The 72,089-nt window shown below is 40.9% G+C and overlaps 2 protein-coding genes and 1 pseudogene across 2 annotated transcripts; 2 read left to right on the forward strand and 1 right to left on the reverse strand.

Moving 5' to 3' along the window:
• Positions 1 to 2,705: 2,705 nt before the first annotated feature.
• LOC127412915 (Golgi-associated kinase 1B-like) lies at positions 2,706 to 8,926 on the reverse strand. The gene is given in 5 exon segments (XM_051649635.1): positions 2,706 to 4,779; positions 6,106 to 6,332; positions 6,468 to 6,682; positions 7,284 to 8,082; positions 8,084 to 8,926. Coding segments are annotated over 5 exon segments (1,482 nt in total). The 5' UTR covers positions 8,117 to 8,926; the 3' UTR covers positions 2,706 to 4,571.
• Positions 8,927 to 16,965: 8,039 nt separating this feature from the next.
• LOC127412929 (leukocyte cell-derived chemotaxin-2-like) lies at positions 16,966 to 18,719 on the forward strand. The gene is made up of 4 exons (XM_051649659.1): positions 16,966 to 17,036; positions 17,876 to 17,981; positions 18,142 to 18,287; positions 18,553 to 18,719. Exons 1-4 carry the CDS (start codon positions 16,997 to 16,999, stop codon positions 18,717 to 18,719), a joined length of 459 nt encoding a protein of 152 aa, XP_051505619.1. The 5' UTR covers positions 16,966 to 16,996.
• Positions 18,720 to 49,798: 31,079 nt separating this feature from the next.
• On the forward strand, positions 49,799 to 52,368 carry LOC127413192 (alcohol dehydrogenase class-3-like; annotated as a pseudogene).
• The last annotated feature ends 19,721 nt before the right edge of the window (positions 52,369 to 72,089 follow it).

Genomic DNA, 72,089 nt, shown 5'->3' on the forward strand with positions numbered 1-72,089 from the left:
GTAAACTTCAACTGTGGCACAATTGAAGACTTCCTTTATCTCATCGCAGAATGCATTTTCAGGTTACAACATACCCTAATGCGTGGAAACCCTTCAAGATGAGAGATATTTTAACCTCCTTTTATGACCATCTGTTTTATTAATTTCAAGTTTGGCTTCACATAGAGCATATTAATGTTGAGCAAGACTTGTCTGCCAGAGGATAAACTGAGAGGGGGCAAATGTTCTCTTGTTATGTCTAGAGCCTAATGTTATCATTGCTTGTGTTATTATCTGATGATTTCTACCCCTTTGCTATTCTCTCATACCCAAATACATCTGTCTGCCTGCCAAGTGGAATGTTGCTGGGCTGATACTGTCATAGCAACAATAAAAAGAAAAATACTCAGGTGAGCAGTAGTGTAAAATTCCTCTCCATACTTTCACATGCTTGAGCAATGGAGCCAGTCAACTGGTTTGGGCAAACTAAAGGAAATTTTATGCCCTGAAGTTTCAAAGTACACAAAAATGTGAGATGTGTTAGGATGTCAACATCAAGGCAAATATAATTAACATTTTCAAAAAAGTCCCCCCGAACACTTCCCCCATCTTTCATTGGTTGCACAGATAGTCCCGCCCCAAAATCATGGCACTGGTTAAGCCAGTGTTGCTACTGTAGGTGAACTGGTCAGGATGTTCAAACAAACAAAGCAATGTTTGCCCCAGTGCTACACTTCTCGGGAGAATCCACCTTTGAATGTCTTACTTATAATGGCATGAATTTACATCTCCTTCTTTAACTACAGTCACAAGATAGATGATGAGATGGATTTTTTTTTAATTAATGAGATGTTCAGCTGTCTTTTACAAGTCTGTTTAAGGTCACACGCTATGTTAAACAGAGAAAGAGAGAGAGAGAAACAGAGAAGAATGACTACTTTGTCCCCATGTTTGGATGCAAAATGTCCATGAAATAAAACCAGCTACTAAGAAAGGAAGTACAATGGATAACACAAGTGGAAAATAAAGTGTTATAAAACAAGATGTGTGGTCTTGATATATCATACCAGCAAAACATGTTTTACTTTCCTTAGTCAGGCTGAAGAAACAGACAGGAAAGTGATTAGATTGGAATTAAAGTGTCAGCTGATAGGAATGTCATTACACTTCGGGCTTTGAAATAAAAATAAGGTCATATGCAAAACCAAAAGAACTCTTTCATATACATCAGGGAGGGTTACACATGAAATATGGCCAGCAGCATTTACTTGTGTTTACAATAAAGAAAATATCAGTTATTTGGGAAAGTTTGAATATTCACATTTATTTAGCAGACACTTTTATCCAGAGTTCCCAGCTACTGTATTTAGGTAGAACATGCTATAGTGTTGAGAAAACATGTGGAGGATGGAAAATGAGTTTGCTTAGCAAGGATGACAAACGTGAGCACTTAAGCGTTCTTCTTAGAATGTCTGAATATCATCCAGATGAGGAGAGTTGATTTGACATTCCGAATGACCTGATTTTGTCTGGTAAAGGATCATGGCAAGACACAGTATGTCCAGAGAGCAAGGATGCATTCTGGGTAGTGCTGTCAAACATTTAGTTTTTTTACTCTCATAAAAGAGCCCTTGTATGTGCATATTTCTGTGGTTAAGTATGCATGTCAGTAGTTCTATTCGACTTTCAAAACAGGTCACTTTAGTCACTGAGAACGGGATTGGAAACCAAAATGCAAATGAGAGGATCAGCCAAGGAGAAAAATATGACAGCTGAACTCAGCTGCACTCTACTAAAGTATAGCTGCACTCAATAGACAACTGAACATGAGAGCTGTACTGGTTCCAGTACAAAATGAAATACAGTATTGTCCATATTTGTTTAATGTCAATAACTCAAATATGCTTTTCACAGTATTTAACAGCCTGTGTGACTGTGACGAAATTTTTCCAAAATGATATTACATGGCTCCTTACATGTATTGTGGCAATTCTCAAGTGAAATGTTTCACCGAGTGGTGCTAAAAGTGAGTTACATATTCTCCCAAACTGAAAAGGTCTAGAGGGTTTGAATTTTTGAAATAATAATAATAAAAAAACAAACTACCTCCCTAAACCTTAAACCTAACTAATAAAATCTTGAAAAACAAATGTGACATGAAAAACACAATTACTGAAGCAACCACTTTTAATTTTGTGGTGCGTTTATGTCACTTATCGTGTCAATTTGCGTGCCCTTCAGGACTCGTATCCCAGTCCTTTGTGTTGCAAGTGCAGCGCTCTATCAGTTGAGCTGCCTCACAATTCGATTATACTGGAACAAGCTTGTGATTTTAGTTAAATATGTAATGCAATCGTTACTAGGTATCACCTTAAAAGTACTAGCATTGTGTGAGGAACGGCGAAAAGTGTTTAGTACTGATAATCTGTCATTTTACTCGTAATTTGTGTAAAAGGGAGTAAAAGTCATTATTGTAGCACCTCTAGTGTTCATTTGAAAGTGCTGCAATACGTACTACTAGCCACATAAAAATATTTTAGTAAAAATGTAGACCAGGTGGTATTTAAAGGGTAAATGTGCTTTATCAAAGTTAGCCATTAGCAAGCTGTGATATACAAAAAAAACAAATAATAAAAAAAATCATTTTAATTACTGAAGTGAATGCATCACACACACAAACCTTAATCTACAAAGCGTTTACTATTTTTTTCCTTTCATCCATCTCCATGTATTTATAAAAAAGTAAATACCATTACATTTTGTAATGCTTAATATGGAACATTGTTTATTGAAGTCTGTTTTTACAAAAGCAAATAACATTATACAAAAAATAAACACTTCTAAGAGCACACTAAATACTGTCATTCATAATAATAATACTTATTTTCCATCTTGAGGATAATAAACTCTTACACAAGTGCAACATTACCAGGTTGATTTAATACTACACTGGTGCTACTTTGGAACTGTCAGCAACTGAAACATCTCTATTGCAACAGATAATACACTGATTATAGCAGGAACAATATTTAAAAGCAGAATTGCTGAATACTGAGAGGAACATGCGTTGATTATAAAGTGGAATTAAAAGTTTAGTAGGCAAGTTTTAATGGAATACCACTGAAAATGTTCCTTCTCCCTAAAAAATATCTCTGAAATACCTGTAGGTGTCCTCAGAAACAACACCTATCTCTGTGACAACTGCTCTGCAGACAGCAACACAGAATCTGACTGCTATTGTTTAGCCAATTAGAAGGTTTTGAGGAGCTCTCTTCCTGTCAGCCAATTTGAGCATTTAGGTTTGCTTTCATCAGGTTTGCTGACAGGGTGGGATTAAGGGAGTGCTAAATCTGGTGGAGGCTCACTTGGGAAACATCGTTTACAGCACCTTTAACTTGTGGAATGTCAGTGGTGCCCTAAACCCTGTATATAGCATTTAGGAGAACCATGTATGGTCAGCACTGTGCTTAGAGTGATCTATACAAAAAAACATTTTTTTTTTTTTTTTTTTTTCTAGTTAAGCTGAATAGACAGCATTTGTGGCATAATGTTGATTACCACAAAAATTTATTTTGACTTATCCCTTCTTTTCTTTAAAGAGCAAAAATCTGTTACAATGAGACTCAATGGAAGTTAATGGGGCCAATCTGTAAACATTAAAATACTAAAAGATTCAAAAGTATAGCCACAACACATGAACGGTATGTGTTAACATAATTTTAGTGTGATAAAAATCGGTTACTAACCTTTTCTAAATTATTTCAAATTTTACAACTTCTTTGCCATGATGATATAATGACAACAAACCCTAAAATGACTGTAAAATTATGATTTAAACAACTTTACAGCTCAAATAATACATGAGTTTTAACAGAAGCATTAATTGTAAGTGCTTTTATGAAACTATAAGCTTTCTGCCTTTAAAGTCTCCAAAAATTCAAGTAGGTATAGCTGCAGGCCAGAGACCTCCAAATGGGGTGGAATCTCCAAAAGAGGGCGGGGTTACTCCAAAAGGGGTTGGGGTTACTCCAAACGGGGGTTGCGCCAACTCCAAAAGGGTTAAGGTTAGGGAAAGGGTTAGGTTGGGGATCCCTATATCTTTAATGGCTATTTAGTGCTCACGCCCCTTTTTGAGAGCTATTCCTGCAGCTATACCCTTCTCCAAAAATTGGCCCCAATCGCTTCCATTGTAAGTGCATCACTGTAACCTTGATTTTTGCTTTTTTTAAAGTAAAGGAGGGACGAGTCGAAAATACATTTTTGTGGTAATCAGCATTATGCCACAACTGCTGTCGATTGAGCTTAACTTGTATTTGACCCAGGATATTCCTTCAGTGCTCCTTAGAGTGTATCAGTGAAACATCAGTGGGACTCAGTTGCATGTTCTTGTCTTACATGAGAGCTGGACTTACAAAAACACAAAGTACTCTTCATTACTGAATTGCATACAGTTTTGACTGACAGAATTTCAATTCAGAAGGTCTACACTTGCATACCAAACAGATAAAAACATCAGCATTCATTGGAAACCAAGAGGATGGTGGATCACCTTACAGTGTAGACAGAAATGTTGTAACCTGAAGCTTCATCTGTCAAGAGTTCATAGGTACCACTTTAATCCCATGGGCATTGATGTAAGTGAGCAAGACTTTGGCTCTTCTCTCAATAACATCAATTAGTTTTTCAATGCCTTGACGGCCACCCTGACTCTCCCAGTACTGCTGGTCTAGGAACAACGATTGCAAAAGCTTTTCCCTGAGACGCTGAGATCTCAACACAGATACTGACTGGTCTGGTAGCCTGAAGGAGGAAGGGTAAAGAATATTGTTATGTAACAGATTTTTTTTTTTTTTTTTTTTTTTATGTACTCTGCAATTATAATACAATGAAATTAAAGGAATAATTCAATGAAAAATTATATTTATTCTATTATGTACCAGTAATCACTCTTGTGCAGTCTTAAACTCGCATGACTTTCTTTCTTCTGTGTATTACAAACTAAGATATTTTTAAGGCTAAGATATAATGTGTTTATAGCCATGCAGTACAGTGCAAGTCAATGGGGTCCAAAACTTTCAAGCTCCAAAAAGGACATAGAGACAGCATCAAGCTAATACATATGACTTTTGTTGTTTAATCCATGTCTAAAGCTATACAACCAGTTTTGGGTGAGAAACAGGCCAAAATTTAACTCCTCTTTCACTTTAAATATTGACATCTGCGGTCTCCTTGGCACAATCTTGAGAAAAGTTTGATTACATATCCTTGCGTCAAGCGCAAGGTCCCCATTGTATGAATATAAAACAATTGTCCTCTTAAAAATATCTTTATTTGTGTTCCACAGAAGGAAAAAGTCAAACGAGTAAATGAGAGAAGTAAAATTTTTGGGTTAAGTATTCCTTTTATACTGATAATGAATATGAGGAAATAACCACCTTTTCTCATTTACACTATAAAAGCATTATATATGTTTATGCATGTTTAATTTCTAAAACTCAGTGTTTACATACTGTTTTCACAACCCCCTTAAACCACATGGTGTTGAACACTGAGATTTTGATTGGGCAATACCCAGCTGTAATGCAGAATATAAAAGCTGGGTACTCAAAACACAGCAATGGCCCACCAGCTCTTCTGATTTATGTTATGGCACAAGTGAGCTTGCACTCCCACAGACTGAAATGGCAACTAGTTCCCAGAAGTATCACATTAGCAGAACTGCCAGCAGAATCCCTTAGCTCAGACAGCACGTGCCAGAATGTTTGCGTATGTGCTTGCATATGTCTTCAGTGGTGTTGCGGAGGTGTTGGCTAACTGAAAACCTAAACTTGTGGCCTCACAGAAACTAATACTTCGTTGCAGTTTGTTCGATTGTAACCACAGGCTGTCCAGAAAGAAGAGATTAAGAGACTGAGATATCCCGAATTAAATTTTATGAACACATTATTGCCAACAGTATTTGAATGTGGGTGTTAATAAACATTTTGGATTTCATCTTCTCTTGTCCTTACAAGAAACTTGTAAGGTTTGTAATTAAATCAAAAGATCAGGAAAGATCAAGCTGCCATATCTAAACTATAACATTCTCAGTGAAATATGTCTATGTTTTTTTCTAGTTTTACTCACTCTTTAATCCCCTCTAGTAGTTTGAAGTCCAGATTTTCCTCATCTCGGTCAAAGTACCCTTTGTTGTTAAAGAAAACCAGGTGGTGTGGGTCATGTCTGCGGTGGACTATATGGGTGAGCTCTGTGCTGTCCTTGTCTCTACATTCTCCATGGTGACCAAGCTCAACACAGGTGTCCTCTGGGCGGGGCTTGAATCCACAGCATTTTCTATCCAGTCGTTCATAAATCTGTGAAGATACACAATGCCATCTTATTTTTGCTATAAGGATTTGAAAACCTAATTCAAACTATAACAAATACTTAATGTCTTCTGAAAACATGTTGCTCATAAGGATACAGGTGCAGAATGTGAAGTAGAGTACCTGCAGAAGGAAATCAAAGACTACCAACTTGCTCCATTCATGGTGGTGGATGCTGGTGCAGCTCCATTCTGGTTTAGGGATGACACCCTGATGCCAGCACTTGTACTTAAGAGAGGCTTGGTATGAGCTCCAGGTCAATTTCTCAGAGGGTTGATCTGGATCAACAACTGGGCTTATAGAAGAATCCCACAAAACTACTGGACAAGGCTGACCATCTGAAACAAGATGGATATTTCAGTGTATAGCCATCATATTTGCTTTCTCCATAGCAAGCAGCTTGTGATTACACTGAAAAAAAGTAATAATGCAACAATGAAAATGCTAAAAGTATTTGTACAATTAGGAGACACTAAATGAATGAATTGCATTGCAAAATATGACAAAATATCAAAGCAAGTGGCATAAATATGATGCTGGACCTTTTCACAGAACTAACTTCACTTTACTTGCTATTTTTGCAATTACTTCTAACCAACTCTCAGGGGTGTTTTAGCAGAACAACCACAAGTGTAGTATATCACATTAAACATGGTCCCAAATTAATTTGGGTATAGGAACTGAAAATTCCTTAAGTTTGACAACCACAAGCACAAATTGTCTCTATTTTGAACAGTATGCTATATATAGCAAAACATCCTTCTTACAGTAAATGCAACTTGGTTTGATATCTAATGCAATAAAAATGCAGGCTATCAGTGTCAATGTGCGCCTCAAGTATCCAAATACTTTGGGAGCCACTTTTTGTTTGCAAATGGTTATTCCTTATTAATTACACAATTGCAACTTGTGCAAAAAAAATAAAATAATGAACAGTACCTCCAAGAGAGTGGAATCTTCTGCTTACAGTTGGCAAAGTTCTGTTCAGTCCCAAGACCCTGTCCAGATGATAGGCAAACACCTCACTCATGTCCAAGGGTCGTTTGACAACACCGCAACATTTGCGACACCCATCAGCATCGTTCGTGTGATTTGTCACACTTTTAAATAAAATTAAAGAAGAAAACCCCCGAGGTGTCACTTCTTCAATATGCGTGATTTTACTGTCGGCAAGAAAGCGCATGGCCGCGATGTCATCATTGCTGAACCATGGAGGAGCTCTTTCACTGTATATCCTGATGGCTGAATAATCACTGCCACCAAACCGGTCCATTTTATGAAAGAGTTGCTCAGAATATCCAAATTTTTCACTGATGTTTGCATTTTTGTGCCTCTCGACCTTGTTCGCTTCGTCCAGTGTGCCATCCTGTGCGCCCTGATTTCTGACTTTAACTTTCTTTCTCCGGAGTTTGGGTCGCACTGTGCCTCTGATGACGGCAGGTTTGTGCCGCTTAGATTTGAGCGTTATATACACCACATTAGACCTAGTTGGGATAAAAGATTCATTTGCCTCCCTATCCCTGACTCCATCAGTTGGGTGCTGGTCGGTTTTACTCTGAGATCTCCAGAGGTTGGAACTTTTGTCTTGGTGAGAAGACGCGTGACTAACATGAACCGTGAAAAACAAATACACAAAGCACACAATAGCTATAATCAAATATTTTCTAAATGCGGAATATCTTCTACAGCAGTTACAAACTTTCAAAAACGATTTGGAACAATAAATCATTTTCCCCCCCGACATTTTCAGGACGAGTCAAATAGGTATCCATTGGTATGCGTTTTACGCATGATTTAGGGGCCGTTCAAACAGAACGCGTTCTTGAGCTAAAAGAAAGCTAGATGCAGCGACAAACAACGCTGGAGTCTCGAGACGCGCTTATAAAAGATGTCGTTCTTTTTAACCTCGGGTGTTATATTTTATACCAATCTGTCCTTTGATAATCAAATTACCAATGTTTGTAGAACAGCATTCTTTCACCTCATAAATATTGCTAAATTACGACACATGCTCTCTGTTGCTGATGCATGGGTTCATGACCTCAATACTAGATTATATTATTATTATATTATTTGTAATGCATTACTGGGAGGATATCCAGCAAGATCAATAAATAAACTTCAATTGGTTCAAAATGCATCCCATTTTATCGTCGTTACACTGGCTACCTGTTAAATTTCGTATTAATTTTAAAATTCTGTTAACTACAGACAAAAATTTGAATGGTCTAGCTCTGCAGTACTTAAGTGACCTTCTGTCACGCTATATTCCATTACCTTCATTAAGATCACAAAATTCTGGCCTGTTTATAGTTCCTAGAATATCAAAATCCACAAAAGGAGGTAGATATTTTCCTATTTGGCTCCTAAACTATGGAATAGTCTCCCTAACACTGTTCCAGATGCAGACACACTCACTCAGTTTAAGTCTAGACTAAAGACTCATCTATTTAGCCAGGCATACACCTAATTTATCCTTCAACTCACAACTAGGCTGCCTTAGTTAGGTCTGCCAGAACCAGAAACCAGAGACATTAATCATGATCTATAACTCTGCAATAAATTGAATGGCATCTATGCTAATATTATTCTATTTGTTTCCCTGTCTCAACCTCGGGACTCCTATCCTGAGGTCACCAGAACCGGCTGGATTCAGCTCCATTCCTGCTTCGTGCCACAGTCGCCTTCGGCTTGCTCACTGGGGTCTAAATACAATTATTATTTAATGACTTATTTTTAAACACAATTCACAATTGTATTTTATCAAACTACACAATGATGACTCTAAGACTTTACAAATATTACAGTTTCATTTTCTGTTAATGCATGATTTTCTGTAAAGCTGCTTTGAAACGATGTGTGTTGTGAAAGGCGCTATACAAATAAAAATGACTTGACGACTTGACTTGGCATAGCATCTAAAAACATGTCGCTCCTGCAAGAGATGCTGAAAGAACAGCAAGACGCAACCAGACGTCGTTTTGTGCATGTTTACATTAGCCTACTATTTAAAATAAAAAAATAAAATATAATAAATAGAAAAACAGTGTGGACGGATGCAAAAACACACCCCTAAGTAGATTCTTGCTTCCATGTTGGAACAGTGCGTTTCGTTTACATGTTGGTGGTAGGCCTATGTGCATGTAGGCTATCTCAAGAAGCTCTGCTCAGCACAGTATGAATGGAGACAACTGTCCAGGTGGAGATAAACCCAAATAGTTAAGAATTCTGCTTACCTACACTGCAAGCGAGTAACACGACAAAAATAGAACGCTCCCATTAATCAAAACAGTGTACACTACAGGTGCATTTAAGCAATACATTTATTGTTCTAAACTTAAGGAGCCTATTCCAGGTTCAATACAAGTTAAGCTCAATCGACAGCATTTGTGGCATAATACGGATTACCACAAAAATGAATTTTGGCTTTCCCCTTTTCTTAATTTAAAAAAAATAAAACAAAATAAAAAAATCTGGGTTACAGTGAGGCACTTACAATGTAAGTGAATGAGACCAATCCTTTAAAATACTCACTATTTAAAAAGTATAGCCACAAAACAAACAATATGCATGTTAACATGATTTTTTTAGTAATAAAAATCACTTTTCTGTGTAAAGTTAGAGCCAATTTTACAACATTGTTGCCATGATGATGTATTGTCAACATACCATAAAACCCTAAAATGACGATTTAAACAACTTTACAGGTCAAATAATACATGAGTTTTAACAGAATAATTAATGTAAGTGCATTTAAAAAAACAATAAGCTTCTGTAACAGGCGATAGTGAGAACAAACACACCCAAGAGCAGAGGAAAAGTTCAAAGGATTTATATACAACAAATAATAGTTTCTGTACGTTGTGGAAGTCAGGAATAGAATCCCGGAATCCTCCGTTGAAGCTTAGCTGACATGCAGCAAACTGGAAGGAAACCACACACCCGACATGCAGGCAACCAACAGATACATGAGACAGGGCCAACTAGGCAGAGAGAGTGAGGTTAGTACTCAACATCAAACAACTATCTATGAAGTAAACACATTACAAACTACACTCAATATTAAACAATCCAGCACAGGACATAACACACGAGGGGATTAATATAGGCATGAACAAACAAGGGTCAAGTGCCACTCGCAGCTTAAAGCTGGCATGGTCAGCGTTCCCATGGAAACAATCGGGGTTCCAATGGAAACACTGATTCCGCATGCCAGCGGCACCTGAAACACATGAGGGCAAAAACGTCAACATGCTTGGAACAAAACAAACAGGGAACGATGGTGCCACAATCCTTGTCAGACAAAACCCAACCTGACAAGGTGACAGGACCGTGACATCACCGGAAAGCACACGGCGGTAACTCGCGCACGGCGGTCACTAACAACCGGACCCATGCGCTCAGACAAAGAACGCACGGTCTCGTCAGACAGAAACCCAAACTGACAAGGTGACATGACTGTGACAGCTTCACATTTGCCTTTAAACGCCTTTAAATTGGCCCCATTCACTTCCATTGTAAGTGCTTCACTGTAACTTTGATTTTTGCTTTAAAAAAAAAGGAGGGACGAGTCAAAATTATTTTTTATGGTAATCAAAATTATGCAACAAATGCAGTCAATTGACCTTAACTTGTATTGAACCCAGAATATTTCTTTAATAATAATAATAATTTAAAAAAAAAAAAAAAAAATTAATTCATGTTTATCCAAACATAAAATTTGAGCTGGTGGTGACAATGTGGCTGCTCACAATTTGCATTTTACATGGGCTCGGCCCAAACTAGTTTAAAAACAAAATGTTCTACCTCTTGTGGACAGTTTCAAAAAACAGGAAAGTGGCTCATTGACCAGCAGGTCTGTCAGGAAGGCCACACACACACACACACACACACACACACACACACACACACACACACACACACAAAGACATTAGAACTTGTTACACACTACACGTGCATGTAAACAAAAAATGTTTTGACAAGTTCTGCACTTGAATTTAGTTACCTACTGCTATAAATCTATAAAGTAATACATTTTAATCATGGACTCTCCAGTAAGGACTGGAAACAGGTGAGACAGCAACAATATAGATACAGAAAGCAACAAATATTCTCTATATCCATATAGATAACGGTTTAATTCAAATAAATAAATGTGTGTAGGTCATGTGTGTATTCATTTTGACAGCAATTACAATGCCAGATTAATGAAAATGTAAATTACACCAAGAGCAACCAAGCAATTGTAGACTGCAAAGGCTGCAGGAAGATTGTGTTTAAAAATTGATCCACTATTGCCACCTTGTGGAAATACAGACTCAGATCTTTGAATAGGCTGTTAAGAGGGAGCCTGCCAGGACAACACAAGTTGCCATAGCAAACATCAGCAAATTCCCCAGTCCCTGAGAAAACAAAATGTACTGTTGCTGGTAATGAATCAATGGCATGGAATACATTGATAAAGGCTTTAGTTGGCATTTTATTGTCTGTCAGTTAACAAAAAGACACTGAATCTATAGTATGTGCACTTCTGCAGTCAATTCAGGATGGATTTCAAAGACACTTAATGTATAAATATCCTTTAGTTAAAAAATAAAAAAATTGCATCAAAAATCTACTCAGTTGAGTCAATGAATACATGACTTATTAGCTGATTACAGATAGCTAAATTATATTGGCATTATATTCATGCTGTATAGCCAGAGGGGAACTGGCACCCCCAGCTGAGCCTTGTTTTTTTTTTTTTTTTTCTCCATTAACTAACATCTTAGAGTTTAGGGTTCCTTGCCACAGTCACCTTTGGCTTGTTCACTAGGGACCTAATTATTAGGGCATCATTGTCAGTTACATTCTTCAATGAAACTGCTCAACGAGGAGTTTAAAACATTACAGACATTACAGCCTAATTTCTGTAAAGCTGCTTTAAAACTGTGTATTGTGAAAAGCGCTATACATATAAAAAAAAGTTTCAATGCAAATCTCAAATCAAAAGGTATTTTCAGTAGTAATAGCTCTTGAAATCAAAATTTAAATTTAATTTGAATCTCTAGTAAATACTCATGTTTAATAATAATAATAATAATAAAAAAAGAAAATTAGTCCAAAAATGTCACTTGAAATACTGAATTAAAATGAATGTTAACTACTTTGACCTCTTTAAATACCACACTTCCCCACAGAGCAGCTACTAAACCGTAACCCTGAAAGCAAATGCACGGGACATACGATCACTACATACAATATTCAGTGCAATGTGAAAGAGAACATGCAATTATTTTGCCTATTATAATACACAATACTTACAGCATTAATTATAGGGAATGTGATCACTGCACTAAGGTAGAAATGTGAATATGTAGCTAAACCCCACATCAGGCCACTTGAAAACCTGCATGAAAGATCTTAAAAATCCAGGAAATCATAATGTTCTGTAGAAAAGGGGTGGAATTTGTGGGTGAACATTTAACAGAGGTACCATGTTCAGTGGCTGATTTTTTTGCAACTCAAAACAATACAGCTAGAAATACTTTAGTGGAATTGTAAAGCAACCTGGTATAGCAAAATGTCTATTAAACAAAACCAGCTAGCACACCTTCCATCCAAGTTCAAATAAAGAAGATGATGCAGGGGAATATATATTAACATTCTTATATTAAACTTAGGATGTGTGAGCAACATTACCAGGTAAGATGGCTCTAGGATAGATATGAGATATGAGATATAAATGACCATCCTTATTGAATAATTTACTCACAAGATTAATTCCATTTCTAAACCATTTCCCAAAACAACAGGGACTTATGCTTGCAACAAACACCAATGAGCCAAAACATTATGACCACTCACAGGTGAAGCAAATAACATTGATCATCTCCTAACAAAGCCACATGTCAAGGTCTGGGTAGATTAGATGGTGAGCGAAAAATCAGTTCTTGCAGGGGCGTAGCACCAAATTTTGGATCCTGGGCAAAGAAAAATTTTAGGGCCCCCTGACCAATTTGCCTTTGTGGTGGGGATAATATCCAGTATAAACATTTTAGATGGATATTTAACAGTGTTAATTCACATTTTTTTATTTTCAAACGCAAATATTATTTGAATCAAGCAAAATATTATTAAAAAAAGCCTACTAACAAAATCAATTATACATGTATAAATTTAGAGTTTTCTTGTTGGCAAAGTCACCCTGCTGCGTATGGGGCTGCTTAGACGCAGACCGGTCAGAGTGCCCAAGATGACCCCTGTCCACCTTCTAAAGCGCCTACAATGGGCACGTGAGCATCGGAAATTGACCTTGGAGCAGCAGAAAAAGATTGCCTGGTCGATGAGTCCTGTTTTCTTTTACATCACGTGGACGGTTGTGTACGTGTGTGCCGTTTACCTGGGGAAGTGATGGCACCTGGATGCACTGTTGGAAGATGACAAGATGGTGGAGGGAGTGTGATGGTCTGGGCAATGTTCTGCTGGGAAACCCTGGGGCCGACCATTCATGTGGACATCAATTTTACACGTGCCACCTACCTAAACATCATTTTAGACCAGTTACACTTCTTCAGTGATCTCTTTCAGCAGGATAATATGCCCTGCCACACTGCACACATTGTTGGGGAATGGTTTGAGGAACATTATGAAGAGTTCAAGGTGTTGCCCTGGCCTCCAAATTCCTGAGCATCTGTGGGATATGCTGGACGTACAAGTCTTGGAGGATTTGAAGGATCTGCTGCTTATGTCTTGGTGCCAGATACCACAGGACACATTCAGGGGTCTTGAAGAGTCCATTCCTCTACGGGTCGGCACTGTTTGGGCGGCACGTGGAGGACCAACAGCATATTAGGCAGGTGGTCATAAAGATTTGGCTCATTAGTGTATATTATTTGCTTAAGCTTATGTTTGTTAAACGATATTACCAGTTGAGAATAAAAATTAAATAAATGCCACATCCTAGGTTAAGTAAACAAAATTTTATTACAATTATGACATGTCAGTATGTCAATACAAAAAATCCAATTAGAGGTACAAGAAGCCTATTTGGCTTTGCTTGGCAATACAAATGACCAGCTTCTGAGTATTATTGCAAGGCAATGCATTTGGACCTGTGTAATTTGATGACAGCATTATCTTTAAAACGGGCTTGATAAAAGTCTTCTAGTGGTAAAGTGATTGCTCCATATTCAGCAATTAAGAGCTAAGGTACATTCTGTTTCAGAAAGAGAAAAATACCTAGGATATGCAAACAAGCCTATATGCACCTGCCTCTTATCGGAAAAATATTTTGCACTTGAGATGTTCTTGGTTGGAAATGCCTATTTTGTTAGATCTGACTTCTTATCACATAGTATGACTTTGTGTGTGTGTTATAATTTATTGGCCAACAATCACCAAGTACATTCAAATATAGCCAAAAATAGCCCCTTGTCATAAAAATGAGTTTTTAGAAAGTTGTTAAATTTGGTGACAGTGTTGTGTTTTATGGATGTATGTTACCTGTGATGTTTGAGTGTATGTGTGTGTGTGTGTGTGTGTGTGTGTGTGTGTAACACAAGGGTCCAAGAAGAATTTCCCAGTGATGGGACAAATAAAGTAAAATCTAATCTAACAATCTAAAACAAATTCTTCAAATTGGCAACACTCATCATCACACAGAAAATGTGCACTTTTTCTCCTCCCTGTGGATCCTTCCAGGAGTACTGATCTTTATCATGAACACCATATGCTTTCTAATGTGTTGACACATTTATATTTGTGTTGTATTTAGTGCCAGGCAAGGGGTGTCATGTTATGTTTTATAATCAGGATGCAATGCAATAAGGTTTATCACTGTTTGTTTATAAAGAAATTATCTTTCTTATTCCTTATTGCCTGAGATGTTATTCATAATCCTTTATTGTCATGCTATTCAGATCACTGGTCTACTAAGATTTGTCAACAGAAATCACATGTCACAAGCAAAGAGGAAGAAGAGTTTAAATGAGAAAAGTACACCCCACCTTTGCACAGAGCCACTTTTTACTGCCATCTGGCTGGATGTTGTTGTCCCCTGAATATACATGATGTGATGTGGATTCTACAAGCAGGGTTGGGAGGGTTACTTCTGAAATGTATTCCACTACAGATTACAGAATACATGCTTTAAAATGTCATTTGTAACGTATTCCGTTAGATTACTCAAGGTCAGCAATGTATTCTAAATACTTTGGATTACTTCTTCAGCACTGGTAGATTTTTTCACTTGTTCTGACTATAAAAACTCTGCCAGTACGGTAAGACAAAATACACATGTTAAAAATACTTTCTCTGAAAAACCTAAATATCTTATGCAGTGTTGTTTCTAAAACAAGATAAATCAAACTGATCTTGTTTTAAGGATTTTTAGATATTTTTACAGGAAAACAATACAAAAATTATTATCAAGAATACGATTTTTGCCCTAATATCAAAGGTCTTACTAGAAAAAAAGAAATTATGATCCAACGTGAATTTTCTTGATAAAAAAATATGATCATGCCTGGTAACATGTGCATGTAAAATGGCTAGAAATTGCATTTTAGCTTAGCGTAAAGCTGACAATTTACACAAGGTTTATTTCTATTTCTTCTGCTCCAAACTTACTTCAAACTTACTTCTCTGTCTGCTCGTATGAATGTAACACATCATAAGAAAGTGTTTCACCGCTGATCAAATGCGCTTTGGATCGCATCATTTATATGTATAAATGTTTTCCATCTGAAAGGACTAAATATTAAATGAAACAAATGACAATAAAATGCAAAGTAATCTCTTCAGTAATCAAAATACTTTTTGAATGTAACTGTATTCTAAATACCAATGATTTAAATTGTTATTGTAGTGGAATACAGTTACTTATATTTTGTATTTTAAATACGTAATCCCGTTACATGTATTCCATTACTCCCCAACCCTGTCTACAAGTGAGCCAAGTGTATTGAAATAACTGTGGAAGAAGGATGCAATTGGAACTGTAATCCAAATCACAGAGACTCCATGCTCTTACAATACAAGTTGCTCTTTCACACCTCATTCATGACAGACAAGGGGTGTCATGTTATGTTTTATAATCAGGATGCAATGGAATAAAGTTTATCACTGTTTGTTTATAAAGAAATTATCTTTCTTATTCCTCATTGCCCAAGTTGTTATTCATAATCCTTTATTGTCATGCTACTCAGATCACAGGGCAATTGGGCAATTCGACTTCTTGAGGGTGGGGTTCCTCCTACTTATAAATATCATCCACCATCTTATTGGCAGCATCATATTACATATACTGTAGATTTCAGTGTATGCTCATTTAGTTTGCGCAAATGTTTTGTAATCCTAGTTAGAATAAAAATTTGAAAAACAGAGAGAAAGAGAGAGAGAGAGAGAGAGAGAGAGAGAGAGAGAGAGAGAGAGAGAGAGAGAGAGAGAGTAGGAAATTTAATTTAAAATTAGAAAAGTTTCTCCATTTGGCTTTTATTAGTTTCAACTGTTTGTGTTTATACATATTTGTTAATTTGTTACTTTAAATATGTGTCTGTGTCTGTGTTTGTTTCCACAGGGGCCAGTGACTGAACTAAAAGTTCAGTGAAAAAGACTGAGGCAAAAGCAGCAAAGAAAAAAGATTCCTAAAACAGATAGAGACTTACAGGATCATGAGACTCTACATCTTTTTTCTTGTGTTTCTTTTGGCTGGTGAGCAATTTTTAATCTCATATTTGCTAAAAAAAAAAAAAAAAAAAAAAAAAAATCAATCAACAACGGGTGGCAAAATTGTTTATATAATTGTAAAAACATTATAAAATTGTTTTTACATATTCTGAAACTGGGTAAAAATTTTATAAATACCTTAAAAGTCGCATCCACTATATTCCACTTTTTAAGCCATACGACAGATTTGTGGGAGGGACAAACCCAAACTGAAGTTGTTATTCGTTGATAGCCCTCCGCTGTGCAGCTCTTAAATTGAATTTGTACTCGTTCAAACACTGAAAACTTGCAGCCTCAAGTAGAGTTAAGACAAGGTTCACATCATGAATGTCAAATCCTAATGAAACACAAGTTTGAATGTATCTTTTTGAATGAGATTTCAGAGCTACAGCAGAGGGGAATTTTTGGATTAAATTATCGTGATTGTACAATTATCTGCCTGTTATGCTTTTTATATTGCTGTGCAATGGTAAAGGTTTGAGGATCAAAAATATCTTTATAATAGTATAATTATAATATATTAGTATGAGTTTAATAGAAATAACTTCTTAAAGTTAAAGAAAAGAATAACTTCTTAAAATTTCTACTAAAAATAAAACATTGTGGTTGAACCTACTTCAGCGTGTAATAGTGACAGTACCGTGGCACCGGTATACCATGCAGCACTACAATAAACGTGCAATTTTTTTATGTAAATTGTGTATATTATTAGAAATTATTGAATCAATGAAATATCCCAAAAATAATTCATTTATTTTAACTATGTTTTAAAAAATACAAAAGTGTTAAACTAATTAAAGACTTATTGTTTGTCTCTTTTTCAGTGCTTTCCGGCTCACAAGTTGATTCCCAAGATAGCTGCATGGGCAACCCAAAAAACAAAATTAGAGGATGCGATCGGCATGGTTGTGGACACTATGGAGCCAGACGGTAAAGTTTGTGTGTGTGTTTGGAGGGGTAGGGTAATGCTGAATAATCATTCTTTGCTTTTAGACTTTTGAGTCTAAAAGTCCGAGACACTTCCCAACAACCTCTTTACATATCACTAGGGACAACATACTAATATGCTAAATATTTCTGTGTGCTGCAGGAAAGGTGGGAAACACCTGGGTCTTGATATAGAGTGTAAAGATGGAGCCACAGTTAAAGCACCATTTGATGTGACACTGAATGGAAAAGCTATTCCATACAACAATAAATCTCCTATCGATAATGGTATTAACTTGAGAGGAAAAGGTTTGTACTTACATATTTATATCTGTGAAATTTCTATAACCCGCAGCACCAATATTATGAAAGACACACAGTTAATTTCATAATGGTGAAAAATTACAAAGTGATTGCTTGACATAATACTACTTCAAATAATAATAATAATAATAACACAAGACGATATCACTCTGTGTAGTCAATATGTGCTTAAGGGATGATAGTGGACATGTGGTGCTTGAATGAGGCTTGATTTCCTATTTCTTATATCCTCACATGATCTGTTTGCCAGGTCTTTGCTTCAAGCTGTTCTATGTGAAGCCAGACAGTTACTATGGAATTGTAAGGAAAGGGCAGAGGATTGGAACTATGCTCCCAATGCAGAGGGTCTATCCTGGCATCACTTCCCATGTTCACGTTCAAATGTGTGACAAATCAGATCCCACCAAATACTTCTGATGCTGATGGAGCTGTTATCCACCTGCAGTCATCAAATCACTTCAATGTAATGTCTCTCGCACTGATGAATGCAGAGGTGTAAAAAGTACTAAGAAATTGCTTTTAAGCTAAAGTTAACTGTTTAACCAATTTAAAAGTCAAAGATAAATACTTGAGTAAAGGTATTTACATTTAATTGTACTTAAGTATTTTTTTTATTTTCTTAGCTTTAGAAATTGACAGTTGAAATCAACAAACTGAAGAGTTTCACTTTGATGCAAACTTTGAAAAAGCAAGCTTAATCAGTGTCATCAGTGTTAAGAACAAGACTGTATAGCACACCATATGATAAAAAATACTAATCTTCTGAAACCTGTTATTTTTAACTAATATCTGCAGCAGCTGATTGACACTTGAATATAGTTGTTTAAAGACTGATTATCAACCATATACAACCGTACATACATTAATAATAACCATTATTCAGTAATAGTAATAAAATAAATGCATTGCTTTCACACAAAGATTATGTTCAAAAGGAATAGTTCATCCAAAAATGAAAATTTTGTTATTATTTATTCACCCATTGATTTATTCATCAAAACATGATTGAATTTCTTTGGAACACACAGTTTTATGATAGTTTCTTTGTTTTATGAAGTTTTTTATTTTTTGTAATTTTTGGGGCTTGATACACCCTGTTCCCCATTCAATTTCACTTTATGGAAGAGAAAAGCATGAACATTCTACAGAAATTCTCCTTTAGTTTTCCATGAAAGAACAGTGTATTTTTATTGTATACAGTCTTCTTATTTTGCGTATACTGTATATTGTATATTATTATTTTGTATACAGTCTTCTTATTTTGTGTATACTGTATATTGTATATTATTAGGTGTATATTGTATATTGTGTTGTGTAACAAGATGTGTAAACTGTGTTATGTGTAAATCAGATGTTTATTGTAATTGTCATACTGCTATGTTGCTTGGAACCGCACCCAAGACTTTCACCCACTGTTGCACATGTGTATATGGTTGAGTGACAATAAAGGGATTTGATTTCTGAAGTTTTTGTGGTGGGTTCTGTTTGACCTCAGTGCAACATGAGGATGAGCTGATCACCATTTTAATATCATTGATCTTATTCATGAAAAATGATGCAAATTCATTGCATTTGCTGTTAGACAGTATTTCACAGGGAACCTGAGTTGGGGGTGTTGGGCCTCATGTACTCAGATAGGAGACAAAGGCAGGCCTACACACAGTCATAAAGCCTGACTGTGGCCTGTAGGAACCCTCAAAGCCTGATAACACAAAATGGCTCCAAAATCAAACAATGAGAGTCCAAAACAGACTACACATCCCATCAAGCCTTGCTCACTTTACACCTATGTGTGATACTCTAGAGGATTGAACCCTCAACTCCTATTGGATGAAATGCATGACAGAACGCGTCCCTCAACTATGACATCATCGAGAGTATAAAACCCGGAAATTCCTTCTAAGCTTTGCTTCCAGCGACAGTATTCGCCGTGTCTAGTTGCAGTCCTGCTGCTCCCAGGTGTAGTTTCGCTGCCCAAGGAAGTAACGTACGTACCTGAACTTTGGCCATACAATCTCCACCTCGCTGGATGAACCGAGATTTCTCCATGTTCCATCAAGCATGCTAATGGATCTGAAGGATACCGCTGAATAATATGCATCTACACCCTTTTGCCTGCAGAAGAGAAGAAGATTTCTCTTCCTTCTTCAACCGAGTCGACTTCACTGATATCTCTGCCAACCCGCCGAGAATCAGCCGCTGTAACGCCCGCCAACAGAGCAAGGAAACGGCCTCCTGTCATCACCCAAGCTTTGAGGAACCGAGTCGGAGTCAAATGACGGACGAACACACATTCTACCCACGTCCCCACACGATTCAAGTAAGAGGTTTATGTCTGGGCAGAGATAGATTATTATAGTGTGTAATTCTTGCGTATCAAGGTTGTGCTTGTATAGTTTACGGACCGCCGAGTCCGCTCAGTCGAGTCCGCTCATTGCTGTTAATAATACTCAAGGTATTAATTGTGGTAATTTTCTGTTACCACAAATGAGATTTGCTGTGTTGTCGTCCAACCATGTTGGGCTGTTTGTGCATTTCGACCATCGCAGGTGAGACTGGCACACTGAGTTTATCCATTAAAGAACCAACAACCGCAGAGGACGGATTATGAGCCGTTCACTGCGTCTCTGAGTGATAAAATTAACGGCTGCCTTCTCTCCCACGATCGCTAAAACTGGCTTCGGTGCTGTCACTCTGTTCTCTCTCTCTCATTCTAACCACACATGCACATGACCCCTCACATACATATCTGCACATACATTTGGCGAACAGATAACTTGGTGATAGAGCCCAGCTTTGTCGTACCAGCAGAGACGTGTTAAACAGGCAGACGCCATTAACCAGTCTCTCCACCCACATTCATGGCCACATTTTCTGGCCGGAAACTTAGTGTGATGTACTCTCCATGAGAACTACGACCGCAGTTTTGTCCCTTCCTTCTCTCCTTACACACACACACACACACACACACACCCATTCACACACACCCTCCTCTCATGTTTTATAGGCTTATTTGTTACCATATCTAATCATGTTACTGTTTAGTTTGTAGTTGGATGTCGGAAGTTTATCGACTACATTGTATTGATTATTAATTGATATTACTGCCACTGTTACCACTGTTTAACTTTTGAATGTTGATGTTCTCTGGATGTCGACTTTCCTTAGAGAACAATCCTATACTGAGACTGCTATACTGTCTGGTTATTAGTCCCTGATTCTAGGGTGGTGCCCTGGCAATATTAATCCTTATTAATATTCTATTGATATTGATAATTGATAATTATCTTTGATGACTGTTGATTTGAGGGATTAATAAGCTAATGTTAATTCTAATCAATTTTCTATTGATTTTAATAATTAATAATTGTCTTTGATGACTGTTGATTTGAAGGATTAACATGCTAATGTTGATTCTAATCAATGTTGTATTGATTTTAATAACACTATGTAACACATTTTTTGTTTCTGGGTAGTAAGTGTTATTTCCTAATTGCTTATGCCTCAAAAGTATAGAAAATGGCTATTATTGCTTTTGTGACCAGGACAGTGATATTTTGAAATTTACCTATTTCCAATATGAAAACGCAAAATTTGTATCTTTTCGTTCACATTAAGTCAGAAAAAACAACATCTGAATCCAAATTAACATGTATTTACTAAAGTAATACAAAAATGACTACAGAAGATTTAGAAGTGAGTAGTTTTTCGAGATTTACGATTATACTGTAAATCACTTTCACGAATCAGCCCCAAATATCGTCTCCCATCATGTTCTCGTTATACTGTCCTTGGTAGCGGCATTCAAAGTCCAGTATATCCTGATGGAAGTGCTTGCCTTGCTCCTCCGAGTACGCTCCCATGTTCTCCTTGAATTTATCAAGATGAGCATCAAGGATATGGACTTTGAGGGACATCCTACAGCGACAACCATTGTGCCGTAGTTCTTCACCAGAGTCTCAACCAGCTCCACATAGTTTTCTGCCTTGTGATTGCCCAGGAAGCCCTGAACCACTGCGACAAAGCTGTTCCAAGCTCTTTTTCTTTACTAGTGAGCTTCTTGGGGAAGTCATTGCACTCCAGGATCTTCTTTATCTGTGGTCCGATGAAGACACCGGCTTTGACCTTTGCCTCAGACAGCTTAGGGAAGAAGTCTTGAAGGTACTTGAAGGCTGCCAACTCCTTATCTAGAGCTCTGACAAATTGTTTCTTAAGGCCCAATTTGATGTGCAGTGGTGGCATTAGCACCTTCCGAGGTTCCAACAGTGGCTCCCACTTGACTTTGTTCTTCCCCACAGAGAACTCGGTCTGCTGTGGCCAGTCCCACCTGTGGTAGTGCGCCTTGGTGTCCCTGCTGTCCCAAAGGAGTCCCCAGAAAACATTTTAAAATCAAAAACTTTATTTTATAACATAAAATTCCGAGCAACAATTGTCTATCTTACCTTCCAGAGTTTTTTTGCAGTGCTCACAGTTGAAATTTGGTGTCCAGGGTATGTCTTGATCCCCGACAGGCATGCCGAAATATGCCTTGTAGCCCTCACACATCTTAGCAGATGCTTCCACAGAGTACTTTTTCGCTCTTGATAAATTGGCCAAAGACATAGCAAAATGCATCTGCTGGATGCTTGTAGCCTCTTGATGCCATCTCAGAAAAATGCAGATATGTATCCACTTAGGCAGCTGGAACTAAACTGAACTGGTGGGCTTAAGGCCCCTGTATTTATACCAGTAGCGGTTCTAGCTTGTTGGGGGGGTTATGTGTGGGTGCCCTGTGCCGCCCCACCGCAAGATGCCGCCCTGGGCAACGGCACATGTCGCCCATACCTAAATCCGCTACTGATTTATACTACTATTTATATTACTGGAAAGTTCTAAAAAGTTCTAGAAGTCACTCCAAGTTTACTCAGCACTGAATCTATCTGGAATGTTCTGGAAAATAGGTACATTTCAAAATATCACTGTCCTGGTCACAAAAGCAAAGTTTGTGGGGAATGATAGCCATTTTCTATACTTTTGAGGCATAAGCAATTAGGAAATAACACTTACTACCCAGGAGTAAATAAATAAATACAAAATAAAAAATTGTTACATGATGTAATTAATAGTTGTCTTTGATAATTATTAATATTCTATTGATTTTGATAATTGATAGTTATCTTTGATGGTTGTTGATTTGAAGGATTAATAAGCTAATTTTGACTCTAATAAATGTTCTATTGATTTTAATAGTTAATAATTATCTTTGATAATTATTAGTTATTGCTAATAACCAAACCCGCTCCTGAACGAAGCGCCCCAACAGGGTTTAGTTAGTCTCTCTACAGTAGCAAAAAGAGTGCAAGTGTTGTTTATATTGCTGTTTAGAATGTTTGAGAAGAAATTGTGCCTAGTTGTACCTAGTTCCAAATTGAAATCATGAAGGCTGTCTTTATAGATGTTATAATAGACTTCAAGTTTTGTTTTCTGCCACATTTGTACTGCTTTCCTGCATTTTCTTTTCATGTTTTGTTCTGCTGTTGTGTTTCTCCATGGTGCTTTGCACCTGTCAGTAATCTTCCTGAACTTTACAGGAGCAATGCCATCAATAGCATTTTTAACGTTTGAGTTAAAGTTATCGAGGAGAACATCAGCACAGTCTACGGATATGCTTGGTGTCATAGATATAGCCTTTATAAATTGAACAATATTATTCTCATTTATGTACCTCTTTTTGACAGAGACAGATGTAACTTCAGTGGCCGGAGATATCAATATTTCAAAGAAAAAACAGAAATGGTCAGATAGTGCTACGTCCTTAAAAAGAGTGGATGAAATGTTCAGACCCTTACTGTTGAGCAGATCCAGAGTGTGTCCACGACTGTGTGTGGGTCCATCTACATGCCGAGTCAGATCAAAAGTTTTTAAAACTGTTGTGAGTTATTTTGCAGTGTTGTGCTCAGGATCATATATATGAATGTTGAAATCTCCAGCAATAACAAAATTTCAAATTCAGAGCAAGTTGCTGATAATAGTTCTGTAAAATCATCAACAAAGGCTGGAAAGTATTTTGAAGGCCTATAAATAATTATAAATAGAATGTGTGGAGCAACTTTTAGTACAATATTTAGATATTTAAAGGTCAAGTAATCACCAAGTGACACTTGCTTGCATAGAAATACATCTTTAAATATTGCAGCTAATCCTCCACCTCAACAACTCTACAGACACTCATAAAAGTAAAGTTTGGAGGGGCTGATTCATTGAGGACTGTTGCACTGCAGCTGTTATCTAACCAAGTTTCATTTAGAAACGTACAATCCAGGTTGTTTGTGGTGATATTAAACGTGCTAACTAACAATAAAGAAATGAGGATGGAAGCATATTTTAAAAATACCTTAAAATATTATTCGCTAAATTTCTTCATATTTTTATTGGAAAACAAATTAAACAAGGCTAATTAAAAATACATCAAGTACTAATTAAGAACTTTTTGCCATGTTCAGTATAAGCTCACAATAGCATAGCATTACAAAACAAACTCCACTAATCTGACTAAAAGCAATAAATCATACCATTATGTCACATAAATTACTGTTTAAATTTAAAAATAAAAGCTGTTTAAAAAAATAAATAAATAAAAAAAATAATTCAATACAGCTTCAAAATGTATGTAATTTATGTTATAGAACAAAATGTCCATGTATCGTCAAGTAATTTTTACCACAGACCTTATTTTACTCTTACGTTCAAAAACCCCATTATAAAAACCCATAGGGAAATCCCGAGGGAACCCATGGTGAATTCACTTGGGTTCCCTATCTGTCACTCACTCGACGTTGGTGTCGATGTAGTGACACTAGGGGTCACTCTTGGGAGCCCGAGACACCTCTGGTCTTTGATAAAAGGCCAATGAAAATTGGCGAGTGGTATTTGCATGCCACTCCCCCGAACATACGGGTATAAAAGGAGCTGGTGTGCAACCACTCATTCAGATTTTCTCTTTGGAGCCGAACAGTCATGCTCATTGAGTTGAATACTACTGTTCATTCACCTGCTGGATCTGACGGCGCATTTCAGCGGCTTCTCCCTCCTCTGCACTGCGCTTCGGCAGAAAAACTAGAGAGTATATTTTCTGAAAGAGCATTTTTTCCTTCTAAAAGAGTATATATTTCTCTAAAAGAGCTCACACACGGAACGTCTTTTTAAAGACACGTCTTTTTAAAGATGCTTTTCCGATTGTGTGTTATTCCTGGTTGTGCTCGTTATCTCTCGCCTTCTAACGGTCACGATCACTGTCTTTCATGTCTGGGCACTGCTCACGCGGAGACAGCGTTCGTGGATGGTCACGTTCTCATTGCGAGAATGTGTCCATGGCAACGTTGCGGTCGCGGCTCGCCTTCGTAAGGAAGCGAGCCACCCCAGAGGCTCCCGCGCACGGTCCTTTTACCCACGGGTTTGAGGCCAGCGCGGCTAGCACTGGGGGCGATTTGGGGACCCCAATGGGACCGCCTCCGCCGGGTATCCCCCCGCGGACCTCCCATTCCCCAGCATGCTCGTCTGCCCCGATCGGGCTTCCGGGTGAGTCCGCCGGCTCGTCTCACGGCGAGTTCGACCTCTTATTCGGAGCCTGCGAAAGTGATGAGCTCTCGAGCGCAGCATCAGAGAGTGGGCTCATCCAGTCAGAAGCCTCAGCTGGGCTCCTCCCTTCGGGGTAGATCGCCCAGTCACAGGCTGACGCGGAGATGACGACATGCTTTCCCGGACAGCCGCGAGCGTCGGTTAGAGTGGATTTCACCGCTCTTCCCTGAACCCTCGCGGCTCGGTGATTGGTTCCTGGGCTCGCGGCGCCGCTCAAAGCCACGCCCCGCCCCGTTCCTTTCTTCCCGGAAGTGCATGAAGAGCTGACAAGGTCGTGGGAGGCACCTTTTACTGCCCGGTCCCGATCTTTTCAGCTTCCCTGCTCTCACTACCCTCGATGGTGGGGCGGCCAAGGGTTATTCGGCAATCCCCCGGTGGATAAAGGCGCTCGCGGTGCACCTATGCCCGCAGAGCGCCGCCACCTGTCGCGGGTGCCCAAAGCCCCCGTCCAAGGCCTGTAGATTTATGTCGTCTCTGATGGTCAAAGCCTACGGCGCTGCTGGACAAGCCGCCTCCGCCCTGCACGCCATGGCTCTCCTGCAAGTCCGCCAAGGCGCTAAAGGAACTGCACGAGGGTAGTTCCGCCCCAGGATTGATGCAGGAACTGCGCTCGGTGACCGACCTCACTCTCCGAGCGACGGAGGTCACGGCGCGGTCTCTCGGGCGGACAATGGCCACACTAGTGGTCCAGGAGCGCCACCTTTGGCTCAACCTGGTCGAGATGGGTGAGGCCGACAGGACACGATTCCTTGCTGCCCCCATTTCCCAGGCGGGCCTATTCGGCGACACCGTCGAGGACTTTGCCCAGCAGCTCTCGATAGTAGAGCAGTAGATGGATGCTAGCCGGCTTGTCCTGCCCCGGCGTGGCTCAAGATCCTGCACCCCATCTACTCATCGCCGAGGGCGTCCCCCTGCGGTGACTGCACCGGCTCCGCCGCAGCCCGCCCCTCCGGCCCGGCCCCGGCGTGGAGCCCACCACAGGAAGCCAACGCCACCCGTCTCACAGCCGGCACCGAAGAACCCACGGAGGTCTTCAAAGCGCCCCTGAGACGGGCGACCCAGGGACAACGAAACCCGCTGCTCTGGAGCTGGTAAGCAGATCTTCTTTTTGTTACCTTTTGCATTTAATCGCGCTGCATGCCCAAGTGGCTGCAGTACTCAAGAGCTCTGCAAGAGTGGTTTCCTTGTTCCCTGGGTCACATATTCGGTGTGTACGGCTGGCATCACGACCACCGTCCACCACTCCATTTGGCAGGTTGGCGCTCCAGCGGCAGTCTCCCGCCCTGAGCTCCCAGCTGTGGCACAAATCCGCCCCCGATGTGACAGTCTCCACGGGTCATGAAGACAGGCCTCTTCCTCCCCCGTCCCAGGCTGTTCCGGGGGTGGTCACAAGGAGCCAGGTAAGTGCTTCGATGTCCTCGGACTCAGCACAGCCACGATGTGGTGTGGCACCTCAAGCTCCGCCCCGCCGCGAGGCCCCACCCGCCGGTACAGTACCGAAAAAAGGCTGTGGGTTGCGGCCAATCTTGGACCTGCGAGTACTGAACCGGGCCTTACACAGACTCCCGTTCAAGATGCTGATGCATAGACGCATTCTAGCGAGCGTCCGGCATCAAGATTGGTTCGCGGCGGTAGACCCGAAGGATGCGTACTTTCACGTCTCGATCCTTCCTCGACACAGACCCTTCCTGCGGTTTGCGTTCGAGGGTCAGGCGTATCGGTACAAAGTCCTCCCTTTCGGCCTGTCCCTGTCTCCTCGCATCTTTACGAAGATCGCAGAGGCTGCCCTTGCCCCGTTAAGGGAGGTGGGCATTCGCATTCTCAACTATCTCGACGACTGGCTAATACTAGCTCACTCTCGAGACGGGTTATGCGCACACAGGAACCTGGTGCTCTCACACCTCAGCCGACTAGGGCTTCGGGTCAGCTGCGAAAAGAGCAAGCTCCTCCCGGTTCAGAGCATCTCTTTTCTCGGTTTGGAGTTGGACTCAGTCTCCTTGACGGCACACCTTACGAACGAGCGCGCCCAGTCGGTGCTGGCCTGTTTGAAGGTGTTCAAACAGAAAACAGCGGTTCCACTGAAACATTTTCAGAGGCTCCTGGGGCATATGGTGTCCTCGGCGGTGGCCACCCCGCTCGGGTTGATGCATATGAGGCCGCTTCAGCACTGGCTCCAGACTCGAGTCCCGAGACGGGCATGGCACCACGGGACACACCGCGTGGCCATTACGTCGGTCTGTCACCGTCTTTTCAGCCCTTGGACCGACCTCTCGTTTCCACGAGCAGGTGTTCCGCTAGAACTGGTCTCCAGGCGCGTCGTGGTCACGACAGATGCCTCCAAAATGGGCTGGGGCGCTGTTGGCAACGGGCACGCAGCCGCCGGCCTCTGGACGGGTCCGCGGCTGCGTTGGCACATCAACTGCCTCGAGTTACTGGCAATTCTGCTCGCCCTGCAGAGGTTCCAGCCATTGATCCAGGGCAAGCACGTGCTAGTTCGGACAGACAGCACGGCAGTGGTAGCATATGTCAACCGCCAAGGCGGTCTGCGCTCCCGCTGTATGTCATAACTCGCCCGCCGTCTCCTCCAACGGAGTTAGCAGCACCAAGTCACTGCAAGCCACTCACATCCCGGGCAACCTCAACACTTCGGCGGACGCACCGTAATAACAGGTTACCCTCAAGGGAGAGTGGAGACTCCACCTCCAGGTGGTCCAGCTGATTTGGAGTCGATTCAGTCAGGCACAGGTGCACCTGTTCGCCTCCCAATAATCCTCCCACTGCCCGCTCTGGTACGCCCTCACTGAGGCCTTCCTCGGCATAGACGCGCTGGCACACAGCTGGTCCCCTGGCATTCGCAAATATGCGTTTTCCCCAGTGAGCCTGCTCGCACAGACCCTGTGCATGGTCAGGGAGGACGAGGAGAAGGTCGTCCTGGTAAGCACCCTACTGGCCCGCCCAGACGTGGTGCTCGGACCTCACGCTCCTTGTGACAGCTCCCCCCGGGCAAATTCCCCTGAGGAAGGCCCTTCTTTCTCAGGGAAGGGGCACCATCCGGCACCCGCGCCCAGACCTCTGGAATCTCCATGTCTGGCCCCTGGACGGGACACGGAAGACCTAAGCTGTCTCCCACCTGTGGTGGTAGACACGATCACTCAGGCTAGGGCTCCCTCTACGAGGCGCCTGTATGCCTTTAAGTGGTGTCTGTTCGCTAAGTGGTGTTCTTCCCATCAGGAAGACCCCCAGAGGTGCGCAGTCAGATCAGTGCTTTCCTTCCTGCAAGAGAGGTTGGAAGGGAGGCTGTCCCCTTCCACCTTGAAGGTGTACGTTGCTGCCATAGCAGCACACCATGACGCAGTCGACGGTAAGTCCTTAGGGAAGCATGATCTGATCATCAGGTTCCTAAGAGGTGCCAGGAGGCTGAATCCCTCCAGGCCACGCCTTGTTCCCTCATCAGACCTCTGTAGTTTTTCAGGGTCTACAGAGAGCCCCCTTTGAGTTTTGCAGTCAGCCGGGCTTAAGGCACTCTCCTTGAAGACTGCCCTCGTTACTGCGCTCACTTCCATCAAGAGGGTAGGTGACCTGCAAGCGTTCTCTGTCAGTGAAACATGCCTGGAGTTTGGTCCGGGCTATTCTCACGTGATCCTGAGACCCCCGACCGGGCTATGTGCCCAAGGTTCCCACCACTCCTTTTAGGGACCAGGTGGTGAACCTGCAAGCGCTGCCCCAGGAGGAGGCAGACCCAGCCCTGTCGTTGCTGTGTTCGGTGCACGCTTTACGCATCTATTTGGATCGCACGCAGAGCTTTAGAATCTCTGAGCAGCTCTTTGTCTGCTTTGGTGCACAGCGGAAAGGAAGCGCTGTCTTCAAGCAGAGGATCGCCCACTGGCTCATTGAAGCCATAACTATGGCATGTCTCGCCCAAAACATGCCGCCCCCGGTAGGGCTACAAGCCCATTCTACCCGTGGTGTAGCGGCTTCTTGGGCCCTGGCCAGAGGTGCCTCTCTAACAGACATTGCAGAGCAGCGGGCTGGGCAACACCCAACACCTTTGCAAGGTTCTACAACCTCCGGGTGGAACCGGTTTCGTCCCAGGTAGTGGCACGCAACACAAGCAGATAAGCCCGGGATAGCCGGCCAGGTGTATCGCTTGCACATAGCGCCTTCCACCTCCTTTTGAGCTGAAGACGTGCGCTGTTAATTCCCAGTAGTGTTCACAAAAGTTGTTCCCTGGTTGACTTCCTCCGAGCCCTGTGGCAGTCGAGTTTTTGGAGAGACTCGCTGCCAGCCCAGTACACGCGCTAACTAAGAGCCCGGTTCTGGGGTAGGTGCTCTGCATGTGGCGGTTCCCTGTAAGGCTAACCCCATGCGATCTATATCTTCCGCTAGTTCGTTTCCCTACTGGCAAACTACGTCTTCCTTGGGCAGAGCCCCTCAGTCTCCATGTTGTAGTAACTCCTCCCCCATTGGGCAGGATCTACCTTGAAGGCTCTCCACATGGTTGGAAAGACCATGTGATGTATTCTTCCACTTAAATATCCCCCCCTCTCTTGGGGCGAGGTGTGGTCTCCGCGTTGTCCTCCCCTTGGGAGGGACACCCCCCGACTAGACCTGGCGGCCCAGTCAGATAATCCCCCTTCTTTTTTAGGGAGTGGAAAAAGAGAAGGGGAAAGAGGCCACGACTGCGTTAAGCCTGTCTCTATCTCTGGGTAATCGACTTGTCCCCAAAAAGGGCCGTTTGACACTCATAACTGTGTTGGGGGAGGTTACGTGTCGACCTGGTGCGCTGGCTATGAGGCACACAGCAAGTCTGCCCACCACACACCGCCAGTTCACGTAACACAGTTCAGCCTTGTGGCGTTTTGTATAGGGACCCCTAGTGTCACTACATCGACACCAACGTCGAGTGAGTGACAGATAGGGAACATCATGGTTACTGGTGTAACCTCCGTTCCCTGATGGAGGGAACGAGATGTTGGTCCCTCCTGCCACAACGCTGAACTACCCGCTGAAATGGCCGGACCTTATATCGGCTCCTCAACGTAAAACCTGAATGAGTGGTTGCATACCAGCTCCTTTTATACCCGTATGTTCGGGGGAGTGGCATGCAAATACCACTCGCCAATTTTCATTGGCCTTTTATCAAAGACCAGAGGTGTCTCGGGCTCCCAAGAGTGACCCCTAGTGTCACTACATCGACACCAACGTCTCGTTCCCTCTATCAGGGAACGGAGGTTACACCAGTAACCATGACGTTTTTGGCCTAGCTGAACAGCTCTATGACATATGCTACACTTACGTTTTACTATCTGATTATGATGGTTAACTTGCATGTAACTCATAGCATAGCAACCATTATAACTAATGATAACCTACTTTTTGAGAAATAATAATTACATTTTAGCATATTTATTTTGCTTATTGTAGTGCAAGGGGAAAAAGTGCAGCCGTTCGCCTGAAACTAAGTCTTTAAGGCCCAGCAAAAGTCTCTGCCACCTGGTTGCTTCAGCAGTGGGCGGGACTAACTCAAAAGTATTAATCCCATTGGCTAGCCCTCTAATGTCACAGTCCCCGTTTTGATTCAGCAAATCGGTTTGGGTGAACACAGACAATGTGATTAATATTAATGAGCCCAAAACCAAAGGGGCAAGCGCCACATCAGTACATTTCGCGAACGTGCGGGGATCCAGAGACAGATTGAAATTAAGGACTTTAAATTGATACGCAGTTCCCTCGAACACAAATCTAAAAAGCCACCTGTAACGCAGTGCAATTGGTACCTGAAGTACGTGTCCTTCAGATCTATTGACACAAATCAGTCCTGAGGACGGAGATAACATTTTGAATGGACGCATCGTGAGTGCACGATTCAAGCGTCTCAGGACTAGAATTGTCCAAGCCCGTCATCCTTCTCCAGAATGAGGAAATAACAGCTGTAAATCCCGCTGTGTGTGTCGCAGTCTGTGCATGCAACACCGACATATCATGTGGTCGGACCACAGATTGTGCTCGATCATTGTAAACACCAGCTCTGACATGCCCGTGAGGACTTTCTACGCATTCGTGCAGCGGGACAGCAGGCTTATTAATTCATATGAAACAACCTCTATCGTGTTATTTGCGAGAAGATTGTGTATTTCAGCTTGTAACACTGGCGTCTTTGGACAGAACCGTGGAAGACAGAACACCATTGAAATGGGGCGGCCGACGTGGAAATTGGATCGTATAACCATGTTAGATCGTTTTTTAGCACCCAGTCGGAATGCCAGTGAGAGCTCGCCACGCGTCCACTTAACGGGATAGAGGGCAATTTGGTATATGTTCATAACATGATATAATGCGGCACTCACCATTGGGAAGTGGTTGCGCATGAGGCTTTGAAGAGGGAAAGCTCTTTATTTAAAAAGTGTGAGTGTCTCGTGCATGCACAATGAGCGCTGTACTCTTTTGCAATCTTTGTATGTTCATTACAAGATATAATGCGCCACTCACTATTGGGAAGCAGCTGTGCATAATGTGCAAACTTTATTGCATGTGATTAATGTGAGACACAGAAAACAACATACTGAACAACATTTTGAACAACAATATTCCTTTCCCGACAAACAGCAGTAGGGATGAGGGGAACAGTATTGTGTGTCAGGAGCGCTTTGCTGTGTGGGAGGTTCCCGTCTGCTCAGGGCTTGCGCTGAGGCGACTGCCTTCTTTTGTGATGAAGTACTGCTCCGTTTTGGCATAAAATGTCTCATAGCCTGTGATTGTTGATGAGTCATGATATAGCGCTCAGCAATTCTATTCACAGAGCCACCGAAAAGGCTGGCTGTGGCCAGCTGTGAGTTCTACACCCTGCTACTCGCCAGGCAGAGATGTGCTGCTACTACCTCATTCAGGGGGGATAGTTGGGCATAACCGATTTCTTCCCCGTGATCCACATTAGAGAGGATATAAAGCAAGCAGAATAGGGCACGTGCCAGGATTTTTACAATTCGTTATGAACTTCAGGGAAGAACAGGGCAGATCTATGGGACATGGTCGCTTGAAGGTGTCCAGACTGCAGGAAACATTCATCAAGGCGAGATTGTGTAGGTTCCTCTGGAGGAGACCACTTGATATCGAGCTCTTCGTCTGCACTTGAAAGGACGCAAAGCATCTCCTTGTCAGTTGTAGCCATGTTTGTCTATATGTAATCTAAATGTAGTCATATAAAGTATATAAGAAGACTTGCATAAAGCTATGGAAAAAAATGGGATTGCTTGGATGTGTACTTTAATTAATACATCAGTCAGTAATGGGTTGGGGGGCAAAAATGGCTTTTAATTGCTATAAGAAGGGGTGGTTAAAATAAAAAAGGCAATTAAAAGGGGTGTTCACATACTTCTGGATATGAACTATATTTGCAGTATTTGTAACTGTACTATAATTTTTTATTGAACTGTGTCAGCAGCATCTAGAGCATGTAAGATAAAGGTATAGGTTTTCTTATTAATATCTCACACAATGGCATTTACAAGCTTTATATGATTTTGTGCATTTTTGAAAAAGCCTATGGACATTTGATATACTGTAGATATCTGGAAGATCCAGCTAATATAGTGTAAATTTGGAGCTTTGCCTGTGAAAGTGTTTAGAACACTGACTTGACTACTATACTGTGTATTTGCAGGAGATAAAGTTATTCGTTATGGTTATGGACTGAATTGAAAAAAACAAAAACAAAAATTTAAATGTTATTTGAATGGTTTTGTGCACCAGTTCACTTTGTAACATCATCTCTTTAAAATTCATGGACACTGTTCTCCTCCTTGGGCAAATACTCAACAAGGTACACTAGCAGGATCACCTGTAAGAATCAGCAGGTTCATCAGTTTATTGGTATCAGTGCCTTCTCTGAATACACTGTTGTGCCAGAGGACAATGTAATGAAGATTCACCCTGATGCTCCACTGGATAAAGTCTCTCTTCCAGGTAGAAGCTGGCTCTACATGTGCAGTGTTTGATATGGGAGCTGTCGGGTTGGCAGCTGTCATGGGATGTAAGGCTGCTGGTGCCACCAGGATCATTGCCAATGACATCAACCCAAATAAGTTTGAGATAGCCAAGACATTTGGAACGACTGAGTTTGTGAACCCTAAAGACCATAGTAAACCTGTTCAGGAGGTGCTGAGGGAGCTGACTAATTGGGGTGTTGACAACGCTCTTGAGTGTGTGGGGAATGTGGGCGTTAAGGTTAGTTCCAATAACTAATTTGCTGAGCAAGTGTGGAAAAGCAGGTGTATGGAAGTGTATTAGCAGAGCGGTGTATTGTCTAAATATATTTAAACTTTTGAGGCTTTAGTTTCATATTTTGTAAAAAGTTGTCATGTTGTAAAATTGTTAATGTGACCTGTGGACTTATACTTTAATTGCACGATAGTGTCCTGTTTTTTTGTCAGAGGGCTGCTTTGGAGGCTTGCATTCCTGCAGGGTGAATCTGTGTGATTGTGGGGTGGATTGAAGTTTGGACATTCTTCTAGGAAGAACTCTGAAAGGCACTTATTTTGAAAGTAAAAGCAAATATGTTTACAAAAGGGAAAAGTTGATAGTCCTCTGTTATAAAGTCACTTTTTACAGGACATAATTCCAGTTCATTTCCCTGTAGAAGCATAATTCATGAATGTACTTGTGACAAGGAGGCTGTGAGGTTGCACGGCCGGCGCTGAATCAGATGATCAGTGGGAAAGCTAGATAAAAGGGGGCTGAAGACGCCAATTTGAGAGAGAGATGCACACGGCCACGCTGCATGTGTGTCCTTATAATTTATGTTGTTTTAAGTTAATTTATATCATTAAACATTACATTGACTGTTCAGCCTTTTCCCGCCTCCTCTTTGCCCATCCTTTAATTGTTACATTGGTGCCGAAACCCGGGAAGGAGGAAGGATGCGCTGTCGCAGAGTCCTCACCGCTGCTGTCCGCAAGAGGAGCAGCCGCGGCCGTCTGCCTGGGGACGGAGGGGTCACTGCTGGCTGCCGAGAGCCGGAGGAACCACTGCCGTCCACCGCAAAGGGGAGGAACACTTCCATCCACCAGGGGTCGGAGGGCTCGCTGCCATCTGCTGGGGGAGGAGTGAGCTGTCGTCCACCAGAAGGGGATGAGCGGTTGAGGGCCGGGCGACAGCGTGTCTGGGGACTTGCGAGCAAGTTTTCTCTCTGTCTCCTCTCTCTCTCTCTCTCTATCTCTCTCTGTGTGTCTCCTGTTCACCCTTTCACTATCTCCATGCCTCCCCTCGTCTCACCCCCAGTGGCACCGCAGCCTGAATCGTGCGGGGAAGGAGTGTGACGAGGAGGAAGGCGTGGCCGGGCCGTGAGGGTGTACAGCTGGCGCTGAATCAGATGATCAGTGAGAGAGTGAGATAAAGGGGGGCCGGAGATGCCAGTTCGAGAGAGAGAGAGAGAGATGCACGCGGCCGCGCTGCATGTGTGTCCTTATGTTTTAAGTTGTTTTAAGTTCATTTATATCATTAAACTTTACGTTGACTGTTCAGCTGGTTCCCGCCTCTTCCTTGCCTGTCCTTTAACTGTTACAGTACTATATTAGAAAGTTTTTACGGTTCTTACAACAATGACCCCTTTTCACAGTCTAGCAAATATTTTTATGTTTTCCTTTCTCTTTTTTTTTTGGTAGTTGGATATTTAAAACATTAGTTTTTGTTTTTTTTACCCTGCCATTAATTTTATCTCCTGAGACCCTGCTTCCACATGCGTGGACATTAAGTTTTGGCTTCACTATAGGCTATGCATAATTTAATTTAAACTGACTGATCTCAGTTCAGGAGACTTTAGGAGGCTGTCATTAAAGGTTCAACTTTCAATGCATCAAGTCTTGTGAGAAAACAACATTCTGCAGATCTCCGCTGAGTTTGTTTATGGGAGAAACGGCATAAAAACTACATCTGGTAAGACACCTCAATACATTTTTAAATTAAAACCTGTTTGAGTCAAAATAATAATGGTCTCTTGTTTCATATGAAATGCCATTTTAAAAATTTCATAGATTTACCTCGAAACGGCACGCTGTTAAACATAATGACCATGTAAGTGGACTATAAGCTCATGTTCCTTAAAATATCCCATATTCACTGTACATTATCCCACTGAGAATCAATGGATGCATCTAAAATCTGGAAAATGTTGCTTTCAGAGGCCCTATCTGTTCACTTAACCTCATAATCGAGATCTCTGACTTGCTGTGTGACCTCAAAGAGCCCTTGCCACTTGACGATTAATTTAGAGTTTGAGGTGGGCAGTAATTCAAGCACTTTATCTGCCGGTGCGAATTCCCATAGTCGAGTGCCCCTGTCATTCATTCGGCTTTGACGTTCCTGAGCTTGGAGCAAATTCTCCTGTGTTAATTGACCCAAAATGTGGAGTTTTGCTCTAAGATCTAGAACAAACTGAATTTTATTTTTACTGTTTGAAGGTCCCTCCTCCCAAGCTTCCCACATCACATTGAGCATGCTGCGCGGCCGACGCCCATACAGAAGCTCAAATGTGGAAAACCCTGTGGAGGCTTGTGGGACCTCAAATAACAGGGGTTCAATCCACTTATCCTAATTTCTAGTGTCCTTGTGTATGAATTACAGGTTTTATTAAATCGTTCCACCAACCCATCTGTTTGTGGGTGGTAAACACTGGTGCAAATTGATTTAATACCTAACAATTCGTACAGTTCGCGTAGTGTTCATGACATAAATGTAGTGCCTTGATCAGTGAGGATTTCTTTTTGCATTCCCACTCGGGAGATTATTCTGAAGAGTGCCTCCGCAACACTACTTGCTGAGATGTTGCAGAGGGGCACTGCTTCCAGATATCGCGTTGCATAGTCCACCAGAATTAATACAAAGTGATGCCCACGTGCGGACTCTTCTAATGGCCAACGAGGTCCATGCCAATAATTTTGATGGGTCCATTATTCGGTTAAGCATTTTCTCATGACCTAGATGGCCAGCCATTGCATTATGGTGAGCCAACTGGAAGAGGGTTTCCCGATAGCTCTTCTGTACTAATAATTGGGTTGTATTTTCTTTTGTTTGAGTGTCCTGTGTCACTCGATACAACCGATCTTTAATAATTGAAAAATATGTGAGTGCGATGTCGGGCTGGAGCTGTTGACCATCGATGACTCTCACACAAATGCGTGTTTGAGGGACTTGTCACATGACTGCTCAAGAGGGAAATCCCCCTCAGGGAACCCACTGAGGACAGGAATTCCCCCTCTTGCATCATCTTGACGTGGAGCAGATGTAGACGGTCCTGGCACCACCTCCCTAGCCATAGCATCGCACGTCACACACCAGGACAACTTTTTACAGGACCCATCCACACATATTACCCTTAATAAATTCCTAAAATCGGGCCAATTCATTCCCAAAATCAGTGGATGTGTGAGGTGGGAAGTAACTGTGGCCTCTACTCTATTCTTATTCCCCCTAAATAGTATCTCAGTGGTAACCACCGGATACCTATGAATATCCCCGTGCACACACTGCACACAAACCCATTTATTCGTACCTAATGCCATGCCTTGCACCAAGTGTTGGTTGATAGAGGTTTGGGTACAACCCGAATCCACCAAATCTTGATATGTATCCCCTTTAAACTCACCGGTATCTGATACGTTCCTGCCCGCCCCCTGCGGAGCATCAGGGATCCAGATCAGTGTCCCCACATGTGCCCGGCTTCCCCACAGCTCACACAGACTGGCCCAGGCTTTACTACCTTACCCATGGGGGCGGTCTTGACAACCTGGGGGGAGAGCAGAGGGAGACAGGGAAGGGTAAGACACAGACAAGGGTAAGGGAGGGGGGTTGAGAGGTAAGAGAGAAAGACAGAGAAGAAAGATCCTCTGGTTTTCTGCCTCCTGGAAATGCTGTCATGTAGTCTTCTGCCAGCTGGACGGCCTCTTCCAGCAACACCAGCGGTAGCACTGGACACACTCTGTCATCCCCTGAGGGATTTGAGAGATGAACTGCTCCAATGGCGCCATGGGTTCCCTCAGCCAGCAGCCATCTTCAGGTACATGTGAGTCTTGAAATGATGTTGACCACTGGTTGTTAACAATGACAATCTATAAATTAGTTACTACCATGGTCTATTTGGCCAGAATATCCTGCAGTTATAAAAACTTTACAACGTTTGGCCTTATCAGACTAGCAATCGTTATGTCTAATGTTAACTAACATTATCTAACTTTTGTAACGTGATTTATTTCAAAACATTAGTTTCCAATAAGTCAAAACAACAGCAAAAGAAATGGCACTTACCTGCTCAGATGACATGTTTTCGGATATCCGTCTTTTCCTTTCTTTCATTATTTATTTGTCCATTTGCTCTGATAAGATGTCCTGTATCCATTTGTACACCGGTGTCTTGAACCACATTCTTTTGCGCAGAGGAGCAGAGCCGAAGCACAACTTGCATCATTACCAAAACAATGTTCTTCCCCAAGACACATGCAATTTTATTTTTTTAACCGCTAGAGGGCCAAAAATTATATAGTGTAGCTTTAAATATGTAATGAATTGGACACACATTTCTGCTTAATTAAAGGTGCACACAGTAATTCTAATCCAATACACTTTTTGTCAAATTCTGCAAATATCTCCTCACAGTCTGCTAACTGTCCATTCTGCGGGTGGGCTGAAAAAAAATAGTATTTGTACACAGCCCTGGCTCTGTAAATGGGACAAAAACAAAGTGGATCAGACCGATCCACACAACACTACTCCAGCCAATCAGCAACAGGGGGTGGTTCTTGCATGTGCACAGGATGGGGGGTGGGGGCAGAGTGAGAGGGAAATTCATTAGAAGAGCAACGGCAAATCTGGCTAATGCAAACTTTCTAAACTCCAAAGAGGACAACTGGCTCAGAAACAGACCAACAGAAAAAGGTCAGACGAATATAAACTAAAAAAGAAGGATCATGATAAGTTGAGGGTAGAGCTTCTAAAGGAGCACTAAAGGGAGGGGTGTGTTTGTTTTGGCATTTGAGTTCGAATATCAACAGTGTTTCTCAGGAATTGCTGAGTGCACCTTTAATGTGTTTATTAATGTTTTAAGAACACTTACTATTAAATCAATTAATGCTTAATAAAGGTCGTAATAAAACACTTACTAATGGCTAGCTAAGCATTTTGCATGACCTAATCTAAAATGAGAACTATATATGCCTAATTAAACATATATTATCATGGTTCAACAGTAAGTATGGCCAGCAGGCCCGGGGCCAATGTGAGAGATTCGCCCTTTCAGGCCGGTACTGCATTGTCACAAAATCTTCCATTGATCTTGTTAATGTGTTGTATATGTGCCCTAGTCTGATTATTAAACCACAGCAGCCTGCGATTTCATTTAAGAAATATCCAGTTCTCTTGTGCTGCATGCTTCAAACTGATGTGTGAAGGCATTGACCCGCTAAAAACATCACAACATGACAGAAAGAAAAACGCTCATTTAATTTATAAATGCTATTTATTAAACTGCAGCCTCTTACGGTGTAACAATCAAACGACCACGTAGCGAACTGCTTATCCAGAAGAGTGAAACTTCCATCAAACAGACACAGTGATCCATCAAAATAAAAGCTTGGTTTAAATGGACGCCTGAAATTGAAGAATTTATGACCAAAAATATATTACTACTATAGTAGTAAAATGTACTAGTAAAATGTAATATTCATTTTAATAATAATAATAATAATAATAATAATTATAATAATACTATTATATCAGGAATAATTATATTTCAGCAAATTTCACAAGCAAGTGTGCTGTTGTACTGAATGTATTGTGTTTTTTTATTTATATAGTGATTCTCTGTTGTGCTCACGTTATTTGACAAAAAATAACTTTTTTAGATTCAGCTGTGAAGATGTTATTGAAGCACTTTATTTGATAAAATAATTTCATAATATTTCATCAATAATTTCTTTGGGTTCTATTATGCCTTGCAAACTTAAACATTTGCATTTTCTTTGAAGTAATAAAAGTTGTTGATGTACTGAATATCAAATTTTGCTCATTGAAACTTGATATTAAAGTGGTGATATGGCTAAAAAAAAAAATTCTACGGGAGACAAATGTGTCTTCCTGAAGGTGGCGCCTCCCAGCCTGAAGCCTGAAAGCTGAATTCTCGGTTGATCAGCATTCAAATCTTAGGATGTTTTTGTAATACTGCAGACATTTATACATTAAATACTGTGCTTGTATCATTTTACTGCAAGGATTGATACCTGAGATACAAATCCGCCCCTGCAATCTCTGGAAAATTGTTACATAAAATGTCCTATTAAGTAACCACAAACTACTGTTATTGTTCCACCTGGCTCAGCACCGAGAAAAGTAACATGTACGGCGTGACAGCGTCACTTGTACCCTTCAGCAGCATAGTAAGGGAATTTTCACTAATGAAGTTTAATAGGCACTGAATTGGCAAAATATAATTTAAAGTCAATAATATAACATTTCATGCTCTTTCCTATTTCTTTGTCTTTTTTTGCCATTTCATCACTGTCATGTGACCGTGGTGACATGCTGGCTGTTTCCACAGCAGGCGCACAGAGATTGTAGTGGGATTTTTGAAATTGGATTAAATTTAAAGCAATATTTATAATTGGTCCACTGGTGAAACTGAATTAAACAGTCATTTTAATGGTCAATAATGAGAACAAGTCTGCTCATAAAGCTTAATAGGATGGAAAATGCTAAAGTGGCATTTGAGCAATTAGAGGATCTCTTTTAATAAACTGTGCATTTTCCTCTCTCGCTATTATTCCTGCACTTTTGTGTTGTCTTTTTTTTTTTTTTTTTTTAAAACCTTTAGTGTCTGTTTTGAGCCTTTGTGATTGAGATGCTGTGGAGATGTTTTTTCACATCCAAGTTTTCAGAGTAATGGATCATTAATAAATGTTTAATTTGGCATATACAGTTCTCACTTTAGATTAGGTCATGCAAAATTCTTAGTTAGCAATTAGTCAATGCTTTATTACGACCTATATATTAAGTATTAATTGCTTTAATAGTGTTACTAAAACAGTAACAAATACATTAATTATGTTTAAATGTAAGTCCAATTAATTACATATATAATTTCTTTATTTAATATGAATTTATGCATTGTTCATGTTAAAAAAATCATTATCAAACTGCCTATAAATGAACTTATTAAACTATAATAAATCATTTTCTACAGTGAATATAAACAAATAAACTATTTGTATGTAGCTTATTAATGTAGGAACAATAATTTATAAATGATCAACTGACTATGAACTAAAGCTTTACAAAATACTTTATACCATAGTTATTATAAAGTGTTACCAAAAAAAGAAAAATTCTTAGGGGCTACTAGTTACAAATCAAACAGGGGAATGGAAAAAGCACACAACAGTCACACTCAGGTCTCAGGAGGTTAAAAAAAACTAGGCACCACTGCTGCAATGGGGCTTCAAACACAGCTGCTGAGGGAGTAACAGTAAATTTGACATCTTTCTCTCTTCTGGCTGCCATATTCCATCTGTATTTATTTTTTGTATTTTTTTTTTTTTTTTGTCTTGGAAAGATGTGAAAACGTAATAGTGGATTTTTGTCTTTTGCTGTTGCAGCAAATGGGAACGCAAAAATAATATATGCTGTGGTCTCCCATTCACCACTATAGAGGTTTACTCCACTTAAGTTTACTTGCCAAACCTGAAAATGTGAAAAGGGTCCATCTGCAGTGGTGATAGCCTAATACCTTTACAAATAACTCAATCACACTGACCGATGATAAAGCAATTTTGATTCTTGCACTAACAACACGTAAATTTTTTTTGTCAGAAAACAGATTAAATGACATCAAGACCAAAAATTTAATATATTCTTTGCAGTAAAAATGAAATGGTCGCCAATTAATTTAAAATACATTTATTGCTTGTAAAATTACAACATGGGTGGGAAGTAACTACAATTTTTTTAAATGTTAAATTTAAAACCTTTGACATGTTATTTACTCTCTATTTCTCCCTCAGTATTCGTGCAGTGATCGTCATGTGAAATGGAGGTGATGTTCCCTCTCCTAAACATCCCTATTCACATTATTGACAACACTTTCAATTGATCCCTCCATAACTTCTCTAAAGCCAATCTTTGTAAGAAAATGAAGAGCAGAATCAATCTTATCTTAATGTATAAGTGTTTGAAAAGTTCAAAATTTAGTATTGCTTTTATGCTAACAGTCAGTTGTCCATTGTAAACATAGCAGATTAGTGCAAAAGATTTTTAGATGATCTGCTGTTGCATAGGTTAGTTCCAAACTTCCAATATGTAGGAACTATAGATTACAGGCATAATGAATTGCATTTAATTATTTATATGGTTCCACAAATTAAATCTTAATCTGATGCATTTGATTTGGTTGTGCCTCCTATCTTTTAGCAGTAAGTAGCGTGCTTGCATTGCAAAACACACCACACATTCACTACCTTTCACTCTCTTTTCTCAGTGTGCAACATGAGTAAGTTTTCAACCCCTGCTGTCTGCATTGAGACAAAGTGTAAAGTTTCTCCAGTCTTGCCTATGTAATATTATATATAAACTGTACTTATTATTATTTCATTTCATTGAGTCAGAATAACCATTAAGATGTCAAGTGATTATTTTCGCACAGTCACAGGACAAACCACTTGGACTTCAGTCTATTAGTCTAAATAGTTAAATATTTACCATTATTGCCCTATAAAACAACTTTCCTCTAGTTTCCATCTTATTATCGTCATTATCCTCCAATTAGGATATGCTATAAGAGAGAATGTGAACCCCATATTGCATTAACTAATGTTAACATATCTAACTTTTAACTGAAACAGTGTATTAGTATATGAATAAATTAATATAAAACAATATTAGTAAGTGATGTAAAAGTGCTATTCATTGTTAGTTTGTGATAATTAATGTAGTTAACTAATATTAACAAATATATCTTAATGAAAAATATTTACGGATCATTTGAGTGGACTGTCAGTGTTTCAAAAAAGACTTCCAAAAAAGTATAATTTTCACTGAAAATATGCAAACATAACACATTTAGTCAAAGGGTTGCACATTGGTGGTGATCACGACCAAAATTGTTTTGGTTCTGACACAATTGGAGGGCAGTGGAGGGTTAACCTATCACAAAGTCTGCACTTTGTTCAGCAACACAACTTCTGAATAAATATATATGCTAAATGCTAGCATATGTTCAGAGTACAAAATACACAAGTAGTACAAACAGGTCCTCTCCTGAGCCCCGATTAAAACAGCTCTGAGTGTAAGTTATTAATACCATTCTGTATGTACATATGTAACCTGTAAATATTTGCATGTGGTCATCTGCTTTAATTAATGTGCTTTAAATTGGGTGAACAATGCAAAAGTGGGAAAATATGTAGATTCGCAAAGGAGCACTGATGAAGTGTTTTGTGTGATGTTACAACCGTCTAAATATATGGCACTGCCTTCCATTTGAATTGTTTTTAGATAAAGTGGAACATTATCAAATAGGGGACTGCTGTGTTTTAGATATGACCGTGCTTGCAAACATTATTTGGAGCATTAAGTCGAAAACATTGAAAAGTGACGAAAGATAGAATTGTGTGTTTGTAATGTAAAACTCGAATACTTAACATATCAGCATACAGTAATATAGTGCACTTACTGTATACTTCCGTATTGCTTCACCACACAGTGGTGGGTAACATACGGTATATGCTATGTTTTTTTTTATGGAATGGCATGCAGAAAATGTACCTATTTCCTGACAGATATCACAGACTGTCATGTGTATTTTGTTGATTCAAGTTTTTCATGTCTTTTATTTTGAAAAGTTTATTTCCTGTTTCATATCATGTGTCCCTAGTCAGGTGATGTCCTGTTTTCCCTCCATGTTCATGTGTCTTGTTTTCATTGGTTTATTGTCTTGATATCAAGTTCCATGGTGTCACCCTTCAAGTCTCTCATGGCTCCGCTTTCCATGGCTCCACCCCTCAAGTCTCTCACAACCCCACCTTCCACAGCTCCACCCCTCGAACCTCTCAAGGCCCCACCTTCCACTGACTTTGCCCTGGTCCCATGCCCCACGCCATGCCATTCCAAGCCACACCTCAAGACCCTCCCCCCCACCCCTCCTCCCCCAGCTCTCTACAGAACTTTGGGATATTATGTCATGTTTTATATGTTTTGTTCATGTGTTGGGGCGTCGGGAGCCGCCCCTTAGTGGGGGGGGGGGGGTCTTGAGGGGTTTTTGAAAATGTTTATTTCCTGTTTCATGTCATGTGTCCCTAGTCAGGTGATGTCCTGTTTTCCCTCCATGTTCATGTGTCTGGTTTTCATTAGTTTATTGTCTTGTTATCCTGTTATCAGTTCTGTTTGTTCATTGGTTACCTTGGTCATGTGCTCTCCCATGTCCATGTATTTAAGCCCTTATGTTTTTGTCAGGTATTGTGAATGTAATGTTGGTTCATAGTCTAGTCATGCCATATGTTAAGTCAAGTTTATGTCAAAGTCAAGTCAAGTTCATTTTTATGTTTTATTTATGTTTGATTTACTGTTTTGGATTTCACGTTCGGTTTAAATTGCACTTGAGTTCTTCATTTCATCGTCATCTTCTTTGTCATTGCCAGCGCCAGCAGCAACGTTACACAGACTTACTCTTAAGTCTGTGATATGAACGGTTCTGTAAACAGCAAACCAAAATTTGACTGCAGCCATCAGAGGAGCTGTGATTGAAAATCAGGGTTATTCAACCAAATATTGATTTCTGAACTCTTCCTAAGTTAAAACATTAGTATGTTTTGTTTAAAAATGAATATGAACCTGTTCTCTTTTCATTATTCAAGGTCTGAAAACACTGCAACTTTTTTGTTATTTTGACCAGTTGTCATTTTCTGCAAATAAATGCTCTAAATGACAATATTTTTATTTGGAATTTGGGAGAAATGTTGTCAGTGGTTTATCGAATAAAACCAAAATTGTCATTATATTAATTTAAAATAATGGAAAAATTACAGTAAAGGCATTTATAATGTCACAATTGACTATTTCTTTTAAAATAACTTTCTGTTTATCCATAAATCATCTACTTGCAGCAAGTGTTCAGCATATACTTGTAATTAAAGCTGCAAGTTTAAGACCTGTGAGGAGTCTTTTTCTCAAATTAGAGACTCTTGTACTGTACTTGTCTTCTTGATGTTGTGCATCTGGGTTGTCCACTTCTCTCTGTCCCGGTTAGATCAAGTTTGTTTCATTCTTTCAAAACAGAAGTGCATGGATGGAATAGCCATCTCTCAAAAGAACAATAGAACAATGAATTTTAGGAGAAACATGTTTCTTTTTTTTGGTTATTTTTAAAACTAAAATTTGATTTGCAAGTGTAAAGTAACTTTACTGTAAAGTAACTAAACTAAATGCAATACCTCAGCTGGAAAAATACACTATATTGTGATTTCCACACTTTATTAAGTAGCACAATAATTGTAATTGTTATAACAAAAAGAAATGTTACTTTAATACTAAGTTAACATATTAAAAGATTTCTTAAGGATTATGTGACACATAATTTTCTTAGTAGACTGGAGTAATGTCAGCTGAAAATGGGGCTTTGCCATCATGGATAAAAATTGAATTTTATTATAAATAAAAACATAAAACACTTTTATATCTCTGTAATCTATTACCACATTACACTTGAGAAATGACAATTCTTGGTCGAAACTTAACATTCTGAACATTTTTTCCCCCCTTTTTTCTTAAGGGAGCATTCAGTAGTTTGGAGCCATTTTAAAAGTTTTACACATTAACGATTGAATTGTGTTTTTGTGAAGAGTGATCTGAATGGTGTACACTCAGATGAGATGAAGACTGTACTCATAATAGTTTTCTATAAAAAGTGTTTTATTCTACATGGCGCGGGTCACCCCCTTCAATGTGTTTCGCCATGTTGAACGGTTTCGCGGTGTTTCACTAAACACTGAAGAAGAGAATGAGCTTTATTACCAAGTATGCTTACACACACAAGGAATTTGTCATGGTGACAACATGTATGTTTCAACACAATGAAACATACTTATTTATCGTGCTTTAGCAGCGAAGACAATAGGAGATCCAGTAGCTGTACTGCCGAAGAAGCAAAAAAGGTCGGAAGCAACATGCTTCAAGCAAGAAGACAGAAAGAAGGCAAAAAACTAGTAAACATCGGTAACGGTAAGGCATCTATGTCTTCTTTCGTTTAGTGCAAAGTAGCTTGGCACAGCGATTGTTGTGGATGTTGTGTATGTTGGTTGCTTGAAAAAAAAAAAAACGAGTTCTTCAAATACAGTATTCATGGACATGCTAAATTTGATCATCAAAAACAATTATAATCTTTCCTTTACCATAACATTCTGTATGGCTAGATAATTTGGGTTTATTTTAAGCTAAGCAGTTCTCTAATAAAGGTAATAATTGTTTTTAGAAATAATGTGAAACGCTGACAGTCTCCAAAGAATACTGATATGAGGGACCATAATAATTTGTCCTTAACAGTAGAAGCATGTTCACTTGATTTCTGACATTTGTTTTTTGGCAAAGCATTTATATTATAGGAGTAATAAATAACTTTAGAAATTACCTCAAACTCCAACATTTTCCAGATGCAAATTATATTCCAAAGCTGGCAGGGGCAACAGAGACGATCTTGCTGATCCACGTTGACAGATGGCAGAACAGTGTCTAACACCACTGTCATATCTGTATTTAAGGTACACGAAGAAGAGCAATGCTAACACTAGCTAGAGAAGTACTGAATGCCCCTTTAAGAAAATAGCCAAATTTACTGGATATTCCCTTCATTTTAATGAATAGGCATTTGCTGTCAGCCTCACTAAACCAAGCCCCCAGCATTGCGCTTGTGTGTTGTGTCCAGGCTGCAGAACAGACATTCTCGAAGAATACCAATACAAATGGCTCACCGTTTATTTTTGTATTAAATTACACATACATCTATGTACTTGTGGATGGTATTGTGAGCAAAGAAACCAGTATATTTGTGCATTCTTCTGGTGTGTGGATTTGTAAATTGAGCGCATGTGGATCTGCTGCGTGCATCTGTGGCTAGGTTGCCATTGGACACCTGTGTGCATCTGTCGATCTGTTGCGTGAATGTGTTCTGGCCACTCACGATGGTCAACATTGCGCAACCAAAGAAGCAGAAGATCCCACGCATTTATGTGCGGAACCCCCAAAGCTTCCATAGGCTATTTTGTGGTGAAAAGATAGAAATACTCTTTATTCCCCTAACAAATGTAGCCAATTTGAAGGGGAATGCCGATTCCCCCCTAAATTTAACCATTTATAAAATGTTTAAGAAATTAACTTCCATTAAGGGGCAATATTTGCCCTCTGGATTTGATTTTATGGGGCATTTTTCAACTTCATGAAGGCAAATGTTTTTAAACCGATTTCAAATACTTGAATTTAACCAAATTATTGTAATTACATCTTATGTTTTATGCAATTATATGTAAATCTAGGCCTTGAATAAAATATGAAGAAATATATCAGGTTACCAATTAAACAGAGAAAAAATCTTTATTGAGACTATATTTGCAGCAACATTTTGGATTTCGAGGGCAATTGAGCCTTCATATCCTTAAAAAAATCGTCCATATAAATAAAAAAAATAAAAAGAAGCTACAGTATTATTATGCCTCCCAACAAAAGAAATCTAAGATGGAAAAATTGTGGCCAAAATTGTACAGCGTGCATCCAGCATTAGTAATCTTTTTGAATGAGGGAGATAATTCTACTTTTCCTGATGTCCCTCATTTACTAAACTATGTAAAAATGTTCTTGGATCAAACTTCTTTGTAATTTTCAGGATCAGATTAATAAGTAATTATGTTTGTACATAAGGATGCTTTTATTTGAATTTATCTTTTATGGAAGCCCAGGAGTGCCATTTACAAAAGAAAGAAGGAATAAAATTATCAATCTATTAATTTGAAAATAAAAATGTGAATAAATAAACCAATTTATAAATGGACACATAAATAGACACATTTAAATTTGAATAAATAAACCAATTTGAAAATGGACAAATAAATGGACACATTTAAATGTGTTTATTTAATTCATGTATTAAATTGTGCTTATATTTAGCAATAAAATAGCACATTAATAAGTCATTTTTAAATGCACCTTTTAAATGGCTTTTTAAAAAGCATTTGGCAAATGCTTTTCTTCATCCATTTGCCAGTTGCTTTTCTTTATTGTTTGACTTTTCCTTTTCTTTTACCATTTGTCAATACATACCAGCTGAAGCTCAGGAGTGCCTATTAAATATATTGAATAATTAACAATTGATTAATTTGAAAATAAAAACTTGAATAAATAAATCCATTTATAAATGGACAAATAAAAAGACACATTTAAATGTGTTTAATTAATGTTTAAAAATGCCATTATATTTAACAATAAAATTGTGCATTAATAAATCATATTTATTTCATCTTTAAAATGTCATTAAATGTAGTAATAAATGAGTACAATAATGAGTCTTTTAAATGCACTTTTTAATGCACTTAAAAGCACCTTTTAAATTGCATTTTAAAAAGGTATTTGGCAATTGCCTTTCTTAAGTCATTTGTCAATTGATTTTCCTCACCCATTTGCCAATGGCTTTTCTTTTTCGTTTTTGCTTTTCCTTTTCTTTAACCAGCTGAGAATCGAGTTTAAAAAAATGCCATTGGACTGTTGACTCGTGAGAGCAACCAATGAACTTTCGATTCATTTATAAGACACACCTCCTCTCCCATGTGCCACCCGAAGAGGATGTAAGACGGCCTGTCATTGGACGACGGTACGAGCAGTTTACATTATATTATTGGGTCTGCGCATAAGAAACGGATGCAAAACATATCAGAAGTTAATGGTGGCTCATTCACTGGCGGCCTCATCATGGCTCCGGCATTTGCCGGTTCATTCTGTTGTTTGTATTTCTCTCTCCCTCGTGTTTTACAGGTGGAGTCGGTGAGCTTAACTGACATTTCCATGGGAACGCTGATCGTTCCTGGGGAGGCGTCGATTACAGTAATTGGTTTCTCACACACTCTTCCTGTCTTCCTCTGATTGCATGCCCTACTTTATCCCTTGTGTGTTCCCTGTATGTTTGCTGGTTATTGTTTGCTGTACCTTAACGTTGTTCTCCTGTTTAGTGTCTCCAGTGGTGTTTGCCCATCAGATCGCCATCACCTAGTGATCGCGCTCGAGGAGGATTCCTTGGTTTCTGCCAGCATGTCAGGAGACTTGTTCTGGGCTCTGCTTCACACCACACCACAATTTAGCGGATTGTTCCAGACCTCCACAGCACACACAGTGATGAACACACTATCCTCGCCCCAGTGGCTTCCTTTTGTTTATTTATTCAAATTTAAATGTGTCTATTTATTTGTCCATTTATAAATTGGTTTATTTATTCACATTTTTATTTTCATATTAATAGATTGATAATTTATTCATTCATTCTTTTGTAAATGGAACTCCTGGGCTTCCATAATCTTTATATGCAACATTATGTAGGCTGCTCCAAATGTAGCATTTGGCTGTAGAGTTCACAGAGAGAGTGAGACATTCCTGTAAGGAATACAGTTAATTTTGTAATTTTGTACTTTTTTTTATTAAATATTTCCATGCAAATTATTAATTAAATGCTACTGCAGAGAAGAATGCATCTTATTTCCCCTCCAGCAACATACATTCCAGCATTGTAATTGTCATTAAATATTTTGTCTTTACAACACAAGGAGGCTGATTATAGAGGTGGAAAGATTCACTATTAAAAGTGTGTGGGTGCCATGGATACTGAAGGCAAGGTAAGGATATAAGGGGAATAAAAGCCTTGGATGTTGTTTTTTTTAAGACTGTGACACACATTAAGAGGTCAGTGTTTCTCCTCTAAGGTGATCAAGTGCAAGGCAGCAGTGGCCTGGGAACCAGGAAAACCAGTCTCCATTGAAGAAGTAGAGGTGGCTCCACCTAAAGCCCATGAAGTACGCATAAAGTTGGGTCAATTACACTGCACTGACCTTGTTAGGCAATATATACTGTATACATAGACATTTCAAGTCTATATGTAGATGTGCATAAAGTTAATAGACATATTTTTTGGCCTGGCTCACAGTAGATGTTCCATTGAATACCAGAGATGTTTGATGGGGTCTGTGCTCTGAGCAGGCCGATCAAATACTTTCACAGCTATCTACACAACCACTTCTGTTCAGACCTCATTATGTGGTCATTGCTATGTTAAAAATGGAAAAGGGAAAGGTCCTTCCCTAAATAGTTTCCACAAATTTGCAAGCACATGGTCATGTACAATGCCATTCAATTTCCACAAAATGTACTATTGATATTATGCAGGAAGCATTACATTACCAGGAAAATAGTATTATTTTCTGCTATAAACCAAATCCATTTATCCATCAAGTGATAGATGAAATTGCATTTGAGGCCCTGGTCCAGTGTTGGTGGGCTTTAAACCACTCCAGTTGACTCACTGCATTGGACATAGTAGCCTTAAGCAGGTGTGATATTGCATTTGACATTTGATTGAGCAGTAAGGTTCTGTAACCACTTCAGCCATGACTTCATTCACAATATAGCATAATATAGCACAATATAGTCTCGATTTCCTTATTGGTTTAAGAAAACCGTTACTTACTATAAAATAGAAATATTGTAGACACAAATTTTCATTCTTTTTTTTCATTATTTTTTATTTGGCAGTTTCATTAAGTGCCACTCTTTTGATTGCAGATATAATCCCTGATATGCATCATTAATAACAATCAGCTATGGGTGCAGCACAGTGATATTACGAACAGGAGTTTCACGTCAGATTCTATATTGACTAATCAGCATACAGGACCAGAACTATACCTTTTTTAATGACTTATAATGACTATTGAAAAAAATAGGATAGCGTATATACTGTATGTACTAGTAACTGTCAATAATGTGTGTGGCTGAAAAACTCCCAACACACTGATTAGAATACTTTTAATATTTTACTGTGTTTTTGTATTAATGACCATGCCATATTTATGTCACTGAACAATGATTATTAATTGGTTCATGTCAGATAGTAGCATCTGGAGTGTGCTTTATGAGGTTGGTAAAGGTATGAATCCTCAGCCATTTCCTTTGGTCCTGGGGCATGAGGGGGCTGGAGTGGTGGTGTTGGTCCAGGTGCCACAAAGCTGTCGAAAGGTAAACCAAAAGATTTTTTTTTACTAACCTTACTAACGAGTTATGAAGTTTTTACATTATCACAGGATTTCAGATTTCCAAATCTCTTCATTTTACATACATGAATGTAGATGTAAGACAAATGTTTATAATAAGCATTATCTTATACAATTATGCAAGATTTAAATTAACAATAGCATTTAGACATTTTACATAAATATTTGAAAATATTGAAATGCATTACCATTGCAGTAACATATGTCTGCAGGAGATAAAGTTATTCCTTTGGTGGTGCCACAGAGTGGAAAATGTCCAAGTTGCCTGAGCCCAAAGACAAACCTCTGCACAAAAAAAAATAAATAAAAAAATAAATAAAAAACTTGTGAATTAATATGATTGTGGTTGATGTTTCTGTGAGTCATTTTCATAGACAAATGATTTATGAGTTGATCATGAATAATACATTGTTTATATTTTTAATGGTGTTCTGTTTTGCATCAGTTCCTGATGCCTACTTATAATTTCTCTCTTTCCTCTACTCTGGCTCCCAGGGAACAAACTCAGCAGTGTCTTCTTGCAGATGGCACTAGCAGGTAAGAATCAGCAGGTTCATCAGTTTATTGGTATCAGCACCTTCTCTGAATACACTGTTGTGCCAGAGGACAATGTCACAAAGATTCACCCTAAGACTCCACTGGACAAAGTCTGTCTGCTAGGTTGTGGAGTATCTACAGGATACGGGGCAGCAGTGAACACAGGAAAAGTGTGTGTTTGTGTGAGATTTCTATTGGCATATTCCATAAAGGCAAAAAAATCCAAAGATGGAAACATCTTACCACCATCTTACAGTGTGTCAGATTGTTTTATGTTTTATTTCCGCTCCCAGTTAGAAGCTGGCTCTACATATGCAGTGTTTGGTATGGGAGCTGTCAGGTTGGCAGCTGTCATGGGATGCAAGGCTGCTGGTGCCACCATGATCATTGCTGTTGACATCAACCCAAATAAGTTTGAAATAGCCAAGACATTTAGAGCGACTGAGTTTGTGAACCCAAAAGACCAGAGTAAACCTGTTCAGGAGGTGCTGAGGGAACTGACTAATGGCGGTGTTGACTACGCTCTCGAGTCTGTGGGGAACATGGGTGTTATGGTAAGTTCCAATAACCAGTACGCTCAATAAGTGTGCAGAAGCAAGTGTCTTGAAGCATATTAGCAGAGAATATTTTCTATTATCATTAGAGGGCTCTGTTTCATACACTACATGGCCAGAAGAATGTGGATACCTGAACACCACACTCATACTGTATGTATGTACTGTATGTACAACATTTAATTTCAAAATCATAGTTTGCATGGCTTGATTTCTTTATTTTATGCTCCTGTTAGAATGTTTGTAGCTGAAATAGGCAAAGGGGGTGTACAAATACTTTTGGGTATGTAGTGTATTTTATAAGCATGTCAAGTTAACATGAAGTCACAGAAGATAAATATTGATGCGTATGCTTATGATTAATTGAACTAATACAGTGTCCTGTCTTCTGATCAGAGGGCTGCTGATGTGTGATGGTGGGCTGGACTTGAGTAGGAGAACTTACTCTGGTCTCTGAGGATATCCTGCTTGGAAAAACTCTGAAAGGCTCCTTTTTTGACCAGTAAAGGTTCTGTAATTTCTGTCAGTTTACTATATAATTTTACGATATTTACAATATGATTTTACAGTCCTATTCTGTCAGTAGCTGCATTTCCACTGTCAGTCCGAATGAGGGTGTGCTAGTGTGTGCCAGGGCCAGTTGCATTCCCACTGTCACTTCTGGGGCTTCATCGTGCCTCCTCGAGGCCAACGGCCAAGATCCTTTGGCCCGCCAACTGGGGATTGAGGCAGGAACAATGTCAAAGGCAAAGTTCTGGTCAGAGAGTCAGCACCAAGATACTAATTTCCCAATCTTTTATATCTAACTACCAGCTTACCTCAAAAGATCAACGGAGAATCGTCAGCACTGGTCAGAAGATGAAATCAGGGCTCTTCTGAATACTTGGGCTGATAAAAATGTGCAACGTCAGATTGACAGTGTCTGCCAACACAAATACATGATTAAGCATATTGTCGGAGAACTTGCCAAGTTGTATATCAAGAGCACAATGATACAGGTTTGAGAAAGAAAAAAAAAATGGCAGGCACTGTACAAGTCAGTGTTTATTTGGAGGGCTAGCTTGTCTCCAGAATCTGATACCTCAGCTTGAGTTTAACTCTTGCTTGTGAAATGGGCGGGGTGTGTGACGTTGGCACCAGCGCAGCATATTAAGGGTGGGTTTTAGGGCAACACTGTGGGGCTATTGGCGTGATGGTGGGTATGCAGATCAATTTTGATCTCGGGGTTCATGGTCCGAGGCTATTGGCCCTGGCTGACCAGTTAATAGCCCTGGCTTGCACTGGCCTGTTGGTGGAAAAGCGGCTTCTCTTTGATTGCACATTTTCACAAGCCCAGGTTGCTTTAAGACAAATTTCACCATAATTAGTGTAGTGTGATTTGTTTGGATGGATAACTTCTGATTAAAAGTTTGGAAGAGCGCAGAGGGAGTGTCCAAGTTGGTGTAGGACTATGTGAGTGGACAGCTTCTGCTGGATGAGTTTGTGACACACAGACTGGCTCTAGATCAAGTTAACAAAGCCTTTGATCTCATGATCACTGGGAAAAGGTCAGTTCTGTGAATTTACTAATGAATTCAACCATGATTTTGTATTGTGCGGATTAAACAACAAAGCATTGCTTTCATTGAATGCTTAACACTATTCTGCTGGTATGTGCATTTACTGTACCACATACATCAATCGAGAGAATAAATAGTTTATGGTGCCTAATAGTGGTTGATCGATATGGGTTTTTTAATGACCGATATCCAGAGTGCAGGGTGGCCCATAGGCTGATACAATGCCGATATATCACACAATTTAATATAGTAAATAACACAGTGGTGAATTCTCAGGGCCAAATAAATAAATATTTTTCATTCTTTCATTCTCAATCACCTTTTTGCCTATGTATTTTTAATCGTTTTCCACTCTTAATTAATCTACAAACAAATAGAGAAAAATGTAAAGTTTATCCAGTCAGAATTTTTCCTTGATGCTTACAAGCGAAGCGTGATAACTGTTTCACAAATCACATTATTAAAGCAGTGCGTGAGTTTGAGCTCCACCCCCTCAGGCCTTCAGAATTTCTTCAGAATCCCTCATCAGTGCAAGTGAATGCACATCTAATGTCAGATTTTTAGATTCATCAGCCAATCAGATAGATTTATTTGTTCTTGGTGGGTGTGATCTTTAGGATATGTCATGGTTGAGGCCTTCTAGCTGACCTTGAGTGACGCAATCACGCTTTATGTGACGTAATTTGAAAGCGAAGAGCACGAGATCTTGCTGACAAGTTGACTGTCATTACTGCCGCTATCGCCATTGAGAAAGAGATCCTTATGGATTTAAAAACCTGAGATGTTCTGCATGACTGTGTGATAGCTTAATTTATTAATCAGGAAAGGAGGACTGATTTTCACTTCAAGTAAATTGGTAAGTGCTTTTTGCATTGTTATAGCAACATCAGGATTTTTCTAATTTAAATCGCGAATATTATTAGATAGATTTTTCCAGGTATTATAGACCTCCTTGGTAGGTTCATATGAAAAGTTCAGGAGACGTTAATTTCACAAAACAATCATGCTGCAGTTAAAATTAGGCTTGCATGAGCATTAAGTGTCATTTCAAGTTCTGGCTTTTGTGCATAGACATGTTTTTAAAATGTAATTTGGTATTATTAGTTAGCTGTGACATACTGTATGATGCCTAAAGGCATATGGTGTCATATTCATTATGAAACTGCGTTTCCTTAATGGCATGTATCATACTGAAAGCCTAGACTTTTAATGCACATCCCGCCACTGAAATAACTTAAACATAAAATTGCTAAAAAATGAAAAAAACTCTTATTTAGCACTATATTTACTCAATTTCACACAAAACTTTAACTTTGAAAAAATAATCTACAAAATAATATTGTATTTTAAATGGTAGACAGCAGTTCCTTATCTGTCACTCACTCGACGTTGGTGTTGATGTAGTGACACTAGGGGTCACTCTTGGGAGCCCGAGACACCTCTGGTCTTTGATAAAAGGCCAATGAAAATTGGCGAGTGGTATTTGCATGCCACTCCCCCGAACATACGGGTATAAAAGGAGCTAGTATGCAACCACTCATTCAGATTTTCTCTTCGGAGCCGAATGGTCATGCTCATTGAGCTGAATAGCACTGTTCATTCACCTCTGCTGGATCTGACGGCGCATTTCAGCGGCTTCTCCCTCCTCTGCACTGGTGCACTGCAGAGAACGCCCCTGGGCGCTTCGGCAGAAAAACTAGAGAGTATATTTTCTGAAAGAGCATTTTTCCCCTCTAAAAGAGTATATTTCTCTAAAAGAGCGCACACACGGAAATTATTTTTAAAGACGCGTATTTCTAAAGATGCCTTTCTGTTCGTGTGTTATTCCTGGTTGTGGTCGTTTTCTCTCAACTTTGGATGGTCATGATTGCTGTCTTTCGTGTCTGGGCAGCGTTTATGAATGGTTCATGTTCTCACTGCGAGAACATGACCATGGCAACAATGCGGTCGCGGCTTGCTTTCATAAGGAAGCAAGCCACCCCAGCGGCTCCCCGCCTTGGTCCTCCTACCTACGGGTATGAGGTCAGCGCGGCTAGCACTGGGGGCGATTTGGGGACCTCAATGGGATCACCTCTGCCGGGTATCCCCCCGCGGACCTCCCATTCCCCAGCACGCTTGTCTGCCCCAATCGGGCTTCCGGATGAGTTCGCCGGCTCGTCGCACGGCGAGTCTGGCTTCTTGTTCGAGGCCCGCGAAGATGATGAGCTCTCGAGCGCAGCATCGGAGAGCGGGCTCGTTCAGTCAGACGCAGAAGCCTCAGCTGGGCTTCCCCCTTCGGGGACGGTCGCCCAGTTACAGGCCGATGCCGAAATGATGGACATGCTTTCCCGGGCGGCCACGAGTGTCGGGCTAGAGTGGAACCCTCCACTCTCCCCTGAACCCTTGTGGCTTGATGATTGGTTTCTGGGCTCGCGGCGCCGCTCAAACCAGCCGCGCCCCGCTCCAGTGCCATTCTTCCCGGAGGTGCATGAGGAGCTGACGAAGTCGTGGGAGGCACCTTTTACTGCCCAACCCCGACTCCACAGTTCCCCCGCTCTCACTACCCTCGATGGCATGGCGGCCAGGGGCTATACGGCGATTCCCCCGGTGGATAAGGCGCTCGTGGTGCACTTATGCCCGCAGAGCGCCGCCACCTGGCGTGGACGCCCAAAGCTCCCGTCCAAGCCCTGTAGGCTCACATCATCCCTGACGGCCAAGGCCTACAGCACTGCTGGACAAGCCGCCTCTGCCCTGCACGCCATGGCTCTCCTGCAGGTCCACCAAGCCAAGGCACTGAAAGAACTGCACGAGGGTAGTTCCACCCCAGATTTGATGCAGGAACTGCGCTCGGCGACCGACCTCGCCCTCTGGGCGACGAAGGTCACGGCGTGGTCTCTCGGGCGGACGATGGCCACACTAGTGGTCCAGGAGCGCCATCTGTGGCTCAACCTGGTCGAGATGGGCGAGGCCGACAAGACACGGTTCCTTGCTGCCCCCATTTCCCAGGTGGGCCTATTCGGCGACACTGTTGAGGACTTTGCCCAGCAGTTCTCGACGGTAAAGCAGCAGACGGAAGCAATCCGGCACATCCTGCCCCGGCGCGGCTCAAGACCCCACACCCTGTCTGCTCGTCGCCAAGGGCGTCCCCCTGCGGTGACTGCACCAGCTCCGCCGCAGCCCGCCCCTCCGGCCCGGCCCCGGCGTGGAGCCCACCGCAGGAAGCCGATGCCACCCGTCTCACAGCCGGCACCGAAGAACCCACGGAGGTCTTCGAAGCGCCCCTGAGACGGGCAACCCAGGGACGAGGGAACCCACTCATGTGGAGCTGGTAGAAAGACCACTCCATCCCCCAGTGGAGGGCCAGGTGGAAAATCTTTTGTTGCATTTTTGTTTGATTTCACCGCACGCCCAAGTGGCTGCGGTACCCAACAGTTCAGCAAAAGAGCGGCTTCCTTCCTCCCTGGGTCACATACCCGGTGAGTACGGTCGTCACCACGACTACCGTCCACGGGCTTTATCTTGCAGGATTGGCGCTCCAGCGGTGCCCTTTCCTCCCCTGAGTGCCCAGCTGTGGCACAAATCCACCCCCGATGTGACAGCCTCCACGGGTCACGAGGACAGGCCTCTTCCTCCCTCGTCCCAGGCTGTTCTGGGGGTGGTCACAAGGAGCCAGGTAAGTGCTTCGATGTCCCTAGACTCAGCACGGCCACGACATGCTGTGGCACCTCGCGCTCTGCCCCGCCGCGAGGCCCAACCTGCCGGTACGTCCAATGACGTTGTCCCCTTGGTCCACCTCGCACGGAATTTGGACGCATGGCTTGCGCTTCCCAATCCATCGCGGTGGTTGATCCGGACCGTCCGACTCGGCTACGTGATTCAGTTCGCCAGGCACCCGCCCAGGTTCAGCGGTATTCACTTCACCTTCGTCAAGGGCGAAAACACCGTTACCCTGCGTGCGGAGATCGCTATCCTCCTACGGAAGGGAGCGATAGAACCTGTCCCTCCAGCCGAGATGAAGAAAGGGTTTTACAGCCCCTACTTCATCGTACCGAAGAAAGGCGGTGGGTTGCGGCCAATCTTGGACCTGCGAGTACTGAACCGGGCTTTACACAGACTCCCGTTCAAGATGCTGATGCAAAGACGCATTTTAGCAAGCGTCCGGCATCAAGATTGGTTCGCGGCGGTAGACCTGAAGGACGCGTACTTTCACGTCTCGATCCTTCCTCGACACAGACCCTTCCTGCGGTTCGCGTTCAAGGGTCAGGTGTATCAGTACAAAGTCCTCCCTTTCGGCCTGTCCCTGTCTCCTCGCATCTTTACGAAGATTGCAGAGGCTGCCCTTGCCCCGTTAAGGGAGGTGGGCATTTGCATTCTCAACTATCTCGACGACTGGCTAATCTTAGCTCACTCTCGAGACGTGTTATGTGCACACAGGGACCTGGTGCTCTCGCACCTCAGCCGACTAGGGCTTCGGGTCAACTGGGAAAAGAGCAAGCTCCTCCCGGTTCAGAGCATCTCTTTTCTCGGTTTGGAGTTGGACTCAGTCTCCCTGACGGCGCGCCTTACGAACGAGCGCACCCAGTTGGTGCTGGCCTGTTTGAAGGCGTTCAAACAGAAAACAACGGTTCCACTGAAACTTTTTCAGAGGCTCCTGGGGCATATGGCATCCTCGGCGGTGGCCACCCCACTCGGGTTGATGCATATGAGGCCACTTCAGCACTGGCTCCAGTCTCGAGTCCCGAGATGGCATGGTGCCATGGGACACACCGCGTGGCCATTACATCGGTCTATCACCGTCTTTTCAGCCCTTTGACTGACCTCTCATTTCTACGAGCAGGTGTTCCCCTAGAACTGGTCTCCAGGTGCATCGTGGTCACGACAGATGCCTCCAAAACGGGCTGGGGCGCTGTTTGCAGCGGGCACGCAACCACCGGCCTCTGCACAGGTCCGCGGCTGCGTTGGCACATCAACTGCCTCGAGTTACTGGCAATTCTGCTCACCCTGCATCCAGGGCAAGCACATGCTAGTTCGGACAGACAGCACGGCAGTGGTAGCATATGTCAACCGCCAAGGCGGTCTGCGCTCCCACGGTATGTCACAACTCGCCCGCTGTCTCCTCCTCCGGAGTCAGCAGCACCTCAAGTCGCTGCGAGCCACTAATATCCCGGGCAACCTCAACACTACAGCGGACGCGCTGTCATGGCAGGTTTCCCTCAGGGGAGAATGGAGACTCCACCCTCAGGTGGTCCAGCTGATTTGGAGTCGATTCGGTCGGGCACAGGTGGACCTGTTCGCCTCCCAAGAATCCTCCCATTGCCCGCTCTGGTACACCCTCACCAAGGCTCCCCTTGGCATAGACGCGCTGGCACACAGCTGGCCCCCTGGCATTCGCAAATACGCGTTTCCCCCAGTGAGCCTACTTGCACAGACTCTGTGCAAGGTCAGGGAGGACGAGGAGCAGGTCGTCCTGGTAGCACCCTACTGGCCCACCCAGACGTGGTTCTCGGACCTCACACTCCTCACGACAGCTCCCCCCTGGCAAATTTCCCTGAGGAAGGACCTTCTTTCTCAGGGACGGGGCACCCTCTGGCACCCGCGCCCAGACCTCTGGAATCTCCATGTCTGGTCCCTGGACGGGACGTGATCACTCAGGCTAGGGCTCCCTCTACGAGGTGCCTGTATGCCTTTAAGTGGTGTCTATTCGCTAAGTGGTGTTCTTCTCGACATGAAGACCCCCAGAGATGAGCAGTCGGATCAGTGCTTTCCTTCCTGCAGGAGAGGTTGGAAGGGAGGCTGTCCCCTTCCACCTTGAAGGTGTACGTTGCTGCCATAGCAGCACACCACGACGCAGTTGACGGTAAGTCCTTAGGGAAGCACGACCTGATCATCAGGTTCCTAAGAGGTGCCAGGAGGCTGAATCCCTCCAGACCGCCCCTCGTTCCCTCATGGGATCTCTCCGTAGTTCTTCAGGGCCTACAGAGAGCCCCCTTTGAGCCTTTGCAGTCAGTCGAGCTTAAGGCACTCTCCCTGAAGACTGCCCTCCTGACTGCGCTCACTTCCATCAAGAGGGTAGGTGACCTGCAAGTGTTCTCTGTCAGCGAAACGTTCCTGGAGTTCGGTCCGGGCTATTCTCACGTGATCCTGAGACCCCGACCGGGCTATGTGCCCAAGGTTACCACCACTCCTTTTAGGGACCAGGTGGTGAACCTGCAAGCGCTGCCCCAGGAGGAGGAAGACCCAGCCCTGGCGTTGCTGTGTCCGGTGCGCGCTTTGCGCATCTATTTGGATCGCACGCAGAGCTTTAGACTCTCTGAGCAGCTCTTTGTCTGCTTTGGTGCACAGCGGAAAGGAAGCACTGTCTCCAAGCAGAGGATCGCCCACTGGCTTGTTGATGCCATATCTATGGCATATCTCGCCCAAAACATGCTGCCCCGGTAGGACTACGAGCCCATTCTACCCGTGGTGTAGCGGCTTCTTGGGCTCTGGCCAGAGGTGCCTCTCTAACAGACATTTGTAGAGCAGCGGGCTGGGCAACACCCAACACCTTTGCAAGGTTCTACAACCTCTGGGTGGAACCAGTTTCGTCCCAGGTAGTGGCACGCAACTTAAGCGGATAAGCCCGGGATAGCCGGCCGGGTGTATCGCTTGCACATAGCGCCTTCCACCTCCTTTTGAGCTTAAGATGTGCGCTGTTAATTCCCAGTAGTGTTCACAAAACTTGTTCCTGGTTGACTTCCTCCGAGCCCTGTGGCAGTCGAATTTTCAGAGAGACTCACTGCCGGCCCAGTACACGCACTAACTAAGAGCCCGGTTCTGGGGTAGGTGCTCCGCATGTGGCGGTTCCCTGTAAGGCTAACCCCATGCGATCTATATCTTCCACTAATTTGTTTCCCTGCTGCCAAATTGCGTCTTCCTTGGGCAGAGCCCTCTGCCCCAGTTTCCATGTTGTAGTAACTCCTCCCCCATTGGGCAGGATCTACCTTGAAGGCTCTCCACATGGTTGGAAAGACCATGTGACGTATTTTTCCACTTAAATATCCCCCCCTCTCTGGGGCGAGGTGTGGGGCGAGGTGTGGTCTCCGCGGTGTCCCCGAACCCCCGACCTGGCGGCCCAGTCGGATAATCCCCCTTCTTTTTTAGGGAGTGGAAAAAGAGAAGGGGAAAAGAGGCCACGACTGGGTTAAGCCTGTCTCTTTCTTTGGGTAGTCGACTTGTCCCCAGAAAGGGCCGTTCGACACTCATAACTGTGTTGGGGGAGGTTACGTGTTGACCTGGTGTGCTGGCTATGAGGCACACAGCAAGTCTGCCCACCACACACCGCCAGTTCACGTAACACAGTTCAGCCTTGTGGCATTTTGTATAGGGACCCCTAGTGTCACTACATCGACACCAACGTCGAGTGAGTGACAGATAGGGAACGTCATGGTTACTGGTGTAACCTCCGTTCCCTGATGGAGGGAACGAGACGTTGGTCCCTCCTGCCACAACGCTGAACTACCCGCTGAAATGGCCGGACCTTATATCGGCTCCTCAGCATAAAACATGAATGAGTGGTTGCATACCAGCTCCTTTTATACCCGTATGTTCGGGGGATTGGCATGCAAATACCACTCGCCAATTTTCATTGGCCTTTTATCAAAGACCAGAGGTGTCTCGGGCTCCCAAGAGTGACCCCTAGTGTCACTACATCGACACCAACATCTTGTTCCCTCCATCAGGGAACGGAGGTTACACCAGTAACCATGACGTTTCCTCTGCTTTCTGTTTAGTCATCAAATTTTAGTAATTTATTTTCACATGAAGAAATGGTTAATTTATTAGGAAAAGGAAATAACAGTACACACAGTAGTCCAGCAACTATGGATGGCATGTCCACGTTAGCAATCGCATTTTCTCAAAACATACAGATTATGGCAATGAGTTGGTCCTGTCACATTTTGTCTGACTCCAAGAGAGTTTAAAATATTGACAAATACTAATCCCAATGTGTAATTTTCATTATATATGTGAATGTTGAAGTCACCAGCAATTAAAGCTCTATCCACAGTAACTACTAGATCTGATAGAAAATGTGCAAATTCACCATGGAAATCAGAATATGGCCAAGGTGATTTATATACTGTAGCAAGCGCAAAAGATAATAGATATTTTTTAATTGTATCTGACAGTGTCACATTAAGCATTAATTCAATTATTAATAATTATTAATTCAAAAGACTTAAACTTATATCCTGTCCTCTGAGCAACACCAGAAACTTCACTGTAAATTGCAGCAACACCTCCTCTGTGACCCTTCAGGCAAGGCTCATGTTTATGACAATAACCTGGGGGAGTAAATTCATTTAAACTAATATATTCATCTGGTTTAAGCCAGGTTTTGGTCAAACAGAGCGCATCCAACTATGATCTGTAATAGTTTGATTTACAAGGATTAGGCTATATTGGCAAATACTTGTGCAGGATGGGAACTATTTCTTCTTCCGCTCATCTTAACATGCATAAATGCTGAAAGACACAAGCGCTTGCACAGTCACAAGGCTCGTTCAAACAAGAGGGATCAGTGCCTTGTAGAGGTAATGATAGAAAATCAGAGAAACAGCTTCTGGAGTAAATTCATGCTAAAATAACAACATAACTATATGGACAAAAGTATTGGGCCACACCTCTTAATAATTGAATTCAGGTGTTTCATTCAGTCCCATTTCCACTGGTGTATAAAATCAAGCACCTAGCCATGCAGTCTGCCTTTCCAAACATTTGTGTAGAATGGGTCGTTCTAAAGAGCCCACTGAATTCGAGCGTGGTACTGTAATAGGATGCCACCCTTGTGACATGTCAGTTTGTGAAATTTCTTCCCTCCTAGATATTCCACGATCAACTGTAAGTGGTATTATTGCAAAGTAGAAGGTTTTAGGAACCACAGCACGTAAAGTTACAAAGCGTGGTCGCCGAGTGCTGAGGCGCATAGCGCGTATAAGTTGCCAAAGCTCTGCTGACTCAATAACTTCAGAGTTCCAAACCTCCTCTGGCATTAACATCAGCACAAAAACTGTGTGCCGGGAGCTTCGTGGCATGGGTTTCCATGGTCGAGCAACTGTATGCAAGCCTTACATCACCAAGCACAATGCTAAGCGTCGATGGAGTGGTGTAAAGCACACTGCCACTGGACTCTGGAGCAGTGGAAATGTGTTCTGTGGAGTGATGAATCACGCTTCTCTATCTAGCAGTCTGATGGATGAGTCTGGGTTTGGCGAATGCCAGGAGAACGTTTCCTGCCTGACTGCATTGTGCCAACTGTAAAGTTTGGTGGAGGAGGGACAATGCTATGGGGTTGTTTTTCTGGGGTTGGCCTCTTATTCCACTGAAGGGAATTGTTATTGCCTCAGCTTACCAAGACGTTTTGGAAAATTCTATGCTTCCAACTTTGTGGAAACAGTCTGGGGAAGGCCCTTTTCTGTTCCAGCATGACTGTGCCCCAGTGCACAAAGCAAGGTCCATAAAGGCATGGTTGGATGAGTTTGGTGTGGAAGAACTTGACTGGCCCACACAAAGCCCTGACCTCAACCCTATCGAACACCTTTGGGATGAACTAGAATGGAGATTGCGAGCCAGCCCCTCTCGCACTCTCGTCTGACCTCACAAATGCTCTTCTGGAAGAATGGGCAAAAATTCCAACAGACACACTCCAAAATCTTGTAGATTGCCTTCCCAGAAGCTGTTATAGCTGCAAAGGGGGGACCAACTCAACATTAATGCCAATGGATTTAGAATGGGATGTCATAAAAGCTCCTGTAGGTGTAATGTGTAGGTGTCCCAATACTTTTGTCCATATAGTGTATCTAAAGGTGACATTTATTATTTCTTATAACTGTGTGAATTTTTTATGTTACCAGTCACAATCATATTTTTTTATCAAGAAAATTCACGTTGGAGCATAATCAACCAACGTGAATTTTCTTGATAAAAAAATATGTTCGTGCCTGGTAACGTGTGCATGTAAAATGGCTAGAAATAGCATTTTAGCTTAGCATAAAGCTGACAATTTACTCATGGTTAATTATTTTCTAGTAAAACCTTTGATATTAGAGCAAAAATCTTATTCTTGATAATACATTTTTTAATTGTTTTCCTGTAAAAATATCAAAAAATCCTAAAAACAAGATCAGTTTGATTTATCTTGTTTCAGAAACAACACTGCATAAGATATTTAGGTTTTTCAGAGAATGTATTTTTAACATGTGTATTTTGTCTTACTGTACTGGCAGAGTTTTTATAGTCAAAACAAGTGAAAAAATCTACCAGTGTTGAAGAAGTAATCCAAAGTATTTAGAATACATTGCTGACCTTGAGTAATCTAACGGAATACGTTACAAATTACATTTTACAGCATGTATTCTGTAATCTGTAGTGGAATACATTTCAAAAGTAACCCTCCCAACCCTGAATATATGCAATATAATATCATACTTATTGATTGAATACATTGGTTTGTTCATTTTTAAAAACCTAAAATGTGACCAAAATGATATAAAACTAATAAAATATAATTAGTAAAAGTAATATTTGCTAAATGTACCTAGTTAGAAGGTCCCCTGTATAATTAACAGCATTAGCTGGGAAAGAATTTCTTTCATATGTAAGCAATAGAGACATTATAACTGAAATATGAAATCAGAATTGAATCAGATCGAAAGCTTGTGAATTGATACTGCATTGGGGAATCTGTATCATTACCTAGCCTTAGTGCCTAATAATCTTTTGATGCAATGCATTTTGCTAAATATGCCTGAAAATGCATGAAATGCAAATACATTTTTATGCAAATATTCATCAGTGTATCAGTTCAATGTGATGATAAAAGATCATCACAATACTACACTGTTACACTTTATTCCTCCCAACTCTTTCAGGATCTATATTCCTAATCAGTCTCTCTCTTTTTTAGTTTTCAAACAGTGAACAAGACGTGAAATAGAGGGGACATCCCATCTCTTTCAAACACATCACTATTCATTTTTTGTCTTTTCTGGACATCCAAAGCAAAATCAATGTAATCTCAATATATGTGTTTGACACATTTTTGTTGTGTTGTCAGTCAGTCATCCACTGAATACATGGTAATCTTGTGAAAAAAGGTTGTATTCTAATATTTACCAAAAAAGAACAGATATTTAGAAACAGTACGTTTGTGCACAAGAAAGGAAATTCCATATTCAATTTTGATATGGTTCTTTTTTTAATATTTGTATTTGTAAGGAATATATATTGAGCAATAATCATCTGTTCAGTTGCCTGAAATCTTAATCTGATGAATTTGATTTGGTTGTGTCTCCTCTCATTTAGCAGTAGATGGCAAGCTTGCATTGCAAAACAACCCTTATTCACCCCTGCTGTCTGCATTGAGACATACAGTAGAAAGTTTCTCCAGTCTAACCATTATAATTTTATTTAATGGTGACTTTGCAGAATATCTATAGAGTTCATGTGTTTATGTCCCAAAAGGTCAGAGAGCAAACCACTAGGACTTTAGACTCTTAAGTATTTACCATTATTGACTTTTGAAACCACTATCCACCATCTCAAATATTACAGTATCATCTTACCCTTCATTGTGTTCTAGCAGGACATGCTGTTTGAGAGAAGCCTCTACAAAGAAAGAATTTTGTCATTAGGAGATGGATGTATCAGTGTCACTGGGGGCTGGGGAAACACATGTAGCTGATCATGGGTTACATTTTGACCTTGGTAATATTATATATTGATTTAATATAGCATGCTCTTGAGGGTTAGAATTGCAGTTGTGGCCTGTCAGAGGCAGAGACAAAAGGCTGGCTGGGGAATGCCCCTCCATGATGAACTGGGATGGCTGTCCAGGAATGTGTTTTATTGTCGTTCCATTCAGTTCAAATGAATACTCTTGGCAGTCCCCTCCCCCCTTTCCATCTTTATGTAAAATTGAAAAATTAAGTGAAGTCGTTTACCACGCGTCCTGCCATATTGTGCAATCAATCAGAGAATCAAAGCTGTGATTTTTCTTATATGGCCTTTACATTGAAACTGAGAAAGATTGCTGAAAAATGGAGACATCAATAGAAAGAAGACAAGTAGTGACAGGTGCTCATTCGGTGCGCTCATTTGCTGATGCAGAGAATTCTGTAGGGGACAAATTTACAAAGGCGCACTATAATAATATGTCTGGGACGATATCTCTGATCATTTCTCTTTACATTTTTTATTTATTTTTTTATTTTTTTATCTCATGCTAGCTTAAAAAGAAGAATGCATTTACATGTATGTAACCTATTCAAGTGGGTCATGCAGACTAATTTGTCTATATGAATGCATCCCCTCAGTCAACTGAAACAAGGATATCAGGTGCATTTTCCGGGATATTAACGCCATTTTTCCGTTTAGATGTCACATGTGAACCGGACCCATTGTGAAATAGTAGTAAATCAGCTTTGGCAATTTCCATGAATGAGAAGTTGTAACATTACCGGAAAAGTTCTGTTGTGTATGAAAAAAGCCATAAAATCATCAGAGTAGATGACGGAAAAAACAAGGTTGACAGTTTACGGGAGCAGTAAGTTATTCTGTTACTTATGATAAAATAACTAGCCTCCTTCTGGAACAAGGTATACACAGGACCAAAAGCCAGGTGATCAGCAAACTAAAAACACTTCGGACCAAATTTCAGGAAAAAAGTTTCAACGACAGAATGCAAATTACATCCCAGAGTTTAAAGGCATTTTGGTACTGTTGGGTGAATGGTAGCAAACAAACAAACAAACAAACAAAAAAACAAAAAACCTGAAAGCCGTTGCATGTGTGAATAACAAATGTGGTACATTTACCAGAAATAAATATTTGTCTTGACAAGATCACTCATATATGCAATTGTAATTGAAAAATTATTCCATGCCAATTTGATTTACTTACCTTTAAGCCATACCAGATGTGTATGACTTTCTTAGAAGATTTTTATAAGCATATTTCAACTCTTTTTGTCCATAAAATGCAAGTGAATGGGTGCCATTAGACTGCTGGCTATTTGATGGTCCAAAAGGCAAATAAAGGCAATATAAAAGTAATCCACATGACTCCAGTCAACCAATTAATGTCTTCTGATGCAAATCTATAGGTCTGTGTAAAAAATAAATCTATAATCAAAATGATTTTAACTTAAAAAAAAATTGCTTCCTGCCAGCAGTCGACGCATCAGTGACGTAAGTGCAATGGCGCGTTCACGCAAGAAGTCGGAAGCACGTGCTTTATATACAACAGAGGAACGAAAGTCACGCGAGAGTTAGGTAATTTCAAACAGTAATACAGCGCTGGCCAGAAGCAACGATTAAACATTAAAACCTTTTTAATTATTGATTAGTTTCTTACACCAACGTATCACCAGCCTTTTGGACCATCAAATAGCCAGCAGTCTAATGGCACCCATTCACTTGCATTGTATGGACAAAAAGAGCTGAAATGCGGTTATTAAAATCATACACATCTGGGATGGCTTAATGGTGAGTCAATCATGAGAGAATAAAAATTTGTGGGTCAACTCTTCTTTTAAGTATCATGTCTATCAAAATGGTGTTGCTTTTTGGTTGTGCAGCCCTGGGTATTTTTCATTGACTTGATTGACAGAAAATGCAAGATGAAGATGTCAAAAAAGCAAGGAGTATCTGATTCTTATGAAGAATAAAGATTTGTCCTCTGTGCTTACCATGACAGATATGAGAAACATTCCTTTCACATGAGCTTGGCCCAAGCAAATATCAGGCATTTACCCTGCCAAATGTGTAGTCAGCCCGTGCATCATTCCGACAGACACGACAGCCTCATAAGGAAAACTGACAAACAACGGAAATGTCAGCGTAGGTAAATTTTGCTGAGCAAATATAGCCTGGAAGAGAAGAAATGTCAAAGGGGCAGAGTTGCCTTCCTCAATGTTTAGATGGAGATCAAAAGATTTTTCCCTTAATTATTATATTTAATGTGAGTGAGGGTGTCTGTGTGGGGTGGGAGTGCACCTGTGTGTCTGAATGAGAGCTTGAGTGTGACACTGCTAGGTGGTGGCATAATAGATCCTAGTCCTGAATAACCTCGGCCGACACGGAATGTTGGGAGTGGATCTTGAGTTGATCATAACAACACCTACAACCAGTCACCACATCTATAAGACAAATGCACACCCAAATTTTATGTTCTTTAACAAGTCTTTACCAATATATTAACTTTATAAATGTTATTATAAAAAAATATAAAGTTAATATATTTATATTATATATAATTTATATTATAAAGACTATAGATCTTGAAGTCATTTTAAGAAATTATTTTCAGAACATCTGGCCTTAAAGTTAAAGTTTATAATTGATGTGCCACTAGCATCACCACATGGATTAATGATTGTTTTCAAATAGGTTTCCCAAACACTCCCCCTCTCTTCTATTAAGCCCCGTTCACACCGCAAATGACATTGTCACTTGGTGTCGCTAGACCCTGTGGCGCTGGTGGGCATTCCTACTGCTGTCGCTTTAATTTTATTGGTGGACTGCACTTCTGGCCAAAGTAGCTTTGGAAATTCTGATTACAGATTATACTGCCGGTAAAACTAAGATACCATTCTAATTTGAAAAGGGATCAGTTCTATTGCTTCTAAAAATTAACATTTTGCGGGGGAGAGTGTTTTAATGTAACCTGCAGCAGTGCTCAATGCATCATATCATGAACATGATGAACGATCTATCAAAGTATGAATCAAACTCACTCGGAATGCCGACACTGTTTTCCACGTATCATTTTTATCAGGCTACAGTATATTCATGTATTTGGTTACAGACAAATGATACAGAACAGTGAAATCGCTCAAAGAAACTTTAAAACATTTCCATCTTGCCTGCTCTCGACGCCAGTATCACGCACACTCACAACCTGAAGATGGGTGACCTTCACTGTTTTCACTCTCATAGGTAGTCGCTCATGATTTTCACTCATCATTTGCATAAAATTTTCTCAACTTTGTCTTTGTCACCAACGGTCATTGCAGCTCATGTCATCGGAAGTCTCTCTGCTCTCATTGAAAATGAATGGGATCATGTTGCAAACAGATAATCTCACCCCAAATTGGTTGAGCCAATGTTGCTGTGTCAGATTGGTAAGAATGCTGAAAAAAACTGAGCAATGCTTTGGTCTACAGAGTCACAGTGTTTACAATTTTCAGCTAAATGAAATTACAATGGCTCACTAATATGTAGTTGTCTGTGCATATTAAGTCTGGTTAGGATAAAGGGCTTTAACATCGAAAAAATTACATATCACCTTTAAATGTGTATTCACTCATTTTTGTTTATGTTGTACTGGACTTAAACTGACACCTAGAGGCAAGGATGCAGCATCATACAAACGCTCAGTTTTCAGTTATTGTTGCCATTGTAAAAATTCACTATTCACAGTCAGCCATGATTAATTTAATCCATGAGTGAAAGTGTCCAATAGCAGAACAGTTACTGAGATTAATCGAGTAGTATGCAGATGGTCATGTGATCTTAACATGGCAGCCCCCATGAGGGGACCTTCTCTATGTAGAATAAACAAAAAAGGCAACAATTTAAAAGTTATTAAACATTAGATCAATTACATCAAAATCCGCCTTTAGACATTGCATGCAATGGTCACATGGATCAGGACATTTTGCAGTGCATAGTGACAAACAGGTGTTTAGGAAAGTGCTGTTGTTTTTTTATGCTATTTAGTGTTTTGTGAGAAAATTAAATCAAAAGTGCCCTTTACCCCTAGGAGCCATTAGCCCCATTATACCCTAAAAGTGTGGTATTAGTATTTAAGCTCTAGACATGTCCATGCGACCATGCATCTGAAATATACATTTCTCCCAAATTAGACTTTTTTTTTTTTTTACAACATTGTCAAGGGCAGTTATTTCCCAGATGGCCCCTGCTGAAGGAGAGATGACAGACTGATCAGACCATGTACGATCTGGGGCAGAATCCACTGAGTGCATCTGCAAACAATATTACACAAGCTGTGAGACTAAAACACCAATCTCATGATTCATTTGATCTGAATGCAATTTTTACTCAGCAAAAAAAAGCATCAGTAGCACTTGTAATGTTCACTTTGCTCATTAATTTATGTCAGTTTACTTAGTAATTGTAGTGATGTATTTTTACAGGTGCATTGATATTTTCATACCTCAAGCAACAAAGACTTTGTCAAGAAATAGAGTTGGCATGTTGTCTTGTGGAAATTCGATTTAACAAATAAAACATAATTGTGTTCTGTGCAAGTATGAACACCTGAGCCAAGAAGCATTCAAACTATGAATGTCTCCATGAATGTTTCACTTCAGAGCTCAAAGCATTTGACAGAGAACATGAACAGACACAACCTCGGGATTGTCTTAATTGATGGTACACTCAAGCTTCAATGGCAATGATAACGTTAAAACAAGTACCTGAGAGAAAGAGTTCAGGGTAAAAGACAGTGGCCTAGTTCAGATGAACACAAAGCCCAAACTGCCATGGAAGAATGCTTCCCTAAGTCAGGAAAAGACCACCCTGGTAGAGGCCCTGTTTTAGTAGTAAATCCGGGCCATTAGTTTTAATGCCAGCCAATGCCTCAGACATCCCCAGCCTAAAGCTCAATGCAGCAAACCCGGATCCAGTGACAAAGTCCTGGTTGTTCTAGCAAGGGAACCCCATTATCAAACATGCCCGGAAGGGTTAGAAAAGGTCAGCAATACTGAAGTTGCACACCTGTACTCGAGCAGATCTCCCTGCCTGAAGTTGGCTGATATAAATTGGACTAGCTGAGCCTTTGGTATTTTTAGGGAGTTTGACAGTAAGTCATAATTATTTGACTGTTGAAATGATTATATATTTACTTAATATAAAATGATCCTGTCACTCTTATAGGGGTTGTGATATGTGTCGAAAGGCTTAAGACAATGCTGGAGATTGTTTGTCATGATGAATGGCTAGTGCTACTGTAGACAATTTGAGGTTATGTTGTGTAATAGCTCTTAAGGAATGGCCATGCAAACACCACCCAAAGGGAGGGTTTGCTTTTTGTTTGTGGAGCAATTATGCAATTGCAGTGTTAAGACACTTCGTCTGGCTTATAAATGGGAGGACATGCCTCAGCGCCCATGATTCAAGAGCTGACTCAAATATACTTGTTTTTTATTGCAATGGCACAAAAACTGTTGCCTAGTTGCCTAACTAAATTAACATGCAAAGGAAAGACCATCAAATATTTTTGTTGCCGTCCACCCAGAAGAGTTACACAAAAAGAGAGTGCTAGAGTGTGCTACAACATTCTCTGTCTACCTCCCACACAACAGAGATACAAACGCTGCAAAATACATTTAGTATTATCCTCTCTGTTTCCTTCAGTTAAGCCTGGCCTTAGGTTCAATTGCTCATTGGCTTAAATCTTACAACATTTGCTGCATGGAGATTTCCAATGGATTTGTCATTTTATTTGTTGATCTACAAATCTACAACCTCAAGATCTAAATTGTTTTTCTTTATTTATTTTTTAGAATATAGCAAAAGACACAGTATGTAAAAACAGACGATTCTACTGTATCTACGTAAGCTCGATTTTGTGCGTTTTTGCATTCCACTAGTGTCAGACCGCAATTCATTACACACCGCAAGTACGCGTTGCATTCTCAATGTTGCCGCAAGGGGTGCTATAGTGGGCATAAGTATTAACTGTCGTCTTTTATGGTAAGTTTTCTCAGTCCACTACTGTAGGTGCAGAGCAACAGTTTGAAAAGAATATTGCTGAATAGCACAGACTTTTGAAGTTAACTCTATCACTCCCTTGAGGACTGAGGTTTGTTACCAGAGAATATTTAGCAGAGTTAGCACTTTAATTAAAATGAATGGGAAAAATTGGAATGCCCAGTGGTCAACAGATGTAGAAAGGAAGTCCCGCCTTACAGGTAAAAGAGCCAATCACCTTTTAGATACAAACATATTCTGACAATAAACTTGAGAACACACATGCGCAATAGCTATACAAGCCAGGAAAATTGCATTTTCTAGAATAATCAGAGGTAAAGAAGCACATTTTATTAAAATAAAGTATTGTCAGATTTTACTGCTGATTTGAAATTTGTTCTTTGATCGTAATCTTGACCAGCCGTTTAAGAGATTTTAGTCTTTCCCCATTCAAGTAGTT

Source organism: Myxocyprinus asiaticus, chromosome 22, assembly GCF_019703515.2.
Source record: "Myxocyprinus asiaticus isolate MX2 ecotype Aquarium Trade chromosome 22, UBuf_Myxa_2, whole genome shotgun sequence".
In the NCBI taxonomy this organism is placed as follows: domain Eukaryota; kingdom Metazoa; phylum Chordata; class Actinopteri; order Cypriniformes; family Catostomidae; genus Myxocyprinus; species Myxocyprinus asiaticus.

Bases quoted from the DNA above. Each gene is read 5' to 3' on its own strand.
- LOC127412929 (XM_051649659.1), top strand. From the start codon at position 16,997: ATGAGACTCTACATCTTTTTTCTTGTGTTTCTTTTGGCTG. The intron at 17,037-17,875 runs GTGAGCAATTTT...TCTCTTTTTCAG, and splicing joins TCTTGTGTTTCTTTTGGCTG to TGCTTTCCGGCTCACAAGTT. The intron at 18,288-18,552 runs GTTTGTACTTAC...TCTGTTTGCCAG, and splicing joins TATTAACTTGAGAGGAAAAG to GTCTTTGCTTCAAGCTGTTC.